We start from the raw sequence: 72,089 nt of genomic DNA, 5'->3' as shown, positions 1-72,089 counted from the left end.
CCATCACCCTCCTCCTTGTGGTAAATTTTGAACACATATTTCTTGATGCAGAGAAACTAGTGAGGCAAGAGCATAAATGTCGTGAGAATTATGCCCTACTAAACAAAAATCTGAACCCTGAATTTAAAAACTAGAACCCTGGACCAGCTTACTACAATTTGGTAGAAAACATCCCTCAAAGAGAGGGGAGAGGACAGAGGGAGTGGTGTAGGGAGGGAGGGAGTAAGGAAGGAAGGAAGGAAGGAAGGAAGGAAGGAAGCAAGGAAGGAAGCAAGGAAGGAAGGAAGGAAGGAAGAGAAAGTAGTGTCTCTTGGCTCCTATTATCTTGTCTTTGAAATGACGTCATTAAGTGACATCCTCCCTGGGACTCTTTTGTCTTTGTTCCCAGTAATTCTTCATTTCTCTCTGTACTGTAGGTATCGCATATTCTCACCAACTCTCATATAAGTAAAACTGAATGAGAAATAAACACTGGGGTTTTAAGTTGCGATCCTGTATTTAGAGTTAAATATTTTAAATCCCCGATGGGTGAGGTTTCCTATTTGCACTTCCAGACTGGGTCTATGCTCAGCTACTCATGACAGAAAGCAAGCTCAAATACATTTTTTTTCCGCCATGCTAGACCCTCACTCAAAAGGATCCCATCTGTGTCTGCAGTAGTCTTCCTGGAGTTGGGAGGAATACAGGCATCAAATGGCAGACTCACTTTGCCTCTGGGCTTTCTCAAGACTAAACCATTTATTGGGTTTTGCTTCTTCTATGACATGATGCTGTCCTACTTCTGGGGCTGACATTCATTTCCCCATATCATCAGAGCTCCTGTGCCACCACGCTGTCACTGTTGCCATATTGTTGTCTAGCTCTCCAAAGTCCCCTGCTTCAAAATCCCATTAAGCCCTGGCCTCCTCCACAGTACCCTTCTGCTCCCAAATTACCAGTCATTCTTCCTCTTTCTATCTTTATCCAAATTCCGTTTCCTTAGTGCTTTCTGTGGAGTTAAAAGCACACATTTGCAGTTCATCTTAAACAAAACAATAACGATAAACTTTCCCTGCAATACTTGAGTTATCATCCCAAGGGCTGGCTCTACCAGTGTGGATCACCACTCCTGAAGCTTATAATTCTTGATGCACTAATATAGTAAATCTGTTCTTTTTTTCCCTTCCTTCCTCCTTGTCCTCCTATAACATAGTACCTTTGGACCTAACTGGATGCATGTTTGCTTGACCTTGTTATAAATGGCTTACCCACTCTTCAGGCCTCCAAGACTTTGGTAAAAAAAAAAAAAAAAAAAAAAAAAAAAAAAAATGTGAGACTCAGAATCCCATTCAGCATGGAGAAATGTGTATTAGGAAAAAAAATATTGAACCAAAACCAGTTAGATGTCACAAGGTCATTGAGTTAGTCAACACTTAGTGAATCATTCATTAATCAAACATTTGCTGTTTTTTTTTTACATATGCTAAATAGTAGACTAAGGCTTACAAATTTAAAAGCAAATCATAAAACAAAGTTAACCATTAGAATCTATAATACCAATGAGCTTAGGAACAGCACAAATTCCATATGATGGGTTATTCATACAAAGGGAGGGACCCATAGAGTAGAGAGGGGTGAAGGCGGTAAGAATGGATTTTAGGCATATTAGAGGAATTAGAGGCTGAGCATGATTTAAAAAATACATCACAACTTTTTTTATTAATTCTTCCACAATTAATTTGCATCACAATTTTATAAACCCCCAACGAATTAATAAAAATATTGAATTTCTTTGAAAACAAGAACAAATATAATGAAAGAGCAATCAGGGTAGGATTTCAACAATTATTGAACAAAAGAGGGGAGCTTGCATCAACTGTGCATAATCTCACAGGAGTCTGAAAACTGCTAAAGGGCCTGCACCAGAAAGGCATAGGACCAGGAAACTAACTGGTAAGGAGCACACCAGACTCTAGAGATCCACAGAGACCCCACATGATTGATTGCCTGGGATGGACCTAAAACTGTACCTGCTGTACAAAAGAAACCAATAGTACAATCACTCATTCAGAAAATGTTAAACCACATGCTTTGCTATTCATTGTGGGGGAGGTTTCATTATTCAGCCAATTGAAGAGTCACTCAAATTAAACCCTTCTGATTTTAGTTGGACAAAAACCACATAATCCCATGTTGGGTCCCAGGTTGAAGCTGCTCAGGAACCCACTGTAATGTCTTCTTCTGATTTCTTATCCTGGAAATGCCACTTTGGCTCAAGATTCCCTTTTTTTCTTTCTTTATTCTTCTCTTATATATTACATTCCAACCATGGTTTTCTCCCTCCCCACTACCCAGTCTCTCCCCTACATCCTCCCTCTCCTCCAAATCTCCCCTCTGTCTCTCCTTAGAAAAGAGCAGGCCTCCCAGAGACTTTAACCAAACGTTATATAGCAAGATACAATAAGACCAGGCCTATCCTATCACACTAAGGCTGAACAGGCAATCCAATAAGAGGAAAGAGGTCTTACAAGTAGGCAAAACAATCAGGGGCAGGCCCCACTTCCACTGTTAGGATTCTTACAAGAACAGGAAGCTATTCAGCCATAGCATATATTCAGAGGCCCCAGGTCAGACCCCTAGAGGCTCCCTGATCTCTTCAAGCCCCAGTGAGTCATCAGTTAATTCTATGCCCTAGGTTCTTGTGTATATCTTCTGGTAATGTAGGGTCATATCCCGACAACTCTTTGATATCTGAATAAATAAATATTTGCCCATCACCACCACTCCAAAGCAATATGTAAAACATATACCTGAGTCTGACCTTGTTGCTGCTGCTGTTCCATAACAAATGTCCCACGGGTTATTGAAGATTCTAAAATTTATCATTTTGTGAATAGCACATACTACCCCAAGGTGCTGTGGCACATTCCCTAAAGTCCCCATGATTTCGTCCTATGCCTGGCTGTTTAAATCTAAAGAAGCAGAACACTGCTGCTGATTTTTTATACAAGATGTCTCCTCTGTGCTATGCAGGAAGTAGACTGAATGAGATTAAGAGAGGAATGCTCATGAGTGGTGAGTGAAGGAAAAGTCAAGGATGATTCCGAAGTCCCTGTCTTGAGTGAGTAGGTTTTGATTGTATGAAATTAATTAGGTAGCATAATCAGAGAAATTGCTTAAAGTGTTGGACAGGAGGTAATGAGTTCAGTAAATAATTGTTGATGGGAATGGGCGGATTAATGAATCTAACCATCAAATATAGCACCATTGAAGTGAAAAGTTGATGGAGAAGCTCATTTAAAACGGAGCTAGTTCAACTAATTCTTTCAAGGTTGTCTAATGCATTTGAAGCACGAATGACTCATGTGTCTTCTGTTAAGTGGGTGATGAGTAGAACACGTGCAAAATGTAGACATCTATGTATACATCATCCTAAGACTGTCTAAAACCTGCTCAGGGTGCATTTTTGAAACACCTGCAAGATTCTGTTTAATAAATCTATAGCTGGAATTTTGGTCAACTATTAGGTAATTCTTTTTGTTTGAAGGTGCTCCATGGTGCTTTGTTTGGCTAGGTCTGCTCCTGCTCTGTCACTTTGGTCTTTGGGGCACATTTGTTCAAGGTTTGCTCCACTCTTTGACTACTATGGAAATCTTGCCTAAAATGATCACAAAAAAAAAAAAAAAAAAAAAAAAAAAAAAAAAAAAAAAATCTTTCCACCTTTGCTTAGATTTTTTTATACTATGTTCCCAAAGATAAATGGATCCCTGGTTTAGATGGTAATTTGTGAAGTGACACTAAAAATATCGCTAAATTTTAATTTCCCTAGATATCTTTCCCCAGCCAATGATAACATTCTTGCTGACATACCCACATCGTCTATTTCTATCCCAAAGGTGATGAGGAGATCTGACAGATAGAGACACATCAGCAGCCATGCCAACTGGCTGCCAGCTTGGACATATGTACAGAGCAGAGAGCATATCAAAGTTCCCTATGCAGAGAGCCAAGAGCCCACTGACATTCGCCAATGACTGAAGAACATGTCAATATCACTACAGCATAGTCAAGTGTGGAGTGAGCCATGTTAAAGGTTCTGGAGAGGAGAAGATGACCACCTGGGTAGGGTACCACTCTGCTATATATATGTGCCTCATTTGGCATCCACTTTGCCTGTCTGCTGCTGGGTTTCCATCTGTCGACTCTCAACATAATGTCAGAGATAAAAACTGAAGACTCCAAGGCTTCAAAATGCATTTTTCTGCCGACTGCCTGATGGCTGTCTGGAGACATAAAATTTAGAAAGCAACCCTTGCAAACTGACCCTCTTATTGGTATGTACATTTTAATTTTAACTCTGCAGAGAGTCTATTTTATTTAATCAAAGTATAAATCCAAGAAAAGCCTTGCAAATTTACAGGTACAAACATGGAAAGACACAGTCCATCACTTATCAGAATTAAATTGCACATATGTTTGTGTTAAAATTTATCTAATGTACCCAGGATATATATTATTAACTGAAATGCAATGTAATATTGACATGTGTTCAATTTTTACTATAACATTACATCTTAATATTTTCAGGATAAATAGAAATAGAGATGTTTTGAAATTGTTTTCTAGTTGTACTTAAAGTCCCCCAAATTCATGTACATCATTACATGCATTATATTTAACTGTTTATGTGCATATCTCATTAAAAAATATTAAAGATATGTCAATAATCATCCAATTAGTCATGTTCTTCCTCTGTTTCTGTCTTATAATTTGAAACAACCATATTCTCCTTTTTTAGGTTTTCAAAACACTTTAACTTGATTTCAGGACTATACCATAATTGTTTAAACATATCCTTTTTAATATAATAAAGGAGAGTCATTTCAAGCATAATTTGAGAAAATTGAAAGGCCAAAAAGCCCCTTTGACTGGGAATAGACACCCCCCACCAAGGTATCTGAGATAATTTTGTAGGGGTAAACCTCTTCCAAGAAAGCAGAACATCATGGTCTGTCTTTAGAAATTCATTTTAACATGCTTGGAGACAAGATATTAATAAGATTTGTTTAACCAAGTAACTGATCAGTTTCTGTTCTCTCTCTCTCTCTCTATCCCTCTCTCTCACTCTCTCTGCTTGTGTGTGTGTATGTATCCACACATTTGTACACTCACACATATACATACTAATGTATAAATATTTGTTACTGAAATTGTGACTTTTAAATATATTCATGTGTGATCCCTTCAGTTTCAGTGTAGGTGAAACCTACAAGTGTCCATAACATAGGTTGTGGTGTGTTGTTAGCATTCTTAATTGACATTATTAAGTAAACTGTCTTAGGTATTTTCCTGAGCTAATAGCCATGTTGTGCTTCCATTCTGTTAGGAAGCAATACTAAACACAGAGCTGAAAGAAAAAAAAAAGATCCCAGCCAAATACAGTTCAGAAAGAAAGGTATGGAGGGAAACTCTATCACATAATTAGAAGGAAACAAATTTTGTCCATGACCTGAACAAGTGCCAAAGCTGATTTGTCCGCTAGTCAAGCCTTTGTTTTCATCCATCTCATAAATGGAGCAAAGGGATCACCTAACCTGTACCTAGCCACTTGATCAGCAGGACTTGGAAATGATGATTGGACATTATTTGAAGCTATTAAATTGTGACACTTTATTTCACAGCCCTAGTGCCTTAATACGAGCTTGCCTTCAATTCCTCCAAGTGTGAGTACTAATAAGAAATATGCTATTGTGGTATTTTGATAGGAAGCACCATGGACAGCTGTCTGAAAGCACAGAATCATATGCTTCCGAGTTCTGAAGACTGTGGCCAGGGTTGTGTTGCCTTTAAGAACTCTGAGAGAGAATCTATTCTCAGCTTCTCTCCTAGGTTCTGTGCTTTGCTGGTCATCTTTGTCACCCCTTTGCCTATAGATGTATCATTTCCATCATCTGCCTGCAGAGTCACAGTATTCATGTGTTCCAGAAATAAGTTAGGCATAACCCTCCTGTTAAATTAGATTTTTATTAACACTGGGATTTGTGACTATCCTATCTGCTTCCTCCCTTGATTTTCCATGTTCACAGCCTTATAATATTATACACTAAATAAGTGGTTTTTGATGAACATGGTTCCCTTTAATTACTGCCATAACTTAATGTAGAAATGTAATCACAGAAAATCACTCTGATTGAAGATCAGCAATGATACTGCAATAAAGGTGACATAACATACGACAGTATTAAACGCGTAGATTTTATATTTCCCAAGAATCTGGTAACTTTGCCTTCCTTTTGTGTTATGATTAATAATATCATTATTTGAATGTGGCAATTTAGAACTAATAACAGTTTTACAAAAAGTAAGAAAACCTATGCTAGGGCTCTTGCTTACTGTTCACTGGCGTTGAATGTCACACAATTTATATGTCTGGATTAAGTGGCGTGGAATCAAAGTATTTAAGAGAGAATGGAACGAGGAGCCTACTGCAATTGTATTGTGCCAATATTCAGGCAGGGCACAGAAGAAAATCACAACAGGTTTGGAAGCCAATCAAATTAATCTCAGCCTAAGCCTGGAAAGGGAGAGCAATTGCAGCTCTTCAGGTCATGCTGTGATCATGAAAGAAACAGACCTGATCATTCGATTACTGAGCTATAGACATAGAACTGTGGAAACCCTTCCAGAGTATCTAACCTTTAGTAATACGTGTGGGCATTTCTACAGCTTGGGAAGATGAATTGATTATCTTACAATTTCACAACCTGGTTCATGGTGAAAGTCCCAAACCCGGACCAAGCCACTGTAATTTGAGATGAGGCAAAATTAGATGATACACAGGAAACCATGAGGACAAAGGAGGTCGTTATGTGAAGCTCGAAAGTGGCACATCATTGCAGTAGCTATTGAAGAAGTAAAACACCTTTGTAAAAAGCTACATGGTGAAGAACATACAAATGTGGAAATACTGAGAGACTATATGGTAGAGAGTCTCCTGGGAACACAGATGAATCTAAAATTTCATAGCTAACATTCCTTTTGTGATTTAGGGCATTGTTCCTCTTTTCTTCACTTCCCAATTTATAAAATGGAGATATTAGCATCTGTTTCATGTAATCTATCTGAAGAAAAATATACAGATTATTTATTGAAGCAGCTTATACTTAGAAGCTTGTCAGTTAATTTCCTATAGCGAGACAGTTGTCCTTACTGTTAAAAATTTCCATATTTTTGTGAGTGTTGCTTTGTGTGGATGCTGTCTTATAAATGATACTAATTCATTTTTATATTATTTTCTGTTCTGAATGTATAATGTAAATTAAGGTACCACTAAGAAAATATGGATAGTTTATAAAGACTTCAGCATCCAAATGCTGAAGGTGAAATAGGGGAACCAAATAGCATGAACTATGACAAGTACATCTCTATGAACAGGGAAAGCTGGTACCACAGCTTCTGAAAGAATTTTAAACATTTTTAAATAGTATTTAAAAGTTTAATATGTATATGTGCATATGTGAACCTATGTCTGTGCACCACATAGGTGTCTGCTGCCCACAGAAGTAGGGAGGTGTCAGATCCCTTGGAATTATATTTGCATATAGTTGTAAGCCACCAAATGAGTGCTGAGAATTGAACTTGGGTCCTCTGAAAGAAAGCCTGTCTTCATAACCAGTGGCCCACCTCTTGGGTCCTTGGTACCATAATGCTTTTAGGTCATATTATATTTCATAATTCTAAATTTTAGGAAAACATCAAGTATTCAAAATAATGTATACATATATATCATATATAACATGTATTATATTAATATAATATGTATTATATAATGTTTTCCATATAATATAAAATATGATATGTGGTATATGATATATAACATTATTGAATTTTTTTGGTTTACACTCTTCTTTGAGCTATGATAAACAAATCGAGGGGGTGGAAAAATAATAAATTTAAATTGAAATGGTGTGTGTGCCTGTTTTGGTTTGGTTTAGTTCAGTTTGGTTTTGGATTTGGTTTTAAATTTCAGTTGTCACTACTGCAGAAAGGAGTAAATGCATATACTCATAACAGGTTGAAGTTTATTGTCCCAAAGTTAATACTCTCTTTTATTTTTATTGGATCATTTGTGAATTTACATTTCAACTGTTATCCCCTCTCCCATCCTCCCCTTGCCCTGTTTCTATGAGGATGCTCCCATTGCCAGCCACATTCTCCTTTTTCCACACCCTGGCATTCCCCTACACACGGAAATGAGCCTTAACCTCATAGGAAGAACAACAATATTAACCAGCCAGATCCCCCAGAGTTCCAAAGTTAATACTTTCTAATTATTCTGCTCCAATTATGTGAATATATTTTATTACTTGTTTGGTTTTTAATATGGCTGATGAGTAAATATAATATTTGCCATTATCTAAATATTATTTTACTTTTCCTCTCCTTTGTGTGTGTATGTGTGTATGGAAGTGTAATCTAGGTCAGCTCTGCCCTGGACCTGCTGCATAGTCACCGTGTCTCTCATAGACATAAACCTTAGCTTCTAAACATACACTTTTAGGGAAAATATTCTCAGCTCTTCTCAGCCTTTTGGCTAAGATCAAGAGTAGGAAAAACATTCTTTTTAAAAATAGAGTTCTATTTTAATCCTTATAGAAGAAAGTCTTATAACAATATCTTTTCTGTGAAATAAAGATGATTATTTAATTAGTCATGTGATTTTATTTAATAACACTTTAGAATCTTCTTCCTAGGGCCAGTTGTTGTGATATTATCCAAATATGTTCTTATGATAGTCAATATAAATATGGAAAATTACCTATATTTTTATTTTTATATTGTTTTTAATCTAAATATTTTCTTTATTATATTTTTTGATCTAAACATTTATATGTGACTATCAACAAAATAATCATAGTTTAATTTTTACTTCCAACATTAATACTCTTTGACCAGTTACTTCAAAAAATACATTTATCTTTAAATAGAAAAATTCATATCATAAAACAATGTCATTCCGACTGTCATTTCTTTGGAAAGCTTACTCATGGCTAGACAGGACACATACTGCAAAGTAAGATATTTCTACTTCCAGTATTTTATGTAAAATTATCAGCTGGGTATATTGCAACCAGCTGTAGTGACCCGATACCATAATGATATGTGTAAATGCTCAGACTCTTAAACTGGAGGGATTGACAAGGAGGTAACAGTGAAAGTAATGACCTGAGTAGAGGAACTGTAATACAAAGAAGGATGGTGCTTTCCTTCCCTCTGTGCTACGCAAGACTGCACAATATACAGACTGAGACCTCCCCGTTACTAGCCATCAGAGCACTGTTCTATTTTCCCTGAAGCATACGTACGTCATACAATCTGCTTTTAGATTCTCAGAAACAATAACTACCGAGTCCTCATATTGTGCTTTCTGTTGTCAGTGAGCTAGTTTCATTCCTATATTGAAATTTTCAAAATTCCCTTTCATTTGATGATTTTTACTGAGAAAAGAAAGAAGACGTAAAGATTGCAATGACAAATATCAGATTAACTTGCTCTTTTGTTCTTTTTTTTTGTTTTTTTGACGCAAGGCTCTTGCAATGTAGGCCACATTGTCCCCAGACACACTTGTGCTGACCCTAAACTCACAGTGATTTTCATACTTTATACTTTCAAATACTGAGATTGGAAGTGTGAATGCCTATATACCCAGGAAATTAGCCTATTGTTCGTTTGTTTGTTTGTTTATTTAACCAAATACTGGGTGATATCATTTCCATAACTTTTTGTAGGGCCATTTAATGTTCAGTCATTAAATCTCCAGTACCACAAATGGACTTATGCAACTGAAAGCATCATGAATAACATCAGTAATACGATCATGTTTTACCAGGAATATTGGAGTATTTCAGTAATGTTTTCAACTAAAAAAATAAAAAAACCTAAATTTTGAGAAAATTTGTTTTTTAAAAAAACAATCCCAGCATGTTTATGAAAACCATAAGCAGAGGTACTCTATCTTAAATTAATTCTAAAACAAGAAGATAAATTTTATTTAAGAAAAAACATGAAAATGTCTGAAACTCACCAAAAAGCAATGTGTGACCTCCCCCTACTGGTTCAGCAGAATAATAATAATAATTAAAAAAAAATCAGAGACAAGTTTTTAAACTTCAAAACTGTACTGAAGTTCTATTAATTTAGAGAATCTAGGGGGCCTCACTCTCACAGGTTATAAAATATCTACCGTCAGTGACATTGATACAACAAATCCAAAGACATTCACGCACAATTCAATCTCACATTCATACTCAACCAGATCCTGGACCACTCTTACCTCAGGGCATAAATAAACCTCCTGCAGGCATTTGTTACATAAGCAAATAAAGGAATGTGCAACTGCTCGCCCATTTCCTACTAATACATGGTGACTTTAATTTCATCTCCCTAGAGTTCTATAGCCCTTTCTCTCTACACACGTACAAGCTTCCACTTTTTCTGCCTCCAGTATGATAGCCCTTATATCTGAGCTTGTACCTAGAACCTCATGTGCAAGGGAATCTTTGCTGCTGATCAACTAATTAGGTACTAAATTATATATTTTAGATCACTTAATGATTGTTGCATCTTATTAAAATTAAAAATAACTCGATCTGATGAACGAGAAATAATGGATGCATATTTTATATAACTTTGAATAAAATTTACATGTTAATCAACTAATTGCTAAATGCTAAGAAGTAACTTTTCTGAGGAGCCCTCTGACTCACCTTTAGATGCCTTACAAAGTTGACCCAGATTACAAGAGTTTTTACTCATAAGAATCAACCACTTTGATTTCAAGTTATTCTGTAATCTAATTCTTCCGGAAATTTCTACAGACAAATTGATCCTTTCTTGAAAGGAAGTTGTTCCTATGTAACTAACTAGTGCATACATTTGATGGCTGAGTCAGAGTCTAAGATCAAGAAATAAAATTTACCAAGTTTGTATATTGACTGTAAAATAGTCCAAATAACTTTTCTTCTGTAACTTTTATTCTATTTAATAGATAATAGCCTTATTAGCCAGTTCATAACCTATCTGTCCCTGTCTAAGAAAGCATTTTATAGCAACCCAACTATGAAAACAAAATTACACCAGACAATTGCTGCTTCAGGTTGAACTATGACTCCTAAAAGGCATTTTTGAAGCAAGGTATGTTGACACATGACTATAATCCCAGAACTTGAGAAGCTTAAGTAGAAAAATTTGCCAGTTTGGGTCAAATATTAGGATATCAAGTTGAGAGCCAGCTTAGGCTATACAGCAAGACCCTGTGCTATCACTCCTATCAAACTGGCCTCATACACACATAAATATAGGTATATTTCATCATCCTCTGTAATATACGTTATAGTCTCTATGAAGAGGCAAAAGGAATACATATAGAGGACACACACAAATATGTCATATGTAAGATAGAGTAAAATAATAACTCCTGGTACCTGTAAATGTTTGTTTGTAAACAGGATCTTTATTAATGTTATCAGGAAAAACAAATTTTAAACTGGGACATTTTCTGGTATAACCAGCATCTTAGAGAAGAAAGACACCACTGGAACACAGTCCTTGAAGGATGCGGCATGAGGGATGTCTGGGAACTTGTGAGGAAACTCCAAGTAAACAGCAAGAGTGTCTCATCATCTCTGATCCTCGATAACATGGGTTGTTCGCGGAATGTGTTTTCCGTGCTCCTCCCGGGTACAGAGGACAGGTGTCATTTGTTGTTTTTCATATGCCTCTATAGAAAAGCATGTTCTGCCATGCAGTTTGTCCTTGTGCTTGTCTGCTGCTTGAGCTCATGACACCTTTACATAAGTGACCTTCCTTAACACTCAGGGTATACACTTCCTGATGCTCTGAATAAAGGTGGCTATTGCATGAGACTTTAGACAGCCTCATTTGGGGGATCCACTTTCCCAAGTTCATGAGACCAAGCAGAGTGGTAATAGAGACACAAGGGCAGGAAAGCACAGCACAAGAAAGTCGGAACATCCTGGTGTGACTGATAAAAGTACCAACAAAAATTGCTGGCAGTCACCAAGATGTCTGAGAGGTTCTTTGAGCCTCCACTAGGAACTAACTCAGTCAAAACTTTGTTTTCCTATGTTGCTTTGCCAATGTGCTAAAATACATGTCTGCTATTTCAGCCGTACATTTTGCGGTATTTTATTGCACTGTCAGGAAATGAATTAACTAACATAATGTGCATCACAGACATACTAAGGCCAAGCACTCAGTAAGTCTTCAAACCCACAGAAGATGACTTTCATACTTCCATTTCAGTCTCCTTAACTGAAATGTAAGTGAACTAAACTAAGCAATAGAGTTACTTTCAATGTATTTATAGAAGCATGAAGCAGAGCCCTTGTTTACTCTTAAAAGGCTGTGCAGCAGCCTAGAGAATTTATGTCAGTTATGATTTTAAAGAACAGGTGCATAGTAAACTAATAAGAATGAGACTATATTAAGATAATAAAATCATTCTAAGTTTAGCCAACAACTAGTAGAAGGTTCAGTAGCACAGTAAGAACATAGGAAGATCATTAACTTTCTAGAACACTAAATCTGCTGATTCACTGTAAAGACCATGTGCCATTTGTAGCAAAATTCAAGTAAGAGGCAAGCAAAGTCTAATTTACTTTACATGTTCTAAGATACCCAGACAGCCTCCTAATAACTAGATGTGATCTTGCCTATAGAATATCCTAGAATGACATATTCACCAAATGGCTGAGCTTCTTTACTTCAAAGAATTTAGCGAAAATTGGAATTCTAATTCCATACTTTCTTAACCAAATATCTGTAGCCACTTTTGGCTATTCCCAACGTCTTTTCAGAAGTGCTTTTAAATTATTTCTACCTTAGCAATTTCACAAACATCCGGAGCACTTGGTCTTTATTATAAACAAATTGTCTAAAAAGACATAAAATTAGCAAAAGGATTTGAGGGACTTTTTTTTTATTTTTTGTAGTAATACAAAGAGTAGAAAGCATCTGAAGTAGCTGATAAAGGAGATCAGATGAACACTGCAAGAATCTCATAGTTAATACTATGGTAACCTATTATTTTTTATTGATTAGCAGAGTAAATAGCATTATAAATCTTCAATTATCTGTTGAAAATTGAGGTTAACCAGGAAAAAAATCAAACTATAACACTCTTTTGAAGAACAAATTTAAAAGAGAAAATTAGTGACCAATATTCTTCAAAAGACATGCATAGGTACTTAGAAAAAAAAAAAAAAAAAAAAAACAGTTTCATTGCTTTATTTAGAGGCCCAATTTAGAATTCATGTTGAAGGTTCACAGAAACCCACTGCTGACACTTAAATTCATACACTAAGATTATATCTCTTTGTGTCATCTAAATGCATAAACCTACTCATGTTAGTTGCCCATTTAGCAGTTTTGTAAACTATGTTCTTTGACAGTTTTATACATCTCTCTGTATATATGTATTTTGATCACTCCCCATTCATTTTATTTCTCCCACCTCAATCAATAGTTACTTCTCCCTCCTTTCATTCTCAAATTCAAAACTTTTAGTAGGATTTTGTGAATCACTTTGTTTATTCTGCATTGACGTGACAACTAGATTGGAAATACCCACCGGCTTCCAGTGGCTTTTACCAGGACTTCTGGGAAGAAGAGCCAGAGTCACCAAAAATACTAATAATAGCTAGTCTTGGGTTCTGGAGTTCTTGGTCACATTAATAAAATAATTCTAGAATATACGCAAATAGAAGCTCAAGGTCTATTTTTAGGGCAGGTAAGCTGTAGATTTCAGTGCTACCTGAAAAACAAACAAATAAACAAACAAAAATATGAAGAATTAGAAAAGAGGAAACCAAACAAAAAAATGTGCCTTCATCTCCTCCCCTAAGAGATAATCCTGTTGGGAAGGCCACTCTTGGACATTAGCCACATGGCAGGCAGGAGAGCTGTAAAGAAAAGTTAAGTCCAAAGTAAAACACAAAATCATACAAGAATCAGAAACAAACAAAAGACCTTTTTATCCCCTTTCATTCTTACCAGCATCCAAATAAAAAGAATAGGAAAAAGGAAAATAATGTCTTTCTGAGTCCTGACTCAGAGAGCTGAGCAAACTGAACCTCATGGTGGCTTACAAAGACTCCAGTAGCAACAGGAATCATGCAAAGGAAGCATAGAATCTCTTGAAAGAAACAAGTATTTTGACTATCTCTCTAGCATGGCTTAAGATAGATCCACCTTCCTGGAGAGTTATTCTCTTGGTCAGGTTATTAACCTTCTCAACTGAATTACCTCTTAGGGGAGGAGATGATAGGGCATTACTACCTACAAGTAGTTTCCATTCTTGACTTCAACGATGTCACCAGTGGGAATACAACTGAAGATAAATACTCCACGATTCTCTACAAACAGGTCACCATTGATAGATAAGGGTTCATGACCTGCTTCTCTGTCCACACTTGACATCGTATGAGCTAGTCCAATGCAGGCATCCACAGATGCTCTGAGTTTAGCATTGCACTGACTGTGTTGTGTACAGAATGCCCCCTTACAGCCTTCTTTTCCTTCTTTTCTTCCTCTCATCCTTCCTTTCTTCTTTTTTTCTGCTCTTACATTCATTTACTCTCTCTTCTAATGATCTCTGAGATGTAATGTAGATAGATGATTTAAATATCTGCTTTAAGGCCTTCACTTATCCTCAGCACCTTCTGCAGTCCTGGGTCTCTCATGCACTTCTGCTAACTGGATTATAAAGCTTCTTTATTTAAGGCTGAGAGTAGCAAATGTATTCCTGCCTGCAATATTTGTGCATTAAAAAGTGATTTCAATGAACTGTTAGAAGTCCAAGTAAAAACTTGCAGCACAGTATAACCTGTAACCTCCTGAATGTTACTGTTTCAGCATCAGAGACACATTCATAGAGTTAACATAAAACTATGTATCTTGAGGCTCTAGATGTAACTTAATGGGTAGGGCACTTGCCTAGGAAAAGTGCCACATAAACTTCATGTGCTGGGACATTTCTGCAGTTCCAGCACTCCTAAGGTAGAGGCAAGTTCAAGACCATCCTCTCAAACACAGTAATTTGAGTCCAACCTGGACTATATTAGTCTGTGTCTCAAAAAGAAAAAGAAAGAACAAAACTAAATCAATTATGATTAAAGTCTTATTTAGAAAAATGTAGTGAAGAGTAAATGATTTCATCCTAAGTACATGAACAATATTGAAACAGGCAAGTTTGAGGTTAATGTGTCAATTTTTGACATTTTTCCTTGATACTATACAATAGTGGCAGGTGTGTGAGTCTGTGTGTAAAAAATACCCTGCATCCATGTGTCCCTGTTAACATTAAATTTTCTGTGATAAAACATGACCAAATCAACTTGGGGATGAAATGGATCAGACTTGGGAATGAAAAGCTTACCCTTACACATGTTCGTCACCAAAGAGAGTCATGACAAGAAATCAAGCAGGGTCACCAGCACAGAGATGGTCCCATCCACAAAGGGCTTGGCTTTCACCAATCAATCACTCATTATGAAAATGCCTTAGAGCCGATCTTAATGGAGGTATTTTCAATTGCTGTTACCTCCTTTCAGGTGACGCTAGTTTCTGTCAGTTGACAGAAAACTAACAAACACACAATACTTCCTGGCAAATGGTTTTCATCCAATAGTCCATCTTAACTCTCTCTTTTCTTGCTATCTAGCCATCCCTAAGTATGCATGCATGTATGTGTGTTCATGTGTGTGTTTGTCTGTGTGTGCATATATTACATATTGCATAAACTTTAGAGTATAATATATAAGAAACAATGAACTAGTCTCATATTCAATTCTCTCACACAGATATATGATAATTTCTAGCATACCTTCTAATATACTGAAAATCCTTTATTGGTATACAATTTTCTTATTTATAGAGCAATATAATATTAGGCAGTATACTTTAAAGCAGATAATATTCTTCAGCAATGTTGTCAAGATATACATAGGTAAACAGGGATTCATACCATTCTCTGGGCACAGGTTTTTTTCTTCATGGTAGCATTCATTTGCTTTTAGATTGCATCTCTACCAGGGAGATTAAAAATGGACTTAAAAAAAGAAAACAGTTAAGTTCAAGGTTCAGATCTCTTCCTTTTCCATTAGTAGTTTGTAGTACCAATGGCATTGTTTAAAAATTCAAAGATTAGTTAAACAAGCTAAGCTAAGCCAGGCTGTCTTCTCCTAATAAAGCAGAAGAGTAGGAAATATTAGTATTTTCTACATAACTACTGCATGTCTGGCAATAGATTGAATTATTTCCAATTGTACTCCTGGAGACAATTTGTACAGTATTTAATAAAGGGGCCATCTTTCTCCCTTTTCAATCTGAGCTGCTAAACCTCCGGAAGCGTAATATGCTTTGTCAATTCTCAGATACCATGGCTTATTCATCTAATTGCCGTTGCCAGGTCTTTAAAACTGGACTCATTTGTAGACTTGGCTTCCTTCTCATAATTCTTTCTGAAACATGTACCTCTTAGTATTATTTACTGTGCAGTCAACACTGGGCATGGGCTCTGGGACGTACACAAAACTTCCCACAATTTGTCAGAACAGTAAATAACACTGATTTTGTTTTCATTTAAGCCGCTAAGGAAACTGTGGATCAGAGAAATTGACCTGTTTCATTTACGTGATGGATGTGTAAAGAGCCAGTTAACATTAGATAGTTCTAAGCCAGAAGCAAATAGCCATAGTCTCTCTTTTACTGGTTCTTTTATTTATTTCAAATGTTACCCTCCTTCCTGGTTTCACCTCCACAATCCCCCATCCCATCCCCCCTCCCAACTGCCTCTATGAGGGTGCTCCACCATCCATCCACTCCCTAGCATTCCCCTACACTGGGGCATTGAGTTTCCACAGACCAAGAGCCTCTCCTCATTGATGCCAGATAAGGCCACGCTCTGCCACATATGCAGCTGGAGCCATGAGACTGTCATGTGTGCTCCTTGATTAACACTCTAAGTCTTGATGCTAAGAGCTAAAACGTTTCTGCATGCAGTCAATATTTTAATAAAATATAAATCACTGACTCCTCCCAGAGATTATAACTTGGAGGATTTGCTTTTCTGACACGTTTTCAGGTAACATAAATGTTGTTGGCTCTGAAACACATTTTTAAAGCTTTACATCCATCTACTGACCAACACCACTGAGTATCAGCAGTTCTTACCGATTACTTGAATAATGAAGAAAGGATTTCTAAAATGGGGACATGTCCATCCTCAGCCTCATACCAGACAAACTACATGAGTATATCTAGAGAAAGTGCCTACAAATTAGTGATTCTTCTGTGTTTTTCTTTTCTTTTTTGTTTCTGCACACTAACTGGAGCAAGGGGTTCCACTGTTACATGTACACAGATACATGTGATGTGCTTTGATCAGAATCACACCTTGATTACTCTGCCTTACTCTTCCCTCTTATGAACTTCCCCTCCAAAGTTGTTCCCCTCTTAGTTTATATTTGTTGAGCTCAACTTCCAGATAGTAGATAAAAATGTTGGCCTGACTTATTTCTCATAATATGCTGGTCATCCATTGATCTATTTTCCTGCAAATAACTTACATTTTTTTATGACTGAGTACCTTCCAGTGTGGATATGAACTATATTTTCTTTCTCTGCTCCTTTGATGACAGCCCTCTGGGCTGGTTCCATATTGGCTTGTGAATAGTTCTGCAATAAAGACAGGTGTGGAAGTTTCTTGGCTGTGTGTTGGTTTGATCCCTTAAAGTACATGTCCAAAAGTGAAGTGGCAATATCATATAGTAGCAATATGTTTACATGTTTAGCTGTGTTTCTTTCCTTTCTTTTCTTATTGGCTATTTCTATAGTACATTTCAAAGACTGCATTAGGACTGAGGAGATGGCCTGGTAGATAAGCAGCTACTGTATACGAGTGAGGATGTAGCTTCAGCACTCAAAAGAAAAAGATGGGTATATTTACAAACGTATAATTGCACAGCTGGAACGGGGTTTACTCGTTGCTGTGTTACCAAAACAAGTGAGCTCCAGGCTGAACCAGGTGGGCAGTGATAGAAAAGTTACTACTTGATGTACTCTTCTGGCCCTCATGGGCATATTCACCCTATATAATGCACACACACACACACACACAGAGAGAGAGAGAGAGAGAGAGAGAGAGAGAGAGAGAGAGAGAGAGAGAGAGAGAGAGAGAGAGACTTGGGAAGAAATAGAGAAAATGACCAGCCTTGGGAAAACCTACTAATAGGTGGAAGTCACCAAACCCAGAAAAAGTCACTGGCATGAGCACCCAAAAGGACTGGATATGTAAATTTTAAGTAACATTAACAAATCATTCCCCATTTTCCCTTAGATCCAATGTTTTCTAAGTCTCTCAGGCATGGTTGGACACTAATTAATATTGCATAGGTAAAGAGGATCCTTAAAGGGGTTTATGATCTGAAGACAAACATCCATAAGGAAACAGCTTTACACATTCATCACAGAAACTAGAGAGACATCCGGTGCTGTGGGAAGGAGCAGAAGAGAACACCAGCTTTTTGCTTCTATTTTTGGATCTCATGTGCAGAATTTCCCTAAACGTGCTGTTTCCTCAGGTGATATAAGGACAATGAAACATACGAAGGAGAGGCAGTCAGCACAGCACATAGTGTGCAGATTCCAGGAAGACATTTGCTTCTAACACAAAGAGTACATCTTTTTCTTATCAGAAAATGGGGGTTCCGCAGCTCAAACACTGTTTGTCTGTCACATCTCACCAGCCCTGAGCTCAAAAGAAAACAATCTCTCTAGTTATATCCAGGGCCAAACCGTAAACCCACTGACAGAAAACTGGATGTGGTGTGATTCCTTTAGCCAACCCTCCCTTTTCTGTCTTAGTTGTTTGTGTTTCTCTCTGCTGACAAAGCTTTCCCTGTTAGCCCTTAAGAGGCCATAAACTTAAGTGGAATCAGTCACAGGATTTTCTTGCCAGTGAGCATTCCCTTCAGCAAGGATACCCCTCCAAATGGATCTGCTCCTCTCTTTGTAAGAATTTCTCACTCTTCTCTCTGGCTGTCTTTCTTATAGGGAGCCAGTAGAAAGTTAATTGGTATTTTTTTTAATATAAAGCCTATTTAGCTAATTAATTATTTGATTATTTTGATGTTATGTTTAGAAGGCTAGTTTGCTCACTTTTTGTTTCCTTGCACTTATTTTCAGAAATTGTTTTTAAATGTAAAGGCCAATAAAATAAGTCCTGCTCTGTTTCGAACTTATTTAATTGAGAAGGCGGGGCCCAGAGTGTGCCTGGAAAACCTGGAAAGGAAACAATGAAAAGGAAAGATGAACGGCATGGATAAATTATACCTCTTGCATAGAAGAAACTAAGATTCAGCTCTAAGTCCTATGAGACCTCTGACACATAAGAAGCAGGTTGTAGAAACCCATCACAGCTCCCAGGGACTAAAACACCAACCAATGAGTTTCCATGGAGAGACCCAAGCCCCAGGCGCACATGCAGCAGAGGGTAGCATTCTCTAGCATGAATGTGAGAAGAGGCCTTTGGTCCAGCGAAGGCTCGTTTTTCCCAGAGTAGGGGAGAGAACACCAAGGTGTTGAGGTGGGAGAAGTTGGTTGGGAGAGAAATCACCCTCATGGAGGCAATGGGAGGGGGGAAGGGGGATGGGATTACAGTAAGGGAATAACATCTGAAAAGTAACTACAGATAATATCCAATAAAAAAAATGAAAACATAAAATCAAAGTAAAACAAAAAGAAGCAGGTTATAAAATATCAGGTGTGAAGATTCAAAGTTTGTACTCAAGTTCAAGTAAACTCAGCTGAACGTCAGTTTCTCACAGCCAGCACTTCCAACATTAGACCACCTGCCATTTAAAACAAGCCCCCTGACGTTTGCTAGCACAACCCTTATTATAGTCTGAAGTCAGGCTCTTTCAACTTGTTAATTAACCTTACACACACTCCAAGAAAAAGAAGATTCCAAGAGACACGGGACGGCCTGATTCATATTTTCCTTATAGGTCAAGCACCCTCCCCGATAATGGTGATTTTTATGAATTCTATAAATACTTGTTGAACAACAAGAACAAAAATCAAGAAGTGAGAAACTGTCAGTTTAGAAATATCCAACTTCCTAAAATACTAGCAGCTAAGGTTAGAGAACATTAATCAGAGTTAGGTGTCATCCTATATTGGTATAATATCATTGTTTCAATTATTTGCAAGTGTTCTTAAACAGAGGGAGGGAAAAGATGTCAGCTCATTCTTCATTCCCTATAACAACAACTGGTAGGCAGATCTGGTAAGGCAGTCTTTGACCTAAGAGACAAAGTGTATTCACATCATCTTTTCAAACAGTTCCAGAACCTTCTTCATAAAACTGCTATTGGAATTCCCTTGCATATGTCTTTCCTAGTCTACGTATCCTTTGTGTTTGTTTGTTTGCTTTATGGTTCAGAGTCTCCCTGTGTTGCCAAGCCTGAATTTCTACTCAATAGCCGCTTGCCCCAGCCTCCTAAACGCTGGGATTTCAGGCCATACCTACATGCCTGTTAAGTTACCTGTCTTAACTATTGCTCCCTGCCAGGTCACCTCACCCTTTCCAGGTCTAGTTTCATCCAATTAAGTTTCCAACACACAAATTATCCCACAGCATTTTCTGCTATTTTAATCTACTTCAACTACTTTAAATACCGGCTATCACCCCCTAAATAAATTGTGAACCTTCCCAAGGGTCGCTGACCTTCGCTGCTGTGTCAGTAGCTAAGCTAGAATCATTCCAGAGATGAAAACGCCTTTCGCTTTCACTCAGCTGCTTCCATGAGAAAGTCTGCTTAAAAAAAGAAAGAAAGAAAGGCAGCATCCTAGCAGCATGGCAGGTATTGAGAATATCCACAGAGAACCACATAGTCCTCCTAGGTGGCATCACTGGAAGGCTGAATTTCTGTCACAGGTAAATAATTACATTGTCATCTCTCAGACCTTGAAAGGTGGGTAACATCTTTCAGGTGGACCTTAGGCACAATACCACATACCAGCTTTTGATTCAATCTGCCCCACACTCTATCTTATGTTGTAGCTCACACTTAGGACATTGAGATCCCAGAATAAAGTTGATTTCTAAATTTCACCCCTTTTCAATGGATAGGAGGATGTGTGTAATAACCAGATTCATTTTGGGGACTATTTTGAATAAATCATTTTAAACACTATAGAAATAATTCAACAGTATTTCTGTCCTGCACAAATAATATAGAGAGTACCTTTGATTTCATAAGACCTTCTTCCCCACAAACATACATACAAATGCTTGTGCTTCTGACAAACCCATGCAACCTTCTTGCATGGTAACATGAAAGTTCATGCTCGATGAGTCTAGGTTCTAAGAGGGAGAGAAGACTCATAAATATAACCTCCAAAGTTTGTTTTCCTTAGAAGCATGCATGGCCATCCTAGGGTATATGTGACCTACAGATCATGGCTTGAACCCTCTAGCAATTATGATGTGACTGTCTTTAATTTGGGTATTTATGTGAGCGTGTGTGTGTGTGTGTGTGTGTGTGTGTGTGGTATGTACATATGCCATCTCACCTACCTAAGAACCTTTAATATTATTTTCATTCTTATTTTATATTTATTTCACTTGTTCGTTGAGAATCTTTTACACATTACAGTGTTTTTCAATCATTTACACACTTACCACACACATCTTCAATTCTCAGCCCTCTGAACCCCACTCCCTTCAAAATGTATGGTTCTTCCTGTCTCTGTCTTTCTGTCTGCCTGTCTCTCTGTCTCCCTTCTCCCCTCTCCCTTTCTCTTTTTCTCTCTTTCATCTAATTAGTGCTGTGCATAAATGCATAGAAACATAATCAACCTACTATGGATCACAAACAAAAATGGCTCTGTGCTTAGCGATCATAAGCCGTCAGTTTTACCTCTAATCTTAATCTTTAAAGCATTTCTTTTTCTTTTTAGCTATTAAGCAATACCTAATCACCATCTCCTCCCAATGTCCCCACCTATGCCACACACTGCCTTAAGCCTTCACACAGTGATCCCATAAAACCAGCCTTTCTAGCATGTTTTGTTAAGGAGCTGAATGTGGATCACCAGGAGCCTAAATGAATTCTGGGCTCTGGCTCCTAAGGGCCTGGGTGGAGACCTGAGAAAGTGGACTCTATTGTCCAGTTCTAAACCAGCGCCTGCCACACAGCCTCTCTCTCTCCTGTCGTCCTCATCTGCTTTCGATGCTGTGTTCTGTCCACACAGTACATCTTAACTATTTAAAAGGAGGACGCACCATAACTTCAGCATAATAGAAGGCTTTATTTAAGAAGGTGCTGACAAAAGCCTACAAAACATGTGCTGAGGAAGGACAGAGAACACAAGCTGGAAGACCTCGAGGTGTGAGCAGTCCTCGCACAGCCCTTTGCCAAGTTTGTTGCTCTCTGTTCAGTTCTGCCAAACAAACTCGATTCTCTGCTGTTTCAAAAGCCAAACTACATATGTTGTGTCTTAAATAATTATCCCACAAAACAACAAAATGCCCATAAAATCAGGGGTTGTTCTTTTTTTTCTTCCCATTAACTCGGTGCCTAATTGAGTCCCTTTTCATCCATTTAAATGTTTTTACATAAGGCTTGTCTGTCCAAAGCATATTTTGTGTTCTCACAGACCAACTTGTCCTTACAACAACAAATGCCATCTTGTTCCACTGAAGATTGCTTCTTGTCTGTGCATAAAGAGAAGATCCAGAAATGGAACAACTGGTTTTAAAAATTAAATTGACCACCACATATTTGAGTGCAATGATAATATTTTCATGAGAAAAGACAAGGAAAAAAGGAAAATATTTAACAAGTAATAAACTTTTCGGGGTTATAGAAAAGTCAACATACCAAAGAAAAGAATATAATTTTCTATTTTTATTTTCAATTTTCAAAATGTGATATTCCTGATTTCATTTTTAGTGTAATTGCACAGAATAAAATTGACATTTCCCTTAAAGTTTATATTCATTTCACTATCCTAAAAAGACTTTTGAACTTTAAGTTGACCTCCACTTTCTGCAATTATAAAGGGATGTTTTCCAATGTAAAAGCAAAAGTAAAATTTTAAAATAGAAATAAATGTTATTTGGCAAATCATATTGGGTTTTTTTTTTTTTGTTGTTGTTAATTTAACATACCTAATATGCTCACGTAGAAAGAAACACTGCTTGAAACACTGTCATTAATTATCACAAGAATGTTGTTGGCTGTTGTCAAACCTCATCAATGTGGCAAAATTTTTCTCGTAGTAAACTTTAAGTAATTTTTCTAGTTTTTACTTGGAATTGTTATTAATATACCACATGGGAGATATATCTCACAAGATGCGTGCAGTAGTATGTACAGGAACAGGAATAGAATGAATACCAAGCTCTCAAATAATGATCAACAACAAGTTGTTGCATTATTATCTACAGAATAGCTAAAAACAATTAAAATGTATTCTTCCCTGTGTGTTTACATTCTGAAAGAAGACAGATTTTTTTTAAAGAGCTAGACTCAGTTGCTAGCCATTATGATTATCAATAAAGTAAACCACCCAAGTTACTACAGTTGCAGAACCTTGGCTCTATATATCAATGCAAAGAAGGAAACCAATGTCAACTTTTAATTTATGCACTAAGTTTACAATACTGGAAGAAGGGTTGGTTTATACAAAATTAGATTGTCACTTGATTTGTAAACTGTGTAATTCTACTTACTACCTGATCATCTGTGCCCCTGGCATAGGCCACTGGAATTTAGGCATGGTTTATGGCTTTTGAACCAGAGTAAAAATTATCCAGTATTAGCCTCTACTGGTGATGAGTTCTTGCTGAGTGCTCCTCAACCAGCGAGGAAAGATGACCACCACCAGAGGATTCTTCTCAGATCACACTTTATTGTGGGAGCCTCTTGATTGAAGGGGAGAGCAGGAAGCGAGGGGCCCCGAACTACCCTAGCTGTCCACTTATATGGGAAGGAGCGCATACGGGGCTTGCCATGATTGGCTGTCACCAGTCTGCTGACACCAGAGGCCTCGGGATTGGCTGGAGATAGGTTATGTACTGCGCATGAGCAGGGTGCAGCGCCTTAGCTGACAAGAGCATTGCTATATATGGAGTTGTTTACCTCACACCATGAGGGAGCCAGCGCCATCTTATAATGGCGTCCGCATTCGGCTCCCCACAGTTCCCCCTTCTGTTTTAACTTGACCACAAGCAACATCGGACTTACTCCTGTACAAGTCCCCACCTCATGATGTGTGGACTGCTCGAAGGAGGCTGTGTCCAAGGCGCACCTTCTCCCGTGCAATGGGAACTAGCCCAGGGAGGTGCAAAGGCTACACCAAAGACCGGGTTTACATGTGCCTTCCCCAGTGCAATGAGACAATGTGGTTTCATGGGGGTGCAAAGGCTGCATTGCAACACATCTTAAGTGCTCTTTAAGGCTGAGAGCTAAATTTGGGGTGAGGCACCATCCTCCAATGCAGCAAATGCCTGGGTAATAGCAACCTTATCTCTCTGATTCTGGGCGCGCAGCCGGCACACCAACCATAGACAAAGTATGCAACCTCCCAGACAGCAAGCTATAAACAACCCTACCCCCTACCCATTCTTTAAAGTAGGACACAGCAGAGGAGAGCCAAGAGGTAAGTCCCTCAGCAAATCCAGGATCTACGAGAGTAGCACTGATGGCAGTCACTGCTCTTCTTAGTTCGTCAAGGTTGGCATCGAAATTTTTGGACCAATTTCGGGAGTGGCAGAGTAATTTTTAGTCTCGACCACATGATTTTTCAGGGTCCAGCAGGCCTCAGTGAAATTTAGCACTTTTACATCTTCCACCGAGGTCCACTCATTCTTGACGGGGCGCGTCAGCCGGGCTGGGACCCAATGAAGTGCTTCCTTTACCTGGGGGAAAACACAAACAGCTCCCCTGGATCTCGATATAACCGGATCCGGTCCATACCATTTATTATCCAGCACATCTTTCCACTTAACTAGCCTCTCCTCATCCGGTGGTCCCTCGGAGGCATGCCTGTCTGCGGCTGGTTTTCCATCATCATTTAGATGCAAAATATTAAACGGGAGACTTGGAGACGTCTAGAGTCTGCTTTCCCAGTTTTTGAGGACCCCCAAACTCATCAGAGACTGTACGAGCCTGTTCCTTCTAAACAGCTCAAGGATTTAGAAGAGTCGGTTAGAAATTATGGGGTCACTGCTAATTATACCATCACTCTCCTCCGCCGGCACTGGTGGCACGGACAGGTAGGATTTGCTGAAGGGTTTAATATTTGGCAACCTTCACTCACCTGAGCGTAGGTGGGGGGGTACAGAGGGTGGAGGCCGGGGGCCCAGCAGACGCCTAGGCCCTTCATCCGTCTCCCCTGAAAAATTATAGGCAGGAGGCTGATAACCCCCATACCTGTCACTTTCATAGCTTGCTGCGGCTCCTCTAAGTCTTCTTCTTCTTGCTGGTCTAGCTCATCACCTGTTAATTCCAGCCTAGTGAACTCCTCAAGTACGGGATACAAGGTACCCTTACTTTCTTGTTCTTTTTGGTTTTCTTTTTCACCTGCAGGCACTACTTTTAAGCTTTTGTGTTTGTTTTCCTTTTTTCTTAGGCCTACCCAAGTTTTCCCCTTTTAATTCAGCTTCTGAAGTCTCTGACAAACTATCCTGGTACCTGGTTAATGCTCTGCGTCCTTCCCTACACTGCAACCAAAAGCAGCAGGCAAGGACAACAATCACCCAAATCACAAACACAGCACAGAGAACCAGGGGAACATACCTGGGAAAACTTGACTTACCAACGTTGCTGCTCCCGCGTGTTGAGTTCTGGATCCTCTTCGGCCCCTTGCGCGGTCCCGGGTTTCAGCACCAGTTGAGGCTCGCTTCTCAACCAGTAAGGAAAGACGACCACCACCAGAGGATTCTTCTCAGATCACGCTTTATTGTGGGAGCCTCTTGATTGAAGGGGAGAGCAGGAAGCAAGGGGCCCCGAACTACCCTAGCTGTCCGCTTATATAGGGAGAAGCGCATACGGGCTTGCCATGATTGGTTGTCACCAGTCTTCTGACACCAGAGGCCTCGGTATTGGCCAGAAATAGGTTATGTGCTGTGCATGCACATGGTGCAGCGCCTTAGCTGACAAGAGCATTGGTATATATGGAGTTGTTTACCTCAAACCATGAGGGAGCCAGCACCATCTTGTAATGGCGTCCGCATTCGGCTCCCCACAAGTTCTAGCTCTAGCTATCTTAAATGCTAGAATTGTGTACTGGCTGGATTTGGGTGTCAACTTGACACAAGCTGGAATTATCACATAGAATGGAGCCTCCCTTGATGACAGAAGTCCAGAACCAGAGTCAAGAAGGCAATGCTTAAGTAATTGACTAAAAAAATATAGCATTAAAATAAAAGTAACAAACTAACTAATTATACTTTCAAAATAGTGTCATGAACTTAAAAATAATTAAATGTTATGATTTGATTTTTAGGACACAGAAATAGTAACTTCACATTCACTGTTATGATTTATTATACTTGTAGTTAACAAAACATGTTAATAGGGCAGAGATTACTCATTCACACAAAGGCTAATTATTTTCGCCAATAAAAATATATGAAAGTAAACAGCAACTGTCATCTATTACCAGCCATAATGACCAAACTAGTTAGTTTCTCCTGAGTGAAAAACCATTGCCCCACAACATTCCCTCTAGAAGTGGCTGTTCCACTGCTTTCTGTCTATCAGACATTTATCAAGGATAATTCTGGAGCCAGGGATCCACAGGACCCAGAGAAGCTTAGATCAAGAGCAGTATCAGGGTATGATCAAACTCTGGAAATATTGACCTGATATCATCAGGAGTGGAACTACATTCCTATATCCTAAGCCCCATCCCCATCTCCCCCACCTTGTGCTGGTCTTGCACTTCCTGGTTACCATAGCTCTATGCTTCCAGCCTTTGCCTCCAAGAAGGAGGTCAAGTAGCTGGTTGCCAGGTTAAACATCCCCTTATAAGGCCATGTCCAGGAGTGCTTTATAAGTGCAAATGAAATAGCCCTAGCACTCTGGCCCTGACTACACTCATCTTAGTAGCCCCTACTCACCCCCCAAGGTTTAAAGAACTTTTGTTCCCTCCCCCCAATAAAGTGAACCATCCCTCCAAAACTGTTTCCAGGTGTGTGTGTGTGTGTGTGTGTGTGTGTGTGTGTGTGTGTGTACATTTTTTACCCTCACACTTACTACAGACTAACATCCTACCTGTACCCCAAATACCTGGCTAGGTTAACTGTCTACCCCTCCACTCCATCCTGGTCTGCAACAGTCTAGATAGCCAGAGGAAGAAGGAGACACAGGCCTGCCCTTAGCTTCACTTCATAGTTTGTCGCCTTCTTCTTCTTCTTCTTCTTCTTCTTCTTCTTCTTCTTCTTCTTCTTCTTCTTCTTCTTCTTCTTCTTCTTCTTCTTCTTCTTCTTCTTCTTCTTTTTCTTCTTCTTCTTCTTCTCCTTCTTCTTCTTCTCCTCCTCCTCCTCCTCCTTCTCCTCCTGCTCCTCCTCCTTCTCCTCCTCCTCCTTCTCCTCCTCCTCCTCCTCCTTCTCCTCCTCCTTCTTCTTCTCCTCCTTCTTCTTCTTTAGCATAGCTTTTAACCCACTCTTTTTTATTCTTTTCTTTATATTTAAAATGTTATCCCCTTTCCCCACCTTTCTCCCTTCCCCCCTCCTCCTCCAATTATCTTCACGAAGGTGTGCTCCCTCCTAATCACTCTCTACACCACATTGCCCTGGCATTCCCCTACATTGGAAAAACGGGCCCTTTCCGGACCAAAGGCCTATTCTCACATTGATGCCAGACACTGCTATCTTCAGATACATGTGAAACTGGAGCCATGGGTCTCTCAATGTGTGCTCAATGGTTGAGGTTTTAGTCCATGGGAATTTTGGAGGGTTTGGTTGGTTAATATTGTTGTTCTTCCATGAGGTTGCAATCCCTTCTAGCTCCTTCAGTCTTTTCATTGGGGTCCCCGTGTTCAGTCAGATGGTTAGCTGCAAGCATGCTCAGCTGTATCTGTATGACTCTGGCAGAGCTCCTAGGGAGGCATCTCTATCTGTTTCCTGTGAGTAAATACTGCTTGGCATCAGCAATAGTACTTGGGTTTGGACATGTTCCAACATGTTCATAGCAGCCTTATTTATAATAGCCAGAAGCTGGACAGAACTCAGATTCCTTCAACAGAGGAATGGATATAGAAATTGTGGTACATATACACAATGGAGTACTACTCAGATATTAGAAACAATGACTTTATGAAACTTGTAGTTTGCCTTCTACTGTTACAAACAACATGACCAAAAGAGAGGACTTAGTTGGCTTAGTTTTCTGTTAGAATCCATCACTGAGAAAGCAAGGACAGAAAGAACAAATCCCAGAATCAGAAGCTGAGGCAAAAAGCATTGCTGAACTTTCTTTTCTGGCTTGCCCCATCCACACCTCCACCTTCTCACAGCTGTCCTGCTCAGTTTACTTTCCTGTAACATCAGGACCATATGCCCTGGGATGTTAAGACCTTCAGTAAGCTAGGCCCTTCCTCAGCTATTACTAGTCAAGAAAAATTTCCTCACCAGACTTGGCTGCGGGCCATCTGGGCAATCTGATGGAGATTTTTCTCAATTGAAGTTTTCTTTCCCACGTGACTGTAGTTTGCATCAAGTAGATAAAACCAACCAACCAACCAACAAACAAATAAGAGAAATAAAAAGCAAACAAAAAAAGCCAAAGCCAACAGAAAACAAAAAGTCGTAATCGGTAGTTCAATTGCTTGTGTGTGTGTGTGTGTGTGTGTGTGTTTGTGTGTGTGTGTGTGTGTTTGTGTGTGTGTGTGTGTGTGTGTGTGTGTGTGTGTAAATGCTCATTATGGAGGGTACACATATGTTCAGCTGTATTGACTTGTGTTCCTCTGTGGGCGGGGCCTGGAGGACAAACTGTGTCATTCTGCGGAAGCCATGCACTACTTCTTTGAGGCAGGGTTTCCTGAGTTGCCATCTACTGAGTTCCAGCCATCCACCTGTCTTTACCTCCCCAGTGCTTTGCTTACAAGCACACCACACTTTGCACTAGCTACTCGGATTCTGAAAGTCAGACTCAGACCCTTCCTACTTGAAAGGGACTTTATCAACAGAACTGCTTATCCATGTTCACTAGCAAGATCTTTAAAGAGTGTCCTTTTTCTTCTACTACATGATATTTTTCTAAGTCTGGATTGAAAACGTCCCACAGTGGGCTGTGGAGATGGCTCAGTGGATGACACGCTCTCTGTGCCTGCATGAGAGCCAGATTGACATCCCCAGAACTATGCAACAGCATGAGCTGTAAGTCAATGCAATCCCTGCACACCTATGGCGAGAAGAGAAGGAGAGATAGAAGCTGATGGGCCAGTTAGTATGCCATAGGCAGAGGTGACCAACAACTGACCCTACATCAAACAATGTGGGAAGGGAGAACTGAAATCTCAAATTGTCCTCTGCTCAATACACATTTACAGTGGCATGTGCTTGTTCTTACACATACTTAATACTCAAACACACATACACACATGCACACACACATATCATATGTAAGCATAAATGACATTTTTTGTTTAAAAAGATATACTTTTGGAACTGTTCAGCTACAGCTATGGTTCTTTCCTTGGGGCTAACATCATTCAACCTATCAACTCCTGAGGCATTAGACTGGCAAGGATGTAAAGGAAGGAACAAGACAACTTCCAGTCGTCCCTGCATCTTCTTGTAGATTATTAGATCTGGGGGAGCATTTCCTCTGTTTCCAACACAAACCCTACTACAAAAAAATTGCACTCGACTTCCTCATCCTAACCCCTCAAGCCTCAACTGGCTGTTGTCTCGTTTTTTTGTCTCCCAGCACTTCCCAGTGTTTACTCCCCATTAGTGGAAAGGGGTTGATTGGACCCCCGTGTTCTCAGTCTCCTGTTTCCCCCACCTGTTTCTGTTCCTTTTAAGTGACTTCCCTTGCTGAGCTCTGGGCACAAAGGCTTTAGCACCCACCGTTTGGGGCCCAAGTCACTGGTGTGTGTTCCAAAATGACTGCCCAGCTCTTCTCAGCTCCTTGTTGCCAGGACATGGAGTGTTTGCCCAACAATCAAGTCCTCCTTGCTAAGTTTCCTACTGTCTGCCATACACAGCAATTCGCAGCCTGTTGATTGCTTGCTGATTTTTGTTTGGAAGAATCAGAAGTTATAATATTTCAAATGCAGGATATTGGTAGAATTTTAGGGAGAGGAGCAGAAAACTCTCAACATCCTGACAGAAAACCTGGAAAGAGTCCTGAAATAAGAGCACATAGATGCTCACTGGGCATGCTCTGGAAGAACGTGGCAACCCAACTGTGTGGAGGATGGCGTGAGGACAGGGGTCATCTATGAGGACATGGGGTATGAGAGCCGACTACCCTGAATAGGAATCGTGCTCTTCTACCAGGGGAACAGGAAGTCGCATGTTTAAATGAGGAGCTGTGAATTTACCAAACAGCAAGTCTGCCAAATCCTTGTTCTTGAACTTTCTAACTTCAAAAACCCTGAGAAACAAGTTTCCAGTTTTGGTTTGGCTTTGTTTTGCTTTTGTTTTGTTTTAAATAGACCATGTAATTATCATACATTATGAGAACATGGACTGTTGCCCCTGCCACATGAAATCACCACACCTTTGAGAGATGTTTCTGTTGGGCAGAAACAGAAGCTAGCACAGTTATTAATGCATGCTGCATACCTCTTTCCAAACACTGCCCTGATTTTTACATTCTGCAAAAGCAAAAATGCTTGTGAAATTGAAATTGGACAGACATAATCATTAAGATTACAAAAATCCACTGTCCTTCATCAGAATCCATTTAACTTTGTAATGTAGACAAGTCACCACCGATATAGCTTTCAAGCTGTTGATGCAGACACTAATACACAGAATCGTAATTTCGACAAAGCATTTGTTTCGCTACTTTAGTAGAAAAAAAGCAAAGCCTGGGGTTTGGTACCACCATGTCCTAGTCTATAAAACTGCTTTCATTGCATTATTTTCAGAGAATAACTGTGGTTATTTCACCAACATGTAGCAACTGACCAAGGTTTAACATTGAAATCTCTTTTTCCCATGTAGTCAGAGCATTTAAGCACTATCACCTTGGTGATTTTAGTTCTCTCTTGGTTTGTGTATCTTGCTCTGCTGTAACAAATGCTTGCTTCCTAAGCCATTCTCTTTTCAATTTTTATCCTAGCTGGGCATAATGACACAAGCCTGAAATCCTAGAATTTAGAAAGCCAAGGCAGAAGGAGTATGAGTTTGAGGCCAGCCTGTACAACATATAATAGGAAGGCATTGTTTTAAATTACAATAAAATACAAATAAACCTGTCCATTAAAGACATAACAACATATTTCTCTCTTTAAGCTGATGAAGACTTGTCTGACTATCTCAATCCTTATCCATGTATCCATAAGCATTTTGTTTGTTTCAATTTATTTTGGTTTCCTACTTTCTAAAAATATAGCACAGCTATCTTAAAATGATGGGGGTGATTACTGTTTTGACTGGTTCCAAAACTACAAAACATACTTTCCTCTAAGAATGTTATACATTATTCTTTGCTATAAGGCTACTAATAATAGTAATGAATACTATTATGTAGCATGTTTGTATACCAGGCACTGTTATGTATATAACACACTTACTTTAAAAAAATAAATTGTTGAATTACATGTATGCTACAGTTATTACATTTATAAATACAGAAAAAGTATACAATAAATATTTCATAAAATACAGAAGTAATTTGTGTAACCCACTAAATTACTCGGTGGCTATATTGAGATGCTGAGATTAAACAGATGCCTTATGAACAGCGCCCATACACAGAAACAAACACACGTAGATCAAGCAGCTCTGAAAGGTACAGAGCTGTTAATGGTCAAGGAGTAAATCAGGACCTGCCCTGCACAGACTCCCATGTTTATAGTTTATCAGTTTACACAGTGTGATGGCAATTATTCTTAAACCAGCAAATAAAAATATCAGTTTTCATCCTGATAATTGAGTTAGACTATTTGAGGACTCAAAGATGTTTACTTATTGCTGACATCATCTAAGGCCTTATTTTAAGTCAATCTACCAGAAAGCATATTGTGTAATAAAACAAAAGAGAAATGAATATCAATAAAATAGATGCGATGAGAAAAAGCAAAATTGTAAATATGTTAATTTAAAAACAGCATTAAGACAAATATCCACTTGTTTTCTACTATTTAACCAATCAGGAACCAAACATTTGGGGAAATTGCATAAATAAAAAAATAGTAATTTTCTGCATACTGAATACAAAGCTGAGTTCACAAGATGGAAACCCATGTGGGCCCACACCATCACATAAAAACATTGCAGACAACCTAAGGTTCTCTCCAGCTTGAACATTGTTCACCTTGAGAATTGTTCTTGTCCTATATGTTTAGAGCTCTGATCCACACAAAACCTATACAGCCTCTTTTACTTCCAGCCACTCCCACAAATATTGTATAGCTTGGAGACAAAACTTTCCAAGCAAACGGTCCCAAGAAACAAGCTGCAGTAGTCATCCTAATATTGAATAAAATAGATTTTCAAACAAAAGTTATCAAAAAAGATAAGGAATGGTATTTTTTAGTCTTCAATAGAAAAAAAATCTATCAAGATGAACTCTCAATCATGAACATCTACACTCCAAATATAAGGGCATCCAAATTCATAAATGAAACTCTACTAAACCTCAAAGCACACATTGCACCACACACAATAAGAGTGGGAGACTTCAACACCCACACTCATCAATGGCCAGATCATTGAGGCATAAGCTGAACAGAGACAGAGTGAAACTAACAGAAGCTATGAACCAAATGAATTTAACAGACATCTATAAAATATTTCATCCTAAAACAAAAGAATATACCTTTTTTCAGCACTTTATGACACCTTCTCCACAAAACAAGCCTCAACAGATACAAAACCATGAAAATGATCCCGTGCATCCTGTCAGATCACCATGGATAAAGGCTGGTCTTCAATAACAAAAAATAAAAAACAACATAAATCCCACATACACATGGGAGCTGAACAATACTCTACTCAACTTTAGCTTGGTCAAGGAAGAAATGAAGAAAAACATCAAAAACATTTTAGAATCTAACAAAAATGAAGGTACAGCATACCCAAACTTATGGAGGACAATGAAAGCAGTGCTAAGAGGAAAACTCATAGCTCTGACAGCCTCCAAAAAGAAACTGGAGGGAGCATACACAGGCATCTTGACAGCCTTGACAGCAAACATGAAAGCTCTAGGTTAAAAAAAAAAATAAATCAGATATATCCATGACTGGAAATAATCAAACTCAGAGCTGAAATCAACCTAAGAGAAACAAAAAGAACTATTAAAAGAATTAACAAAACCAGTAGATGGTTCTTTGAGAAAATCAACAAGATTGATAAAACTTTAGGCACACCAACTAAAGGGCACAGATAGTGTATCCAAATTAACAAAATCAGAAATGAAAGGGGAGACATAGCAACAGAAACTGAAAAAATTCAATAAATCATTAGATCCTACTACAAAACCTTATACTCAAAAAAACTGAAAAATCTAAAGGAAATGAACAATTTCCTAGACAGATACCAGGTACTAAAGTTAAATCAGGTTTAGATAAACCATCTAAACAGCTCCATAACCCCTAAAGAAAGAGAAGCTGTTATCAAAAGCCTCCTAACCAAGAAAAGCTCAGGACCACATGGGTTTAAAGCAGAATTCTATCAGATCTTTATAGAATACCTAATACCAATATTCTTCAAAGTATTCTGCAAAATAGAAACAGAGGAAACACTAGCCAGTTAATTCTTTGAAGCCACAATTGTGTTCCTTCCTAAACCACACAAAGACCCTATAAAGAAACAGAACTTTAGACTAATTTTCCTCATGAAAATTGATGCAAAAATACTCAATAAAAGTTTTGCAAACCGAATCCAAGAACAAATCAAAACAATCATTCACACCATATGATCATCTCATTAAATGCTGAGAAAGCCTTTGACAAAATTCAACATCCCTTCATTTTAAAAGTCTTAAAAAGTTCAGGAATTCAAGGCTCATACTTAAACATAGTAAAAGCAATATAGAGCAAACCAGGAGCTAAAATCAAACCAAATTGTAAAAAACTTGAAGCAATCCCACTAAAATCAAGGACTAGACAAGACTGCCTTCTCTCTCCCTACCTATTCAATATAGTACTGGAAGTACTAGCCAGAGCATTCAGATAACAAAAGGAGGTCAAAAGAATACAAATTGGAAAGGAAGAATTCAAAATATCACTATTTGCAGAAGATATGATAGTATATTTAAGTGACTTTAAAAATTTCACCAGAGAATTTTTATAGCTGATAAACAACTTCAGCCAAGTGGTGAATATAAAACTAACTCTAACAAATCAGTCACCTTCCTCTAGTCAATAATGTAAAATACCTTGCTGAGTGAGGTAACCCAATCACAAAAGAACACTCATGGTATGTACTCACTGATAAGTGGATACTAGCCTCAAACACTTGGAACACCCATGAAACAATTTACAGAACTTAAGAAGCTCATAGAGAATGAACCCCAGCAAAGTCTCATTTTCCCAGTGTAAGGAAATTCGAAGGTGCTGAGGTGGAGAGGGTGGTTGGTAGAAGGAGCACCTTCAATGGAGACAATAGGAGGGGGAGAGGGGATGGAATTAAGGGAAGGGTATAGCACTTGAAATGTAAATACAAAGAATACCCAGTTAAAAAAAATCAAATAAATAAATAAATAATAAAAATTAATTAATTTTCTACATGTTGAAGAATCTACAGGATAGAAGCCCATGTGGGCCCACCCCTTTATTTCACAACATTGCACACAACCTAAGATTCTCTACAACTTGAACATTGTCCACCTTGAAAATTCTTCTCATCCTATGGGCTTAGGGCTCTTATTCCCAGGGAACATATACAGCCTCCTTTCCATCCCATCACTCCCTCAAATAATACTGTATACCAAGTATTTATACAGCACTGACATTATATTAGATCTTGCATGTATTCCAAAGATTATGCAAAGCAAACACATGGATATATGCAGAGTCTATGTTCAAATGCCACACCACTTTTAAAAGTGGAAATTGCACATTTTTTTTTATCTATAGAGGTCACCGAAGTGGTCCTCTGAAAATATTTAGGATGAACTTTATATTGCATAGTATGTTTAACTCCAAAGTTTCAAGAATGTAACTCTTTCTCCAGAATTTTAGTTGTATTTTTTATTTCTTATCAGCTTGTTTATTGCTAATGTTATCATACACATTTGATTCCAGATCTATTATCTGAAGAGTCTCAAGCTCAATGATAAACTATTCAAACCAACTAAATTAAATAATCATACAGCATACACAGAATGTCTTATAAAGATGACATATTAAGGTTTCTATCAGGCTAGGAAATAAATACTTCACATCAGCATTTGCACTGATCCAAATGATATCTTGTAGAGTAATACTTAACTTCTAAACTGTCCTGCTTTCCAAAGTTCAAACTAAAGAATATACCGTGAGCATTGATGTTAGCAATTCATGACACCAAAAGAGTAAGGCAGATTCCTACCTTTTAAGAGTGATTTAAATATGTGTTGCAGTCTGTGCTGAATGAAACTCCTACATACATTTTACATTATCATCTCAAAGCAGAAATGATGCCTCTCAAAGGGACACAATTTTAATTCACAACCTTTCTAGATACTGATAGGTTAGCATAACCATTATAATTTTGATCAACATAAAGGAAAGAACATACTGGTAATTCAACAATGGACCACAAAAATGAATGAGACAAAATCCTCGAGGTATAGGAGTGTCATTTTCTGTGACTGTAGACACAATTAGCAAAGCATGTGAAGAACATAGGTTGAAAGAACATATCTTTGCTCTGCTACTCAAGGATAATATGTGTCTAGTGCACATATTATCACAGTCACATGGCAAAACATTGACCAGCACATCAGTAAACCTGTGCCCTCCTGTTGGGTTCCCATCTGATGAAATCAACTAATTAACCTTGGATCTTCTTACAATCACTGCTATTCAATATTTTAAAAAATTCTCCAAGTTCCTCCCTCTTCTGTTCCTGACACTCCTTCCTCCAGAAATCATCAGTTGAAAATTAATGGATTTGTAAATCACTTTTTAAAAGTCCTACAAGGTTAAAATCATATAAATTATCATTCCCGTCCTAGCATTTTACATCAACACCTTCAGACGTAGTTGCTTCCCTTTATGAACTTGTCCCACAGTGTACCATAACCACTCATTTAAAATCTTTTATAAATAATTCTTTCAAATCTCTCTATATATGCAAATAGATTATAAATTCCTTAGGTACAAGTATAGTAAAGCATCTTTCATATCTAGGATTGGTGACTGCCACCAAACATCTGCAGGGATATTAGTTTACTTGAAGAAAAAAATAAAGGGCTCATGAATTCCCTTCTTAAAATTAGTTTCCTCTAAACTAAATTTGCCTAAGTATTTACAAAGCAATATGCTATATATTAAGGAGAAGGAACGAATAGGTCTAAATGCCTTCCTAGAAGAGAAAAAGAAAGCTAAACAACAACAAAACCACAATTTAGTTAGGAAGATGGGAAACATTTTATTAATTATTTTATTCATTTATATCCCAAATGTTATCCCCCTTCCCTGTATCTCCTCACAAAGTTTTTTCCCTGTGCACCTCCCTTTCAAATCTAAGAGGGTGCCCCCATTGGTATTTCACCTCCCTGGGGCATCATGTCTCTTCAGGACTAGGTGCGTCCTCACTCACGCCCTCAAGTCCTTTGCTAAATATGTGCCGGGATCTGGGACTAGCCCATGTGCGTGCTCTTTGGATGGTGGCTCAGTCTCTGGAGCTCTGAGGGGTATGGATTAGTTGGCACTTCCTATGAGGTAATGTCCCCTCCAGCTCCTTAGTACCTCCCGTAACTCTTCCATAGGGTTGTCTCATTAAGTCCAATGAGTGGCTGTAAGTATCTGAATCTAAGTCAGCTGCTGGTAGAGCCTCTCAGAGGACAGCCATGTTAGACTGCCATCTCCAAGCACAGCATAGCATCAGTAATAGTGTCAGGGTTGGCACCTGCTCATAGGATGGGTCCCAATTTGGACCAGTGACTGGCTGGTCGTTTGTTCCGTCTCTGTCCCACCTTTGTCCCTGCATTTTTTCTCTTAGGAACAATGTTGGGTCAAATTTTTTGAACATAGAATGGTGTCCCCATCCCTCCACCAGGGACTATAGAAGGTGGTTGTAGTAGTAAATATTATTTTCGTGAAAGTCCACCAGACCATGCTATCACTGCAGCAGCCGCCCTCTCCAGCTCTTCACTGCGGACTCGGCTCACATTCCCATCATCCAACCCCTGTGCTTACAGTCACGATTCCCAGTAACCCCACAAAATCAAAATTCTAGAGCCTTGTAATTCATCAATCAGATTTATATCAGTAAATTCTCACTTCACGAAATGTCCACACAATAAATTCAGAGCCAATTGATAGTGATATAAACTTCCCACGTAGATAAGACAAATTGTCCTGTAATAATTCATCCCTTCTAAGATGTTCATAGCTACCTGTGGCTCTTTAAAGCCACACAGATCCGTACAGTGCTTCTCCTCCTTCTTCATCTCGGTTTTGTCTCCCCTCTGGGACTTGTTAGAGGTCCTCACCCACATACCCTGCAACTGCAACTGCATATTTCCATTTACTCGTCTGGTCCTCTGGGCTTCTGTCCTGTCTCTTCCCATACCTGTTCTGCCAACCCCTCTCCTCATGCTCTCCCATCCAGGTCTCTCCCTCCCTATGCCTCCCATACTTACTTTGTTCCCCATTTTAAGTGAGACTGAAGCATCCTCACTTGGGCCTTCTTTCTTGTTTAACCTCTTAGGGTCTTTAGGGTACATCATGGGTATTCTGTACTTTTTGGCTAATATTCATTTATCGATGAGTACGTATCATGCATATCATTTTGAATCTAGGTTGCCTCACTTAGGATGTTGTTTCTAGCTCAATCCATGTAAACTTTTTAAAAGTTATATCTGTACTCAGAGTGAAGTATAATTGTCAAATGAAAACCCAGAAATAAAATGAAATAAAATTAACATTGTATCAAAAAGTTTATGTGAGATGTATAAATGAAGCCCTCTTTTATTGTAGCTTAGAGTTTGCATGTAGTAAACTCTATTTTTACAAAAAAAAATATTTTGCTATAGAAATGAACAAAAATTCCACTTCAGCATAGAAAAAAATATTCAAAGAGTAGTCTTAGAGACAGTAATTCTCAAATTTAATGTATTATTGTATATACAAATACAGCAATTAACTTTATGTAGAGCTCTTGATATTTATTAAAAATTAATACATTAGTCAAATATAATATTGATAACTGAGACCGTGTCTTATGGCATGTATAATTCACATCACATTAGCATGAGATGTACAAAGCTATGATATTTAAGCTGAAAAGGTCTGTTCCCTTAAATTATTACCAAATTACATTAATGATTATATAGTAGTTCCTATGAGGTAAACCTTTTCTTTCATCGGAGTTTTAAGCTACAGACCTGTAAATGGCAACAGTAACCAGTTACCTAATATTTAATGTTCATGACAAGATCCATGGGTCCCAGTTGGCCTTAGGTAGACCATGATGGTTAAAAGCATGTCAAGTTTTTGTATTCTCCACCATGAGAAGAAATCCTCACATCCAGTGTGAGTGGAGAATAAGAAAAAAAAAATGTTAATAGAACTGTGGATATAAATAAAGCCCAGAAGTTTTTTTTTTTAAAAAATAATGTCTTAATATGCTAGTAATAACAAAAAATTCCTTTCTAAAAAATAATACCTGAAACTGTTTAAGCAGCCAGGTTTGTTGGTGTTCTATTTCTAATAGGCAAAATTAGACCAAATTTAATGCAATAATATTAGTAATAATGCAAGAATATCATAAGACTAATAGTTAAGTTACATGTTGTAGTTTTTGTTTAAACAAAAGACCTCTGTGTCCCTATCATTTCAGATAACTAATGCAACTAATGTTACATGTATCTATGTAAATTTGTCTTTCATGTGAACTCTATCTTCTGTGCTATGGCTGGGGTGGGGGATATGACAAAACACTCATTTAGAAAATAGGTTTTAATGCACACTATTTAATTCAAACATCAGATTTTGCTTAAATATAATCTTTCAAGTAATGTACAATAGAAGAGAATACCATGGTTGGAATATGGGTGAAGTTTGTTCCCCAAAGGTTCATGTGATGCGAGCTTGGTACCCAGTGTGGCAGTGTAAATACGTAGAAAATTTAAAACGTAAATCTATCTCCTGGCCTCCTACAGAGCAGCAAATACCTACCAACAACAACCTTAGACTCAGTATCTCCCCAGTCTCCCACAGCTTCAACCCCAGGTGACCCACCAAGTTTCCCTTACAAAGACAGAATCAGTTGATGGTAAGATCATTAAAAAAAAAATTACATCCCAGTTTCCAGTATTGGCGATGTTGGTGCCAGTGAATAACTGACAGCATCACAACTATTTAGCAATTTAACAAAAATAACAAAATAAATAAATAAATATCATTGGAAATCTCTCCATAGGTATTGATGAGAATTTGTCCATCTGTGTTGGTATTGTTAGACCTTCAGAGAACAGTGATGCCCAAAACAAACAAGAAGTTTACAGCCTTTAAATGAATACAGCAGGAGGATGAAAAGCATGAGTCTTGATGGTTCTGGATGGCTGAAACAATGTAGATTACGAGGCACATGTTCAGAAAATGTCAGATACTGGACACCTGGCTGTGTGTGACATAAACAAAATGCGGATCCAAAATTAAAGTCTACACTCAAAGCTATTGGAAGCACTGTCTTTGTTAGTGGTAATCTTAATTTTAGTGGTTTTTGCCTATATTCCGTGATCTTAGACATTTTCAAAGATAACACTAAAGAAAAGAGGCACTGATTTTAAGAAGAAGAAATGAGATAATTTGAGGGCAGCAGTCTGACAGAAAACCAAACTAGACACTATATTAGAGACAGACCAGATAATGCTTCATGGATGTAAAAAAAAATGCAAACTCTTTTATAGGGGTCTCTTAGAAGAGTATATTCCAGTACTGAGGAGATATGCAAACAAGGGCTATACATTGATTATATAATCAATGGTTTGGCACCTGTTCCACTCGTCACGTCTCCAGAAGAAGATTCCATGGGGGAGCTTTCCCCACTGATTCTAGACCTTTCAGTGAACACACTGAAACAGGAAGAAAAATATTTTTGTTCCAAGGAACTGTGTCACTTTGACAGAATTCCTGTTACCCTACAAAAAGCTTTAATGTCTTCATTGTTCTGGGGCATTTTCTTTTTTCTTTTCTTCTTACTGGATATTTTATTTATTTACATTTCAAATGTCATCCTCTTTCCCTGTTTTCCCTCCAGAAACCCTAATACCACCCTTTCTCCTCCTGCTTCTGTAATGCTCCCCATCCAACCACCCACTCCCATTTCTCTTCCCTGACATTTCCCTACACTGGAGCATAAAACCTTCCCATAACCAAGGGCTTCTTCTCTCTTTGATGTCTGACAAGGCCATCCTCCACTACATATGCAACTGGAGCCGTGGGTACTCTTAGGTTGGTGCTTTAGTTCCTGGGAGCTCTAGGGGGACTGATTGGTTGAAATTGTTCTATCTGTGGGATGCAAACACTTTCTGCTCCTTCAGTCTTTATTCTAATTCCTCCATTGGGGACCCAGGCCCAGACCAATGGTTAGCTGTGAGCATTTGTCAGGCTCTGGCAGAGCCTCTCAGGAGACAGCTATACCAGGCTCCTGTCAGCATGCACTTCTTGGCATCTACAATTTTGTCTTGGTTTGGTGATTGTATATGGGATAGATCTCCAGGTGGAGCAGTCTCTGGATGGCCTTTCCTTCAGTCTCTGATCCACCCTTTATCTCTGTATTTTCTCCCTTGAGTATTTTGTTCCCACATCTAAAAAGGACTGGAGCATCCAAAGGATCTTCTGTCTTCTTGAGTTTCTTGTGATCTGTGAATTGTATTTTGGGCTTTTGTGCTAATATCCACTTATAAATGACCATGAATGGTTTTTTTTTTTTTTTTTTTTTTTTTTTTGTGACTGAGTTGCCTCATTCAGGATATTTTCTAGTTTCATAATTTGACTGAGAGTTTCATGTAGTCATTGTTTTTAATAGCTGAGTAGTACTGCATTACATAAATGTACCACATTTTTGTATCTATTCCTCTGTTGATGGACATTGGGGTTTTTGTTTTGTTTTGTTTATTTTGTTTGTTTTTTTCCCCAGTACTATATTGAATAGGTGGAGGGAGAGTGGGCAGCCTTGTCTAGTCCCTGATTTTAGTGGTATTGCTTCCGATTTCTCTCCAGTTAGTTTGATGTTTGCTGCTCATTTTTTTTACTATGTTTATGTATGTACCTTGGATTCCTGATATTTCAAAATTCAGTGTTGAATTTTGTCAAATGCTTTCTCAGCATGTAGTGAGATGATGATAATGTGATTTTTTCTTTGAGTTTGTTTATATTGTGGATTATGTTGATGGATATCTGTATACTGAACCATCCCTGCATCCCTGGAATGAAGCCTACTTGATCATGGTGAATGATTGTTTTGATGTGTTCTTGGACTTGGTTTGCAAGCATTTTATTGAGTATTTTTGCATCGATGTTTATGAGAAAAATTGGTCTGAAGTTTTCTTTCTTTGTAGTGTTTTTGTGTGTTTTATATGGACATTATTGTGGTTTTGAAGAATGAGATAGGTAGTGTTCCTTCTGTTTCTGCTTTGGGGAATAGTTTTGAAAGTATTGGTATTAGTTCTTTTATGAAAGTCTGATAGAATTCTGCACTTAACCCATCTGGTCCTGGAATCTTTTTTCTGGGGAGGCTTTTGATGACTGCTGTCATTTCTTGAAGTGTTATGAAATTGTTTGATTTTTGATTTTTGCATTTTCTCTGACTGTTGTGTCTGTGTTTTCTATGCTTTCTTCTGCCCCTGAGATCCTCTCTTCCATTTCTTGTAGTCTGTTGGTGATGTTTGCATCTATGACTGCTTATATTTTTCCTAGGATTTTTGTCTCCAGGGTTGTCACTGTTTGTGATTTCTTCATTGTTTCTATTTCCATTTTCAATTTCATCACCTGTTTGGTTGTGCTTTCCTGTAGCTCTTTGAGTGATTTTTGTGTTTTTCTCTCTAAGCGCTTCTATTTGTTTACGTGTGTGCTCCTGACTGGCCTGTAATTGTTTAAGCTTCTGAAAGACCTCCATCATCATCATGATGTATGACTTTAAGTCTAAATCTTGTTTTTCTCATGTGTTGGAAAATACACTACTTGCTGTGGTGGGAGAACTAGGTTCTAATGTTGCCAGGTTGTCTTGGTTTCCATTGCTTAGGTTCTTGTGCTTTTCCCTTGCCATCTTGTTATCTGTGAATATAGGTGATCTTGTTGTCTCTGACTGGAGCTTGTGTCTTCTGTAGGTCTGAGGGCCTGTGAGATCAGGAAGGAGAATACTCCTGGGTGTTTGACTTTTTCAGGACAGGCAGTGAATTCTCATGGCAGTGACTCCATTCTGTCTCTGTGGGCTCAGGTGGGAGAGTTCTGGGAGGTCAGACATCTGCGTGCAGGTCCTAAGTCCTGATGGCAGTCACCCGGGTCTCTGTTTGGGCCGGAAATGTGAAAGTATAATTCTTAAACAACAAACCCTTCATGATTCTGGAGAAGGAAATGAGAGAAGAAACCAAAAGACAGGACAAGCTCTAGTGCTCAAAGACTAATGATTAATATTCAGAAAATGAACATTTTACCAAAAGTAATATACAGATTCAGATCAATTCTTATCAAAACTCCAACACAATTCTTCAGAAATATTGAATCAGACACACACAAAGCAAACAAACAAATGAATCAATAAATAATAGCAAATAAAACATGGCAGCCAAGCCATCCTGAACAATGAAAATATTTTAAGTTATATGACTGAACTATAATAATTAACACAGCATGGTACTAGCATCAAAATAGACATGTTAAATATGAAATATAATTGAATATATGGACATAATGTATGTATGGGTATTTGAGTTTTTACACAGAGATAAAAGAAATACATACTGGAGGAAAGATACATTTTTAACAAATGATGCTGTCCACACTGGATAGCTATATTTAGAAGAATATAATTAGATCTTTATCTCTTTGCACAAAATTGAACTCCAAATAGATCCAGAACCTCTATATAAAACCCAATACCCTAAATCTTTCAGAAGACAAAAAGAAGGCAAAAGGTTTATACTTATGGACATAGGTGAAAGCTTTCTTACCAGGACTCTGATGGCACAAGACCAGCAATTAACAAATGAGGTCTTATCAAACTAAATATCTTCTGTACAACAAGGGACATCATCAATATATGAGCTAAGACAGCATAAAGAACAGAGAAAAATAACTTTGCCAGTGGTCCATTTCACAGAAATCGGTACTGAGATGTATATAAAAAAACAATAAGCTAAATACCAAGTCGGAGGTAGGGAGAACCCGTACTCTGTAAATGGCATATGGAACTAAATAGAGAAGAGATACACATGACTGAGAAATTTTTTTTAATTTCAATAACCTTAACCATCAAGGAAATGCAAATTAATACTACTTTGAGATTTAATTTTAATGACTAAAATAAAAGCCAACAAATGCTGGTGTAGATAAAGATTAAAGGGATCACTCGTTCACTGCTGGTGGAAATACAGACACTATGCAAATCAAAATGAAGTCCCTCAAATGCTAGAAATTGGTTTGTCATATATTTAAGTTATAACACTTTAGAGAATATTCCAAAAGTACTGTATACACTACTACAAAGATTCTTACTCATCCATGTTAATTGCTGCTATATTCACAGTAGCCAAAAAAGGGAAACATCTTAGATGCCCATCAACTGATAAACAAATAATGAAAATCTGGTACATATAACAACAGACTATTCTGTAGCTGTAAATAGAAAGTTATGGAATTCACAGGTAAATAGATGGAGCTAGAAATAATCTTTCTAAGTAAGATAAGTGAGTCTTAGAACTTATAATTGTCACAAGTTTTCTCTCCTAAACAAATGTTAACTTTGAGTATTTACATACATTCATTTAAATTGGAGTGTCCGAATAAATCAGAAAACTAGTAAGGAACCACGAAGAGTCTAACTAAGGGATAATGGATAAGCCATAAGGGTCTAAGAGGGAGGACTGAATAAATGTGATAAACTGAAGTATGGGTAATAAATCTAACAAAAGTGTTAAGTTGGATGGGAGATGGAGGGAAGGGAAGAAGTACAGGGAATGGTAATTAACACCAAAACCCTTGAAAAAGCCATATGAGAACCTACTGTAAGAGAAGGTATCCACACAATATTCATATATTTTTAAAAGTTTAAGTAGAATTATCCTATAATTAAGGGGCGTATAGTGACTGCCATAGACACAATAAGCTACAAATTAAAACATAAAACACACAGTACCAGGTCCTATAGATCCCTAAAGATTATATGCTATTTCTACAGCTCTTGGTTACCTATGAAAATGTGTTTGTTAAGGTCCTATCTCTTAAGACAGCAGACTCAAGTCATAGAGAAATCTTTATTTCTACTGGCGAGCTTTCATGGTTCTGAAAGTGCTATGATTTCGAACCCACAGTCTTACCCAGCTGTGAAATGTACTGCTGAGTGTTCTGACAACAGCCACCCACTGGTGTAATAGTGATGTAAATGTTATGCTAGTGATAAACCACTTTGCATTTTATTCTAGGCCAGCTCCTTAAGACAGAACTTGTGTTTGATTCCATTAATGAGACCAAGAACCCATGCCTGGGTACATCATAGGCCTTGGGGAGAGCACATTACAGTTATTCTGCTGAACAAGCATAATATTATGCCAACTCCTAAGTTATTTTCTCTGTACCCAATGATGCATGAGTTCCTCAACTCTCAGCAGACACGCTATTTTCTGCAATGGATGAAAGATTAACCCAGAGACCCAATCTCTTCAACATGTGGAGAATCAGAGATGAAGGAGTGAATGTCAGCCAAGTACTTTATCAGCGAGCTACATCAGAAGCCCCAATTCCTTCTATTAGAGACAGTTTAATACTGATATTAGATAGAAGATTAGAAGGTCTTGTGTTCTTTTTATCACTTTTGGATAACTGAGACTTTTTTAGTCAGTTTATGTTACAAGTATGGTCTTATTTCAAAAATTGTGCTGTGAAACACTATGAAGATTCCTCCAAAAGGGGATTAAAAGGGAAGGCTAACATATGGACCCTTCATCTCACTTTGAATATATATTCAAAGAAGTGAGCTGAATATGCAAAAGAGATGTGTGAACATTAATGTTCAGGAAAGCATCATTCACAATAACCAAACTGTGAAAGCATTGTGTCTATGTAAGACAGTTGGTTTTGATTATGAATTGACTGAACTAGAAAACCCTTCGGTGCTTAGTAATTTCACCTGTCGGAGTGACTGTGAGGGTTTCCCAATGCAGAGTAAGGCCTCTGAACTAATAAATAAATTACTTTTCTGATGGATTAATAATGTGGATGGCATTAACAAGAGGCAGTGAGAGGCAGTTGGTAAGGTTTAGAGAGAGGAGGTAAGTCATTAGCTGAATGTCTTGGGTATTGTATTTCGCAATGGCTTGTTCTTATATCAACCCTTCTCGCCTCTTGACAACTGTGATATGAACTTCCCACTCTCATCATCCTCTGTTCTGTGATGGATTGTTGGCTTTGAAACTAAAAATAAAATTTTGCTTTCTTGTTTCAGGTATTTCTTCAGAGCAGTGGGAAAGGTAAGTAATCCCATGTCCATTAGCAAAGAAACAAATCTCTGAAATATTTCATATATACTTCCACAGGCATTAAGGAGCTATTGCTCAATAAGAAGTTTCAAATAGACAAGAAGTACAGTAAATGAGATTTACTATGCAGAAAGATGATTACCGCCAACAATAATGTATTGCACATTTTGAAATCATTAAGAGCAAATTTCAAATGTCTCATCATAAAAAGTGAAAGCTAAGTAAGGGGGTGCATATGTCAGTAGCTTGATTTATTGTGCTATGTATGGCTTTCCATGCCTTAAAAAATCATTACCCTATGAATTCACACAATTACAAATTCTCAGTCAAAACTAATATTAAAGGCTTGTGTGTATTTGTTTGAAATAACACCACTCTCCACTGGCCTTGAACTAGGGAGTCTGCAAGAGACTCCCTAACTTTCCATTTGGAGTCTAAGTTGTCCCCATACCTACTGTTTTGCTAATGTCAGTTTGGTTTTTTAGAAAAAATAATTACAATGTTCTGTCTTCAATAGTCAAAAGCTGACCCTGGAACTTTATCTTCTGACCCAGGGCCTGGCTGTAGTTTGTCTATTTAATTGTTGAACAATGAAGAAACTATCAATTTCACTCTTCCCAAAATAATGTGTTCCTGATACTGTTTCTAAGTTAAGAGAGTGGAAGCCAAAGGCAGTTAGAGAAGTTCTTATTTTCACAAGACAATGTGAGAGAGAACTGGCCTAGAAGATAGTTAAACTTTTGTATTTCTTTGTAGACTAGCTTTTTCTGGGGATATCTGTTGTGGGTATGCATCCAATAACATATCTTCAGATGGTGCTTTTACCTGAGCAATATTGTCGTGGTCTGCTCAGTTGATAGGATCTAGCCTCTCCTGTTGCCTCTCCTAAAGTCATGCCAACCATACTGTAAACTGTCTCCAAAATACCTCTTCTGCCCTCATTATCTTCTCTTGCTCAGGAAAGTGTTTTCTACATTTCCCCTGCTGGAAATGCCATTATTTTATAAGCAAACTCTGTTTCCTTTCTCAGCCACTCCACCTCAGAGAATCCTGGCATTGTTGTGAAGAATATCAGGCCGTTTTTCAATTAGCAGGCTAGTGAGTTTCCCAAATTGTACCCCAAAGCTCTTTATAGGCTTTCAGTGAAGCCCTTCATTCTGTGTCCAGGGAAAGAAGGATTCTCATAGCTTGCCTTTGGGATGGATAGTGAGATGTAGAACCCAGCACAGCTCACTTCAAAAACAAAAGAGAAAGAAAAAAAGATCCCTCACAGAGATTGCTTCTTGCCATGACTTTCATTCTCAATCCTTTCATTATGGGCATTAGAGACTTCCAACCAGTTGTTTTTATAGAAGATTTGTATTTCGGTCTGGCATCTCAGTTTGGGATTTTGCATTCATGGAATCATGGTGCCTCAGTCTAAATTTCCAATTTTCACATGCTGTTACATTAAAATTGGTCATTTCTCTACTAATACCCACTAGTTAAATTTCCAAGAAACAAATAAAATAAAATAAAATAAAATAAAAACCTCTTGGCATATAGTTAATCTCTTTGCCACCAGTTTTTGTGTGTTTCATAACGCCTTTGCAGAGAAATGTGTTTACATTTATAAGCCCACACATTGTACTTTTACTCAGATTTAAGGAAGATATACATTTTACTTTGTGTTTCGTCCTCTTCCAAACCAACTAGGAATCAATATGCAGATGTTAGATTTACTGACTCTCTCAGGATGACAGATCAATAAAGAAACCCATTGAAAAATAATGCTTGCCTGGAGGAGAGGAATATAAACTGTTCTCTTAATCTCTGTAAGGCTTTGCTCCCAGGACCAAGGGCTTCTCATCCAATGTCAATAGTACTGAATTTTCGTACTGCTTTTTTTTAAAATGTCAAAGGCACTCTTCAAATATGTACTTAATTAAGCCTCTCTTTTAACAAAGGTGGCCCCATTCTCATTCCCCCAGCCTCTCTTTCCTATCTCCTGTGTGGAAAGATCTCTTTGAAGTCATGCAGGAGAGATGTGCTGGGATGAAGGAGATGAGAACAGAGCCAAGGGCACTTGTAATGAACTTTTGATGGGAAAGAAGTTTAGATTAATTCTGTTATTCTAGCTACCCTCTGTTCAGAATTCTTATAAGAGGAAATACAGGAAGATAATGAGTTAGATTTTATGTTAGCTCTGAAAACCCTGCCCTCTGAATCTATTTCTGAACACACTGTGGATTCCTGAAGATTTAGAACTGTGCACATTTTCAGGTTTGTAGGAGTTAGTCATTGTATATTTTGCCTGGACGCTTTATCTCGTATGATTGCCTTCAAGCTCTCAGCAGGAACTTGACTTATTAAAAGGTGCCTATTTGTTTGAAGATTTCTCTTTGGATTGATTCTTGGAAGGAAAGTCCACGATCATTTGTAACTCTGCGTATTATCCATAAGTGCAATTTTAGAAATAGATGTTGATCATTTGAGAAAGTGTTTTCTAGCTGCTTACAATACAGAGGCAATTTCATTTGGAGAACTGAATCCAATGTTACCATCCAGTAGCTGCCAAATAATTCATTTTAATTTCTTATCTCTGGTTATCTCAGTCATTTCCCAGAAAATTATTTTCTAAGATTGCTTATTTAAGAGTTTATATAAAGAGGCAGCAGACATACACAACATAAATTACTTAATGGCTGTAAGTTTCATAATTACAGTAACTTTTTCTTCAGTGGATTCTTGTTCAGGCATGCTGAATCTTATTTGGGACATTAAATTTCATAGATTGGTTCATGTTGTGTTGTTGCAAGCATCATTTTCACTTTCAATGCACTGAAGACAGGAAATAGAGGTAAAATAAGAGCCCTATTACATACCCGATTTCCACTTTGCCTAAACTTATTAAAAGAACCATTAAAAGTCATTTCTCCTCAAATGTGTATATTGTTTCTCAGTTCACATATACATGAGTCGTCAATGAAATTATTATTGTAATTCTATAAGATTACCGAATACTTCTTATACTAATAAATTTACGCTTAAAATATTAAGATTTAGGTCCTGAGAGATTTCTACCAAAAGGCAGCTTATATTTTTCCAGTACATTTTCAAGAATATCTAATAATTATTGCATGAGAAGAAATTTAGATTTCAAGTTTTTCTTTCTATGATAATTATAATTATGTCTGCTAGAACATTCACCTGAACATTTTAATTTACCAATATTTTATAATACAACATTTTGGTCACTTTTTTGTTTTTATAATTAAATATAAAGTCATAATTCATGAGGTCTTTCTTAAAGATATGTACTTCTAATGGTTTCTTTAATACCCACAGAAACTTTTTTTACATCATGTGCATTTTTGATTTCATTAAGTGTAACTTTGTGAAATTTGGAACTATTATGATAAACAACACTCCTTATTTGGGTCCATTTTAGTTGAAAAGATGGTTAGTACCTATGGCATTTTTCTTTCTTATTCAGAGCATCTAAATGAAAGCATGAATATTTTGATTTAGGCTCTTGATAGAAACTCCAGCTCCTTTTTATTTCCTCTATATTTGGTATTTTATTTATTATTAGATGATAATTATATACCTAAAAACATATGACATTCAAGAGTAAATAGGAAATCCCTTCAGAATTTGGTTACTGTCTCTCTTACCTGAAATACTCTCCGTCCAAGCCCTCCCAGCTCCTTAGCCTCCCAGTTACCACCCAAATCTCATGTTCACATGACCTGGTCATAAAGAATTTGAAAATACAAAGTTCAGTAATTCCTTTTTGGTGCTCAATCATTATTTGATATCATTGGTTTTATCTTTTTATTCCCTTTATAGTACTTATCAGTACCTTAAAATTTCATAGCTGTTTCTTCCCCTATACCCGTTGACATCCAAGCTCCATGAGACAATATACTTGTCACTTGGATTCACTGCAGAATCTCTAGTAAACTGAACAGATACCTCTTCAGACACTGACCCACCACATGGCTGCTGAATGAATGCATGGTAGCCAATGGACTTCTATTTACAGTCAAACAGATTATAATCCATATCATTGTTTAAAGTAGAATAGAATTAGTAGGCAAAGTCAACATTGTGATGACTGGCAGTTTTCTGGAACTTTTGAAGCTGATGAAGTGAAAACCTTTTAATGCACCAAAGTCTCTTTGACTTTTGTTTTCTAATACCATTACTTAAAAATAACATTCAATAACATTTGAGCCTTCCATAAACTACAAGGTAGATTTTTATAATACACAGGAACAAGCCATTATTGTTTGTCCTAAATCACCTAACCTGAAATTCTTATCTGCTCAATAATTATAAGCTATTATATTTAAGAAATACTTTCAGTGCTTAAGTAAAATTTCACCTGTGGTAGGGGTCTTAAACATTTTTTTTAAACTGAACAGCTTTTTCGAAAGCAAGTATTGCTGATGCCAGCTCTACATTTGTCATGTACTAATATTTAAATTGTAACTTTACAGTGGAAAGGCCTTTTCTATAAATACATCAGAGAATTAAATGAGAATCCCTGTCACAGTGTCATGTATAAAAGCATTTTTGTTTGTTCTATATAAAGGAGGTGTGAAGCAAAGCATAGAGAGCAAAAAGTCATGTCCCATATGTGAAGTGTGTTCCTTAATAAATACCATGTCATGAACTGTCATGTTTTAAGTCTACTTCTAAATATAACATTCAGTTCCTTTGTGAGTTCAGTGACTTGTGATCTTTTCAAAGTGTAACTGTCTCGAGTGTTTTGAGGTCTGTAGCCCTCGCTTTATTCCTATAAAATGTATTTACATAAAATTTTAGGAAACATAAATTAATAGTTTTAATTTTGATTTGACTGTATGTATTTAATTTGGTTTCATCGTTTGATTGTACTTAGGAACCCATTGGAAAGTACTAAATTGTGGTGCGTGTGTCTCTTCCCACAAATATTTGTCCATCTGTCATCTGGAACACTGTGCTGAACACAGAAGGTGAGAAAATGAATGACAGGAGCCCTACTTTTAGTAAAGTTAGAATTACATCTTTTACTTATTTCATAAGGAAGAGAAATTGTACATGCAACCATTGCCAAACAGAAAAATTATTTAAATATAATAAACTAACGTTATTTTGAAGTGGACAGTCTGTATGTGGAAAGTCTAAATATGTGTGATTTTTAAAGATTGTAGAATAAAGTTTCTTGTTATCACTCCTTTTTGTTGTTTATTGGACAAAAATACATTGTGCAATGACTATGTGCCTCAGTCTCTATACACATAGTAAGTTTCAAACTGTACATAGACGCAAGCTATTATCAGTATACTATCTGAAATATCCCCATGTGGCAGATGGATAAGACATAAAGCAAAGAACCAAACTCCACTAAAAGTTTATGATATCATTGTGAAATCTTACAACTCTCCACATTGAAAGTTGTATTGCTTGCCTTACCTAGAAAGTTCACTTTGACGTTTAAAAAGTCAATCCCATTTGTTACCTTTTTAATCTGAAGAACTGGAAGCAGTTAGAAACGTACCAAGAAGAACTTAATTTTAGAAGTACTATAGGGATGTTTATTTTTAATCTTTAGACTCAAGACTACATTTATATCTTATTTCATTGACTGTTATGCTTTTGGTTTTCTAGAGAGCTTGTTACATAAGCCTCAATTTAAAGTTTATCTTGATTTAAGTCTGCATTTCCAAATGTATCTCTGTATTCACCTTCCATTTCAGTAGACTAATTTTATGTTTTTTTCTGATAGGATGGTTTTAAATCCAGTCCAAAATCAACATATACAAGAACACTATGATACCTAAGCTATTACAAAAACAGATAACCAACATGCCTAATATAGAAAACAGGGATCTCTAAAGATGAGAGGAATGGGTGTCTCCAACGCTTTCAATATGATAGGTAAGGGGAAAAGAATTTTTAAAATGAGATTGTTGTACTGAAGGGACTGTAGAAGTAATAATAAGTTTATCGTGTCTAAATAAAATATAAAACCTAGGACAAAGATACCCCAATGAGATACTTACTGAAAATACATGAAAATGACACTTTGTGTGTGGAGCAGAGACTGAAGAAAATGCCATGCAGAAACTGAACTACCTGGTGAATCTATCCTATAAACAACAAACCCAGACACTATTGTGGATGCCAAGAAAAATTTGGTGACAGGAGTCTGATATAGCTGTCTCCTGAGAGGCTCTGCCAGAATCTGACAAATACAGATCTGGATGTTCGCAGCCAATCATTGTACTGAGATCACAGACACCAATGTAGGAGTTAGAGAAAGGACTGAAGGAAATGAAGGAGTGTTCAATCCCATAAGAAGAACAATATCAACCAACCAGACATTCCAGAGCTACTGGAGACTAAACCACCAACCAAAGAGTACACATGGAGGGACCCATGGCTTCAGCTATATATGTAGCAGAGGGTGGGATTGTCTGGCATCAAAGAGAACTCCTTGGTTCTGTGAAGGCTCAATTATCCTAGTGAAAGGGAATGCCAGGGCAGTGAGATAGGTGGGTGGGAGAGCACCCACATAGAAGCAAGGGAATAGCAGATGGAAGGGAAGTGGTATTTCAGAGGGGAAGCTGGGAAGGATGATAGCATTTGAAATGTAAATACACAAAATATCCAATAAAAAATAAATTAATTTTTAAAAAAGAAAATGACACCATGAGCCTATGTTTCTAGGGAAATTGGGGCTTTCTCTTTGAGATCTCAGGTTCATTAATGAAAGAATTTAACAGCAGTCTCTGAAAGAAGCTTGAGAACACTTTTATTGAGGTTTACAAGATGAATTACAGGCAAGGCAAGCTGTAAATATTAGTCATTGTCTGAAAAAGAGAGATGAAGAAGAGAGAGACAGAGATAGACAGTGAGACAGATACATAGAGACAGAGTTGGTGATACAGAGAGAAAATCTTATCACATGGCAAAAATGGTTAGCATCGGAGAAGAAAAAATTCTGAAATGTCAAAGAAAGAATGGTCAGCATCTGAAAGAGACATGAACAGAAAAGTTATGCCTTGCTGAATTAGAACACAAAAAGGTAGCTAAGTCACAGTGGCTACACAGAGTGTAGAGTTGTATGTTGGGGAAGTGCATTGTCTCACAAAAGGAATAATTATTCTTCCTATCTCTTTACTGTGGTTTTCAGTGAATCAAGGCCAGAAGTAAGTTCTATTCCTCTGATCAGGGGGAACTAACTGCCCTTTAACATGCTTCAGTAGAGCCCTTATGAAAGCAACTGATTCGTCCTTCCTACTCCCAAAGTGGTAACCCTGTCATGAGATAATATACTTAATCCAATGCTAAAGTAAAAATGCAGAGATTCAGTCCCAAAGCTTTTTAGAAGGGAGTGGTTTCTACAGGGAGTACAGCCTTTTTTACAGCCTACAAGCAAAGGAACATTTTAAGAAAAAGACAGGAAAGTATGGATCCCTTCTAATATTCTCAGCAGCAAATCAGGGACAGTCGTAAAAGTGCTATTTTCCAGGTCCTGCTGTTAGCGATCTAGTTTCTATATTCTGTTCTTATCACTAACTCTGTGCAAAATAACTGATATAAAATAAATATTTACCTAGGTGCAAAGCCACATGTAAAAAGATGTCCATATTCATTGCTGCAGCCAAATTGACCACATACAAGCTTTTAGTGTAAACAACTCATAGTTTACAGAGCAAAGGTTCTCAAGCTTCCTAATGCTGCAACCCTTTAACACAGTTCGTCATGTTGTGATGACTGCCCACCATAAAATTATTTTTGTCTCTACTTCATACCTGCAATTTTGCTACTGCTGTGAACAGTAATGTAAATAGTTTTGGAGGTAGATATTTGTCAAAGTAGTTGCACCTCCATAGGTTGAGAATCACTGTTCTAAGAATATAATATTTCCAATAGAATGAGACAGTTTTTTATGTAATATATTAAAGTGTATCCCATTAAATGAATTGACACATTGATGTTTTCCTTACCCAGAACAACACACTGTAACTGTGACAAAAACCTCAATGAAGGATTCCTTTTCTGTCTTTTGTTTGTTTGTTTTGAGGTGGTTGGGTTTTTTCTTTGTTTGTTTGTTTGCTTGTTTGTTTGTTTGTTTTTGGATCATGGTTTCAGAGGTTTGTGTCCTTAGTGACTTGGTTTTGCATTTCTGAGATATTCTGAATGTGAAAGCCATGCAAAGAAGATATGGTTTAGAGAAATTGAGACTCTAAGTATTTTTGTTATTCTTTCATCTTGTTTTTCTCTTCCCCAAACAAGAATAAATTCTTGAAATGCTTCTTTATTCTGGTCTTTATCTAAGAAGACTGCTTCTTTGCACTAAGCTGATACTTTAAAGTTTCCAAATATTTTGTAGCTGGCATGCTGGGTGATTGGTCCACTGAAATGTGTTTCCACAGTCTCTTTTGCAGTTCTCCATTGCTTCACATCATTTTAAATGTTTGTCTGAATTGAACTATATTTGCCATCTGCTGTTTCGGGCTCTCAAATGATCTGAAACCTTTGAATTTTGTTAAATCATTCCTCATTATTGCTTTTTTAGTAGTTTCTATAAAGTCTATCCTTCTCCCTTCTTCCCATTTCCTTATGTCTGCCATTTACATATGCTCCTGTACCCGAGGAAGGAAGTAAACAAGCAATCAGCTTCAAATGCACACTCCCTAGTCAAACAGTAACTGATCTATTTGGAATCAACTTTATCACTTTGCCTCTATTTCATGGTTGTTGTTTTCTTAAGTGTTTTCATTTAGTGCTGACGTGCAACCAATCAATGACATCTCAGGACCTTTAGCGTATTAGATCTTTAGATGATGTTGTTTTATAAGTCCTTTACTTCCACAGTATTAAACATTTATTTTCCACCTCATTTATTTTATTACTTTAAGTTTTTCTACTTAGTTACAAAAGGATACTTCAATATTAATGTGCATAAAGTGATCAAAAGAAACAAACAGAGGCTGGAGATGTGGCTAAGCAGTTAAGAGTTCATTGTGCTTTCGGAAAGGACCCAGGTTCAGTTCCTAGCTTGCAAGTCAAGTGCATAGTATCACTCTAAAGTAAAATAATAAAAATAAAGTCTTTTCTCACTTAAACTTTAGAGGGTCATCCAAGAATTATTAAGTCTTCCTCACTTTCATTAGCATATGCAGTACCCAGTGCCTTCTCATAATTCTTAGTATATAGACATAGGATCATGTTTAAAGCCTCACATAGGTGGGAGAAGTTGAAGGAAAAAAAAAAGGGCAGCAGACCGGTCATGTCCTATATAATAAAATATTCCTGCTCTTATTCAAGCTTTGTATTGATCAGTTGTTTAGTTCTCCATTTGTATATTTATTTCTATGTAGTCTAGTTATCTGTTATGTATAATGAATAAGCAAGGATTATTGGCTTAAACAAAACCAATTTGCTCGATCTTATAATGTTATAGGGTGGGTGGAAATGTTTTGTTCTTTTAAGGCAACATTAATTGGAATCACTCATAAAGTTCTATTTCTTTATAGTGCTGGAGAAACACTCTACAAGAAGATCCCATTGACAGATCTCCTGGGTTGTGAAGATTGGTTGGGATGATGAGTTTATTCTTCAGAACAGTTGTTAGAGAGACAAGTATGCCAGAGACCCAACAAATTGACCAGAAAACCCTTCAGGTCTGTCAGAAAAATAGGTTAGAAGCTGAAACAATATAGATTGTTCTACATCTAAGGATTAAAGGAGGATTCACAAAAGATCATGACTGTAGCCCATCACTCCATGAAAGGTACATGCAAGTCTAGACTTGAGAAGAACTAATTGCTTGATCACTATATATAATTAATATCCCCTCCGTATGTTATAGGTACTAATTTCTGCATGAGATCCCTCAAAGATATTTTCACTCATAGAAGAATTTAGCTCTGACTCAGAGTGCATGTTCTCGTTTAAATTAGGTTTTCTGTCATGTGGCTCGTCAGATTCCACATGCTTTACCCTAAAGGCTTTTGAATTTAAACGAGCAGCTTTTATGATAATCCACTATTTACCAACATTGATCAACACTAAAGAAACACAGTGACAATAGATGTGCACAAAAATGGGAATGAGATTCAATAAGATATCGTATTAATTTCATAACTGTAGCGAAGAAACAAAAAGGAAAGGTAATTTAAACCAAAACATAGCTAACAATGTGTGTTTATATTTCCCAATATCACCAAAAATGTAGAATCTTTCTGATTTAATGATCCTCGGTCCTCTCTGGCTGTATGTTTCTGTAGTCCACAGTTCTAACATCATGTACTGCCTAGGCTCTTGGTACCACTCTTTGAGGAAACATTTTTTTCCTGAAAACATGCTCCATATTTTTATCTAATTAAATGTGTGTCTGAAGGGTCAAAGTTGGAAATGTGTGAGATTGAGGTCAGCCGAAGACAGGTAACTGTCAACCAGTAGGTGCTTTCTGAAATCCGGATTGCAAATCCACTTTGCCTGGATGCACCACAATAGGGCAGATGTACAAGAATCTAGCCAAGCCCCAAATCCTGCCTCCAGAAGAGAGAGTGATGTAGACTCTAGCCAAATCAGCCACTCCCTAAGTCCCTCCCCTGCACACACACACACAAACATACACATACATACACACACACACACACACACACACACACACACACACACACACACATAGCATTAGAAAATAATTATGGCCAATCTCAGAGGCAAATGAATGGGAATCTGGTGGTTGGATCCTGGGCTTTTCAAAAGGGACAGAGCAAAGAGAGAAGTGCTCGAAAATAAAGACACACGTTGAAACCTTCTCTTTGGTCCTGGCTCCTTTGTGGTTCTGACTTCTTCGTCCTCTGTGAAAGTTCTATTCCAGAGTCTTATCGCAAGCTCTGAACTTTTCTAAAAGTCAAGGAGGGGTTTATGGCCCTGGTGAGCAGGGCTATAATCTCAGCACCCAGCTGAGCCTTCACCTGAAAGAGTTAACAGGCCTGGCAGGACCTGGCTGAGATTGTTCCCATGCCTCCCAGCCTGAACTCCTGTGGGCCAGGCAGAGCACACCAGAAGCAGCATTCCCTGGGACCTGCAGTGTGAGGAGCTACCTTCCCCCAGAGGAGCAGAGTGGAGCCCCCACACACAGCACAAAGTACAACAATTAAATATCTCATCTTAGTTTATACTTATAGAAAACTGAGACTCAATGCCTCCTCTTCGGTTTGAGCTGTCTTTTCCCTTTTGAATTTAAATCAATAATACATCTTCTAGTAAAGTTCTCTTTAAAACTTTATGGGCTTTCTACAAGCATTATGAGGCTCAATCCTTGATTCTAAAACCTAGTGGTTTATGATTTTATTATTGTAGCATCCTTCTCCAAGCAATGATATCAGTATCAGTCAGAATTCACTAACCAAAGCGAATACATTGTAAACATAAGATAAAGGATTTATTTTTAGGTGTTAGACTTCTCATAATTGTAAGATAATAAAGAAAAAAAACTGGAAAAGATAAAAAATTAGAAGATCAACTGGTATACCTGAGTGAACAAAACACACTAAGCTGACACCATGAGAAACTTTGAAAAAGTAGCTAGTAAAGATGTTTACCAGAAACTTCATCTTCTGAGTATTCATCCAAAACCAGGAGGTGAAATGCTGGCTACTAGAGTTCACATCAACACTCAGGAAGAAATCTTATGATGCAATGTCGAGGAGAGAAAAGTGAGACCTAAATACCCCTATGACTAGATAGGATTAATTACCACAACCTATAGATGGCTGCCATATAACTTCTAACTCACCTTTTTTGCACACTTTTCCATTAGCCAACTTTATCCCTGTACCAAAAAAAAAAAAAAAAAAAAAAAAAAAAAAAAAAAAAAAAAAATTCTAAGCAATGGTGCTTCCAGTTTTGAGAACTCAATAGAAGATATTAAAGATCTTCCACATAGCCAAAATCAAGAAGCATTTGTAGTAGACTTTCTTAACTGTAAACCTGATTGGATGAAGAGATACTTTGAAGATTAGTGTATTGTGGTTCTGCATATATTGGTCATGGCATTTATATAGACCATTAGATCATCATGTTTCAGTGTCATAAATAGATTAACTCCTTGGTGAAAGGAAATATGATGGCAGCATTGAGAATTTGAAAGGTATGAAGTAGAAGCTAGTTGGAGAAAGTCAGTCACTAGAGGCTTGTCCTGGAATGCTGGTTTTTGCCCTAGTACTTTCCTATTCAATCCCTTTCTTTGTTTACTGGCCAACATGGCATGAAAAACTCCTATCCTCCTATTCGAGATGCACTGGAACCTAATAAATAAAATCTAATCTTTCTTTTTATTTGTCTCTGACAGGATTTGGTCACAGTCAAACTGAAAGAACACTGTCCAAAACTTATAGTGACTTTCAAGCTGTATTATAGATGCTTTCATAATAAATAATAAAATAATTTTAGTCCTGTATTTGTTCATTTCAGAAAGATCATTCAGTCATGGTTCAAGTTTTAGGACAATAATATAGCCTCTATTTAAAGTGTAAATCTTCTATTCTAATAATATGGCCTTGGGATGTTTTATAAATTATTTTCCAAAACATGTGAGTAATAATAGTAGTGATATCCATTCTGTAATGATCATAAATAGATAACAACAACAACAACAACAAAGCTGGCAAATGTTAGGGATGGTAACCTTCTCAGCAATGTTATCATTGATCTTATATCCTAAATGCCTTGATTATGCTGGTCTTTTCTATGTCCAACATCAGATACCAAATTACACAGAGTCCTGAAAGAATGTTTTTCCAAGATATAACTAAATTCTAAAGTGAACACTTGCCTAAATACTGTTGAATTTTGCTTAATGATAAATTCAGTTTAAATTTTATACCTGCCTTCAATACAAATCATTCTGACAAAAAGTTAAAGAAATGTGGGTCAACAATTGTACAAAATAAGCAAGTTTGTCCATAAACCTGCTATATTAACTTTGTGATTTCTAAAAAGCACTTAAGTTCTATTGGTCTTTGCTCTAGATGTATTCTCAGTTCTCATGGCCCTGAAAAAAGTTGAGCAGAAGCACACATAAAACAGAAACAATTTAATGCCCTGGTGTTGGAGGGTGAGGTTGAACAGATGATAATTAAACTGTTTAGCCACCTACAACACAGAGAGCAAGGGTCTTTCTATGACTTAGCACAGGCACAGGTTTTGTAGCTCATATGCATAATACCAACTATTCTCTACATGTTCAGTTACATGTACTTTTGCACACAGCTTCGTGCATTACATACTTCATCAGCATCTTAAATAGCTATTCAAGTTGTGTGCTGTCACATCATGATCCTTAGGATTCCATGTAGACACTCAGGATTGCTTCTGCAACTATCTACCCTTGTGTCTGGTCCAGGGAAAATGAGTGTTTCCTGCCTTTTTCTATGCTGATTTTTATAAACCAATTCTATAAGGGTTGGTGAAAGGTCTTCCAGACCTTCTGCTCTGTCCCATTCTGCTTCAAGATGATATTTATATCGTGTATATATAAATGGCCTTGCTGCCCATTACAGAGAAGAAAGACAAACTAAATTTTTAAACTGTTTCACTGAGAGAGCCAGCAATCTGAGGAGACCATGGATTAGCATCCTAATATTTTGTTTTAGATTGCATCATCCACCAATTGATTGTATAGGGAGGGAACATAAAGGTAGTCATCATTCCAAAGCTTGATTTTGCCCTTCCAGTCAAAAGTTCAGTCCTGTCTTTGAGAGTCATTGTACTTGCACCTTTCTCTGTATCATCTCAAATCACAAATTTGAGATGTCCCAGCTTCTGTTTCAATGACTGAAGAAACCTAAAAGCTGAATCCACAGATTCCAAATCAAAGCACTGCTTTGTCTCTTATTTCCTAGCTATAACATGGATCTTAAATGCAATCCCAAACCCACGGTTTTCTTAGGTTCTGGTATGCCTTTTTGTTCTGCCCAATCTTGTTTCATTCATCCCCAGCAGCTGTTTATCTAGAAAACACTCTATACAATTCTCTGATAAAAGCTTGTTCCTCAGAAAAGCAAAGTTTAAAGCTGTTAATTTATAAAAGAAGAAGATTAGGAGAACAAACATTGGGGCATATGTATGGTCAAATATTTTAAACAGGCTTCTATAGAAATTCTCCGAATATACTCAAAATAGAAGTATAGCATACAGCAGTTTCAACATATAGATAGATAGACAGACAGACAGACAGACAGACAGACAGACAGACAGATAGATAGAATATTTAGCTGCAATTACCCTACTACATGAGTGGATGCTATTAACAAAAAAACTGAAGAGCAGATAGATACGTTCAAAAATGGCCTCTTCTCTGTTCTCCATAAGTACAGATGTCTGCAGTTGTTTTTTACATTTGCTTCATTTTCTATAAGATTCATAACTAGCAATGATATGTTAAGGGAGTAAGTAATACGTGCCTCAAACATATGATTACATTGACAGTAGTTTCAAATGGTGCTCATTTTTAGCCTCACTCCAACAGAAAATAGGATTTCAAGTACTTCTTTTAAAAAATGTACAACAGACTATTTAAAAGCAAAGAGAGCCTGGTAGTGCAGAGATGTGTCTAGCCAAGAACAAAGGTTTTTAAACTGTATTTCTCTTTACAGACAGAGAATAGTATTAGTTTCTGAAACTGTCTTCCCAGATGTTTCGTTATTAGAATTTTTTAATGGCAACCCTATAATACTATTGAAAGTATAGTCAGAATAGATTGAAGGTGTTTCTATTTGAACTTAGGGCTAGTGCTTCTATTACTGTGGACTATCCAAAAAGATAAAGAATAAAAATATTTTCACTATTTTGAGAGGTATCTCTACCCTTGGATCATTCTTGTTTTATTTTATTTTATTTTTTTGTGTTGAGAAGTGGTGTGACTCAAACATTGGGGAGTTACTTCTCTGACTCACATAGGAATATCCTGAGAAAGTCCCAGTCAGAAATACATATTTAAGCAATTTTTAAAACTAGTATGTTTATATTTTTTAAATGACTCATCATATTCTATTGTGTAAATACATATTTAGACTAGTAAATGGCTTTATGAAGCTATGAATTAAAGCCAAATGTAAGTGTTGGAGTTAATCTCTCCTGCCTGCTTTAAGCACCATTTTGAATGAGTGGGGTGAAATTGGACATTGTGAGTGTATAATGATGAAAAATGAAGGGCTACAATAAGAAATAATTCTTTTGATTTCTAGAGCAGAATGGCCTATGAATTATGTTTTAAATTAATGAATGAGAAGATAGAGAATGATTTGAATCTCATCAGTAGCTATTTTCCTCTTTCTCAGAGATAGCAATGAGCCATTTTCTAAGGGATTTGAACTTCTGTGAGCAAGTCCCTCTAAGCTTCTAAAAGGTCTTAATTTGAAGCTGAACCTTTTAATGATGATTTGTTTCACTTGAAAGAACAAACAAATAAGCACTTGGACTTCCTGGGAGGTTTTCATTGTGTGAAGACAATTTCTTTCTAAAGCTAAATGAGTTTTTAACATTTGGGAGGATATGCCCATTATAACGCATCCTCCTGCCAGGAATGATCCCTCTTCCTTCAACTTCACAAGCAGCCATGAAAAGAGAAGTTCTGTTCCCACAGAAAGCAACTTGGATTTAAAAAGAGAAATATGTTGATTTGAGGAAATTTCTTTCTCTAATTACACTCTCCAATACTACATAAAGAAAACAAACTTGTCAGGACTATTCTGTTCAATATAGGACTCCAGCTTGATGTAGTAGATTTACTTGTTCCATCTTCTACTGAAACATGCTTTCTTTTTGCTGTTGTGCATATAAATGCACTGTTTGGAAAGAAACAGTAGCACAGCTTTCATCTCAAAGTGGGAAAAGGGATTGTTTAGTCTTCACACAAATATTAACAACCATGTCCCATGAACACAGATTAAGGTGACCCAAAATTAATTGTTCAAATGAGGCAACAGTTTCATGAAATTCTTACAGTAACCGAACAAAGGAAGTAATAAATCAAGGCATTTCCAAAAGATACTGGTGTGTGTACTTCCACTGTACATATATAAAAACTCAAATATTTGTTGGAAACATTAGGTAGGTGTTTACAGTTCAGAGGAACAGATATAATCTTTAGTTTCTATCATTTCATTGATGGAACTAGGGTTTGTTAAACTAAAACATTTCAAATGATTTTGTTTGTTTGTTTATTAGTCTGTCTTTAAAGATTTTACTTTATCTGTTAGTCACAAAATGTTAAATTCCACATTGAGAATGGCTACTTTGTAGGCTAATGATAACAGGAGAGAAACTGAAATCAAACTTGAAGCTTTTCACATCATTGATATTTTAATCAATCAGCCTTTGGAGATAGAGATTGTTTCTTGAGGAATTGTCATCCACAACTTCAACCTCTCAGATGATCCAATACAATATCTAAACCACAAGTTTGCCCATTGGTAACCCTTCTATGGTGAAGGATATTTGATCACACTGTGAACTCCAAGGTTGCATTATTTACAAATAATATTATATAAAAAAATATAACTATTTTTATTTGTGGTTTCGCTCAACCCTTAGCACATACCTTTAATTCCTCTAGATAGAATTCAGACATGTGACTCAGTCCCAAGATGGAGGACCGATGAGGCTCCATCCTGAGCTCCATGGAGAAGCCACCTAGCCTCGGTGACCAGTAGAGTCGGTGCAAGGCCCGAGAACAGCCTGCCTGCCTGAAGAAACTACAGGAGCAAGACAAACAACAAAAAGCAGAGTTTCGTAAAAGGATGGAGAAAGAGGTGTTTTGTTTCATCCAGGACAGTGGTCAGATCAAGAAAAAGTTTCAGCCTGTGAACAAGATAGAGAGGAGCATACTACATAATGTGGTAGAGGTGGCTGATATCACACCTGTCTTTGGGGAAGATGATGACTGTTGCTCTGTCGTGATCTTCAAAAAGGAGTTTGCACCCTCGGATGAAAAGCTAGATTTCTACTGTCATGGAGAAGAGTGAGACCCCAGAAGGCTGAGGAGAAGCGGAAGCAGAAGCAGGACGAGGCAATTCAGCAGGGACCCGCAGTTGTGAGTCTTGCTAGAGACTGCAAGGATAAGTATAGCCACCGTATTGGCAAAGGAGCAGCCAAAGATGCAGCAGCCCACATGCTACAGGCCAACAAGACCTATGACTGTGTGCCTGTGGCCAACAAACGGGGTGCACGCTCCATAGAAGAGGCCATAGATGAGATCAGAGCCAAGAAACGTCTGTGGCAGAGTGGGGAAGAGTTGCCAACTACCTCCTCCCAGGCATTCCACTCACCTTGCTTTGACCTCCAGCAAGGGAGGGGCATGGAGGGACAAGGCTGCTGCTAATAGGACCCATCCTGGAGCCCCATCTCTAAACTGTGAGGCTCTGCCAGATGCCACTTGGGCTGGAAGAGAAGCAGGTGATTATCACTGTTGGAATTTGGATGTATGGTGTGTGTGTGTGTGTGTGTGTGTGTGTGTGTGTGTGTGTGTGTGTGTGATGTGCACAGGAGTGTAAATGTGTGAGTGGATATTTAATCTGTATTATTCCTACCCCTGGAACAAAGCTAGCAGCACCTCCACAAGTGTTGCTAGGCATAAGGCTTGTTTGCATATTCCACTTTATCTTCTTCCTTCTGGGGAATGTTCTCTCTGGCAAGGGATGATGCCTTGATAATCAGAGATATCAGGAGTCTAGAAGGCAAGGGTGCATCTGTGTCCTTAGCAAAAATGGTAAATGCTTATACCTTCAGGACAATGTTTAAGGCTATGGGAAAGAACTCTGACAATATGAGTTCAAAATATAGAATTTCTCAACTATGTAAAATAAAAGGATGCAATATAAATTGTGTAAGGAGCTTTATAGACCTAGAAGTACACTCTGAACCCAGCTTGTCAGAAAAATACAAAGGCAGGCAGATACAAAGGCAAGCAGATTCCTGAGTTTTAGGTCAGCCTGGGACAGAGCCTTGGCTTTGGGCAAGTGGTAATCTCAGGGTGGGGCCCACCCTACTAGTTTAGTCTGTCCTTAACAAAGGCAGTCAAATCTCTGAAGTCTTTTGCAGTGTTGAAAATAAATGTGTGCTTGCAATCTCTTTCTAAGAATCAAAGAGTTAGGGTCTGAGGATACTGATTCATGGGACAATTAAAAAAGAACCTGGGTAATACCTCAGATTTTAGGTAAATAAAAGACTGGCTTTTGATCTTCAAGAAATGAGCTATCCAGAGAGGTTTTGGAATAATGAGAGAAACCTGTGTCTCAAGCAGAGTGCTATCTGAAAAGCTGTATCCACTGGTCTCCAACAGAACATATGCAATCAGCTTGTAAGCCACTGTTTGACTTTGAATCATTTGTTTCTCTGCTCCCTGGCACCCCTTCCTCAGAAACCCTCTTTAAGCTCAGGTTGGCCCTTGGCACATTAAAGATATTTGTACATTAAAGAATAGTACCTTGTGTGTTTGTGTGTGTGTGTTTGTGTGTGTGTGTGTGTGTGTGTGTGTGTGTGTGTGTGTGTGTGTGTGTGTATGTATGTAGTTTGATGCCTCTGAACATGTGTGTGCACGATATATGAGTATGGAATGTGCCCAATAGAAGTCAGAGTCTTCAGTGTCTGACATTGGGAAATAAAAAATGGTCAAGCAAACAAGGAAAATAGAATCTCTGTCCTTGGTGCAGACAGAATGTTCCAGTTAAGCCATTCACTTCACCAATAGACTACCTCTAAGAAGACAGATTTATCTTGTGACAGGCTAAAGCAGTAGGAAGAATAATTCTTTTTTTTTCTATCCCATAATCCCTGTATCAGATAGAGTAGCTTGCAGAATCAGGGCCAAAGTGGGCCAGACATGGAGTGTTGTAAATATGTGTGGGATTTTTTGTTTGGATTATACAGAAAAGCATAACTTATCCCTTTTTTTCTTGTTTCTAAACATGCTTTCCTTGATACTTTTCATACACTACCCTGGCATACACACAAAAATGCACACACAATATTTTGTCATGTGCTGCTGACCATACCGCAGCTGTTCTTTTTTGGTTCTCTCTTGATGGTAAGATCATCAGCTGGGGTGAGATATACAGGGCTACTGTTTGATAATAAAAGGTTTACCTATCTTAAGTCCAAGTCACTCCACTACTGTAGCTGACTTAGCTGAAGTCTCTGACATTTAGCACATCATTCTAAAACAGCAGGAAATTAAGCAAAGGATTGATATCTAGAGCCTTTTCCCTCCTTTTCTCTTCAGTAAGACTAAGCCTTTCTTTCTACTAAACAAAGACCTGTTCTGGGCTGGATAGTTGGCTCCGCAGTTAAGAGCTCTGATTGTTCTTCCAGAGGTGTGGAGTCCAATTCTCAGTAACCACACCATGTGGTGACTCACAACCAACTGTAATTAAATCTGAAGCCCTCTTCTGATGTGTCTCAAGATAGCAACAGTGTACTCATGTAACTAAAATAAATAAATCTTTAAAAAAGAAAGAAAGAAAAAAACCTGTCTGTCCCAAAGTAAGGAGAAGCCGGTCCACTCCATCTCCATTTTCTGTGGCTTCTTCGTTTTCTTCTCTTCCCCTCTGCACCGTGCATATTGCTATCTTAATTTTTTATGTACCTTATAATTTCTAAATTATCCACTCTGCATTTTTCTTCTAATCTTGTTCTCTCTTCACGCTCTGATATAACAGTGTCTTTGCTCCCAACGCCTTACTCCCAATGCTGTGCTTTACTTCTAGGTTCTTCTTCAGTTCTGTTTTTTTTTTTTTTTTCCCACCAAATTTTTTTATTTGAAATTCTTTTTTAACCCAATTTTTTTTGTTGGAAATTCTTTTTTCAACAACTTTATTTTACAAAACAAAGATAAATGTACAGATTTTTAAGCATTTTTTGCATAAAATTATAAAATACTTTTTTGACAGTACTTTTTTTCAGATTTGAAAATAATTTTTACATAAAACTGTATGAATATATTTGTTTGTCAGTGCTTGATTTTTTTTAAAGGTTTGATAGTATGCATTGAAAACTTAATAGTTACAATGAGCATAAAGTACATGTAAAACAAAATGTAACATGGAAATAGTCAAAGTTTTCTTGTTGTATAAAGATTTTTTTGTTTTGTTTTGTTTTGTTTTCTTTATTTCTTGGAATTCATACAGTCTGTGAGTTGTTTCTGGGGCAGTGCTAGCCTCTGGGGTTAGCATTTCATTATCAGTGACTGCATATTATGTCTGTTCTTTTTTGACTGGGTTATCTCACTCAGAATGATATTCTCTAGATGCAACCATTTTCTTAAGAATTTGGTCGTCATTGTTTCTAGTGGCTGAGTAGTATTCCATTGTATAAATGTACCACAATTTTTGTATCCATTCGTCTTCTGAAGGACATCTGGGTTCTTTCCAGCTTCTGGCTATTATAAATAGAGCTGCTATGAACATTGTGGTACATATATCTTTGTTGTGTACTAAGGTGTCTCTGGGGTATATGCACAGAAGTGAAATAGCTGGGTCTTCAGGTAGTATTATGTCCAATTTTTTGAGGTATCGCAAGACTGATTTCCAGAGTGGTTGTATTAGTTTGCAACCCCACCAACAGTGGAGAAGGGTTCCTCTTTCTCCGCAACCTGGCCAGCATCTGTTGTCATCTGAGTTTTGGATCTTGGCCAATCTGACTGGTGTGAGGTGGATTCTCAGGGTTGTTTTGATATGCATTTCCCTGATGGCTAAGGATGTCGAGCACTTCCTCAGATATTTCTCAGCCATTCGATATTCCTCAACTGAGAACGTTTTCTTTAGTTATGTACCCCATTTTTAATAGGGTTATTTGATTCTCTGGTGTCTAGCTTTTTGAGTTCTTTGTATACCTTAGATATTAGGCCACTATCTGATGTGGAGTTGGAAAATATCTTTTCCCATTCTGTTGGCTGCCGTTTTGTTTTCCTGACAATGTCCTTCGCCTTACAGAAACTTTGCAATCTCATTAAGTCCCATTTTTTAATATTTGACCTTAGAGCTTGAGCCATTGGTGTTTTGTTCAGGAAATTTTCTCCTGTTCCCATGTGTTCTAAGGTTTTCCCTACTTTCTCATCTAATAGTTTCAGTGTATCTGGTTTATTGTGGAGATCTTTGATCCACTTACACTTTAGCTTTGTACAAGGAGATCAGAAAGGGTCTATTTTCATTCTTTTGCATGCTGAGTGCCAGTTGGACCAGCACCATTTGTTGAATAGGCTGTCTTTTTTCCATTGAATGTTTAGGGCTCCTTTGTCGAAAATCAGGTGACCATATACATGAGGGCTCATTTCTGGATCTTCTATTCTATTCCATTGATCCACATGCCTATTTCTGTACCAGTACCATGCAGCTTTCAGCACAATTGCCTTGTAATATAGCTTGAGGTCAGGGATAGTGATTCTCACAGATGTTTTCTTGTTGTTGAGGATGGATTTCGCTATTCTGGGTCTTTTGTTGTTCCATATGAAATTGCACATTGACCTTTCCAATTCCATGAAGAACTGTGTTGGAAATTTGATGTGGATTGCATTGAATCTGTAGAATGCTTTTGGTAGGATGGCCCTTTTTAAAATGTTGATCTTTCCAATGCATGAGCATTGGAGATTTTTCCATTTTCTGAGATCCTCCTCAATTTCCTTCTTTAGAGGTTTGAAGTTCTTGTCGTACAGGTCCTTCACTTTCTTAGTTAGAGTCACACCAAGGTATTTCATAGTTTTTGTGACAATTGTGAAGGATACCTTTTCCCTAATTTCTTTCTCCAAATGTTTGTCCCTTGAGTATAGTAAGGCTACTGATTTGTTTGAGTTGATTTTGTATCCAGCCACTTCGCTGAACTTGTTTATCAGCTGTAGGAGTTCTTTGGTGGAGTTTTGGGGGTCACTTAAGTATACTATCATGTCATCTGCAAAAAGTGATGTTTTTTTCTCTTCCTTTCTGATTTTTATCCCCTTGATCTCCTTTTGCTGTCTAATTGCTCCAGCCAGAACTTCCAGTACTATGTTGAATAGGTAGGGGGAGAGTGGGCAGCCTTGTCGAGTCCCTGATTTTAGTGGGATTGCTTCAAGTTTCCCTCTGTTAAGTTTGATGTTGGCTGTTTGTTTGCTGTATATTGCTTTTATTATTTTTAAGTATGGACCTTGGATTCCTGTTCTTTCCAGGACTTTTAACATGAAGGGGTGTTAAATTTTGACAAATGTTTTCTCAGCATCTAGTGAGATGACCATGTGATATTGTTCTTTGAGTTTGTTTATATGGTGGATTACATTGATGGATTTCCTTATATTAAACCATTCCTGCATCCCAGGGATGAAGCCTATTTGGTCATGATGAATGATCGTTTTGATGTGTTCTTGGATTCGGTTTGCAAGGATTTTGTTGAGTATTTTTGCATCAATGTTCATAAGTGAGATTGGTCTGAAGTTCTCTTTCCTTGTAGGGTCTTTGTGTGGTTTAGGTACGAGGGTTATTGTAGCCTCAAAAAATGAGTTGGGTAGTATTCCATCTGATTCTATCTTTTGGAATATTTTGGAGAGTATTGGTGTTATATCTGCAATAAATGTCTGATAAAATTCTGCACTGAACCTGTCTGGACCTGGGCTTTTTTTGGTTGGGAGGCTTTTGATGACTTCTTCTATTTCTTTAGGTGTTATAGGGTTATTTAGATGGTTTACGTGGTCCTGGTTTAACTTTGGGATCTTGTATCTTTCTAGGAATTCGTCCATTTCCTCCAGATTTTCCAATTTTGTGGAGTATAAGTTTTTGTAGTAGGATCTGATGATTTCTTGAATTTCCTCAGTTTTAGTTGTTATGTCTCTACTTTCCTTTCTGATTTTGTTAATTTGTATACTCTCTCTTTGCCCTTTAGTTAGTCTGGCTAGGGGTTTATCAATCTTGTTGATTCTGATTGGCCTGCCTTTATATGTTACCTGACATTTTTCCCTTACTGCTTTTAGTATTCTTTCTTTACTTTGGGCACTTGATGTTTTTACTATTATGTGTCGGGAGGTATTTCTTTTCTGGTCCAATGTATTTGGAGTTCTGAAGGCTTCGTTTATGTTCATGGTCATCTCATTCTTAAGGGTAGGGAAGTATTCTTTTACAATTTTGTGGAAGATATTTACTGTGCCCCTTAGTTGATACTCTTCTCCCTCTTCTATTCCTATTATCCTTAGGTTCGGTCTTCTCATTGTGTCTTGGATTTCCTGGACATTTTGGGTTAGGAGCTTTTTGTTTTTTGCATCTTCTCTGGCTGTTTTGTCTATGTTTACAATGTTGTCTTCTGCCCCCGAGATTCTCTCTTCCATCTCTTTTAATCTGTTGGAAATGCTTGCTTCTGTGACTCCTGATTTCTTTTTTTGGTGTTCTGCCTCTAGGGTTATCTCTTTTAGTGTTTTCTTTATTGTGTCAATTTCCGTTTTAATTTCCCTCTTCCATTCCTTCATTTCTTTGCTTCTGTTTTCCCCTAGTTCTTTGAGTTCTTTGAGTGTTTTTCTTGTTTCCTCTTTAAAAGCTTCTGAATCTTTTTGCTTTTCCTCCCGTTCTTGTTTAAGTATCTCTATCAGAATCTTGACGTATGATTTCAGGTCTGCATCTTCTTTTTCTGGAGTGTTTGGAATTCCGATGTTTGCTGTTATGGGAGAGCTGGGTTCTGGTGTTGCCAGGTTGTCTTGGTTTCCTTGGGATATACTCTTTCGCTTTCCTCTTGCCATTTTGTTTTCATTGATATGTTCTAGCCTTTCCCTTGTATCTGGTCTGTTTCCCTGGATCTCCACTTCTCCAGGTGTCAGATGGGCCCAGCCCTGTTCTATACCTCAGAGTCACAGGGTGGGAACAGAGGTTTCAAAGTTCTGTTCTTGGTCCCCGGTTCAGGCAGGTTGGTGGTTGTGCCCTGCGTGCGCACTCTGCAGAGATCTTTCTGCTCCCCGGCCACCCAGATCTCCCACTCACCAGTCTCTCAACCTTAGGAGCTGGCGGTCTGTGTGACAGATGGGCCGGGCTCTGCTCTGCGCCCTGAAGTCACCGCAGTGTGGAAACAGAAGTTCCAAAGTTCTGTTCCTGGTCCCTGGATGAGGCAGGTAGGAGGGCGCGCTCTGCGTGCGCACTCTGCAGAGATCTCTCTGCTCCCTGACTGCCCAGATCCCCCACTCACCAGTTTTTCAACCTTAGGAGCTGGCGGTCCGCGTGGCAGATGGGTTCAGTTCTGTTTTTATAAGTTTGTTTTCCTCTTTTTGTCCTCAGCACTTATGTTTCTTTCGGAATACATGATCATATTGTGAAAAGTTCACCACAAGTTTACACATAACATCATAAAATGAATAAGAAGTTTATGACAGAGAATATTTGCATGCGTATCTATTAAGAGTACATGGTTAAACATCATCTCTCCAGCTCTACAGGTTCATGGAGAGTTAAAAACCTTATTTCTTGTGACTAAGTTATTAGTGAAGTTTTGTATAGATAAATCCAGTCTATATTTTAACTTCCGTCCTTGTACCAATAGTAAAATATCAGTTACTTTTTATAACCTTTGGCTAATAGTTTTACAACATCTTGGAACATACTCTAAGTGGCAGATACCTCCGTATCATCAGCAGAGCAATTAACTGATGACATTGAAGACTTGCAGAGTTCTCAATGCAGTTTTGAATATCAGACGGTACCTAATATAAGTCCTACTGTAAAAGACCTTAATAATTTATATATTTTAGGGATTCTTAGGATCATTATTAAGAATTAAGAAATCATACGCAAGGTAGAAATGTCTTTTCTTCCTATGTCCTGGTATCCCTGGTCCTTAGTTGGGCACAGATACATTCTTTTTCTATTTGTCAGTGTATTCTCCTAACATGTTACCATTTTTTTACTATATATTAATTGTACCCCGCTTAATTGCCATACTTTTGTAATCAGTTCTTTCGAATCTTAGCTAAATATACCAATTATTTTCACAATGCATTTCCTCCCCAAATCATGGAGAAGTGAAAGGATGCAGGTTTTTCCACATCTATTGGGGGTGTCCAATTTAAACTGCAGGGAGTAGGAAATGATCTTGAATAAGCCAGGGCTTTGGGAAGGTCTTTCTGCAAACAGGTGAGTTCCTTGAGTCTCTTGTGCTTTTCATTATCCTTTTCCTGTAACACTACTTGGTGTCCACTTGTTCTAACCTCTCCCACATCTTCATAGAACAGGAGCTTTGATATTTGTTTAATGAGGGCTCTCTAAGGTGAAAGAACTTATGTGTATTAAATATTAAATATATACTGATCACACCACTTTCATCAAATTGTACAATGTTGTCTATATAGTCCAACAATACCTGTCTTACACCAGAGAAGCTGAGAATGTAGTAGTTTTGTAGTGCATGGGGTTGGATATCTTAACATTCTCAACTAATTTAGAAGGCCTGAAGGATCCCTGAGAGCTGTTGGTCTTCAGTCTATGTTGAAAGCATGAAGAAATTCCTAACATCAGTAGAAAAATATCACAGTAATGGAATAAATGGACCCTTCAACAAGGGTGAAAGCAATGAAACAGAAAGCAAAGCCTCCTTCTGCCATGGCCTTTTATTTGCGCTGCAACCAAGAAGGTGCTACTCACATTTACAGTGGGTTGGTCTTCCTGCTTCAGATAATCTGATCAACAAAATCTCTACAGGAATGCTTAACTACTTCTGTTTTAGGTGAATACAGATGCAGTCAAGATGATAAATTGTAGGGCATGCAGACTGTGCCACCAGATAAAAAACTTCTGAGATGGAGCATGCTCAAAACACTCATTGAAAATAGACTTATAGGAGACTATTCTTTCATTTACTAATATGTATTATCTAATTATATAATAACCTATAATAATTTTTGTGTATAAATTGTGAATATAAGCAAATGTTTTCAAATTTACCAGAAATCTAAACCTGTTATAAAATAGCAAAAATCAAAGTCAATCACTGTATCATCCT

General features: G+C 37.6%; 1 pseudogene across 1 annotated transcript; it reads left to right on the top strand.

The window, feature by feature from the left end:
* The first annotated feature begins 25,147 nt into the window (after window positions 1–25,147).
* Window positions 25,148–63,477, top strand: LOC308422623 (sperm-associated antigen 7-like; annotated as a pseudogene). The gene is made up of 3 exons: window positions 25,148–25,345; window positions 46,070–46,094; window positions 62,760–63,477. The product of its transcript is annotated as a sperm-associated antigen 7-like (transcript).
* The last annotated feature ends 8,612 nt before the right edge of the window (window positions 63,478–72,089 follow it).

The sequence above is a fragment of the Micromys minutus genome, assembly GCF_963924665.1.
Source record: "Micromys minutus genome assembly, chromosome: 7".
In the NCBI taxonomy this organism is placed as follows: Eukaryota; Metazoa; Chordata; class Mammalia; order Rodentia; family Muridae; genus Micromys; species Micromys minutus.
The sequence above is the reverse complement of the archived record's forward strand: the minus strand, read 5'-3'. Positions and strand labels throughout refer to the sequence as shown.